Genomic DNA, 62280 nt, shown 5'->3' with positions numbered 1-62280 from the left:
AATTTTCAGATGATGTTCGTTAAAAATAGATAAAAGATATAGTAAATAAATTCTAAAGATAAAAATAAACTAAAAATCCAACCAAATGACGGATGGTCCTAATGAAACAACTACAAAAGCACTATAATGCCTTTGCTCCTGAGGAATACTCCTAGGAAGACCCATACTTAATCATGTAATCCTTGACACATGTTTTGTGTGAACCTCTAAAGAGATTTCTAAAACTGTAATATAGCTTTAGAAAACACAACCCCACCCAAAAAGGGTCCCTCAACAACTAAGATTGTTTTTGAAAGACACCTTCAGTCAGTTCCCTTTTGCCGCACTTATAGGCATCACCCTCAAAGAAGTTTCTAAAAGATATATCATTCGTTCACAAACCCCAAAACCCTAGTGCACTAATTCTTTGGAGAAACACCTATTAATGATGACAGGCCACAAAAAACTTCTCCATAGCACTACTTTTTCAAGTTTCATATGGTTAAAGAAGAATCCACTGGATTATCAAATGAATGAGAAATCAATCCTTTTCATAAGTACAACAGCCCTAGTAGCGTAGTTTTCTACTACTAATTCAAAGCAGTGATCCTTTTCTGCAGGTCTATCCATATCCCAGTTGATTGGAAAAATCATACCTTAATTCCTTAAAACTGCGTTCTTCTGGTTACAAAGTTCGAGTAAATTAGAAACATTATAAAGTGGCATAATTCAAGAAGTTTTGAGTAGTAATCACATTTTGGGTCTTGATAAATCTGCATAATTTTGAAAGGGAAGTACTCTACGCTCATATGCTTAAATAGATCCTTCTGCTTTCTTGCCTAGTAGTAGTTACTTTGTTTCCTTGTGGAAGTTCAAGCCTTCTGTAATTGGCATTTCCTTTTGTACTTTTTCAATGCATCTTAGTATTAATGGTTCATCCATCACAATAAAAAAAATAAAAAGCACATTGGAATAACAATATCATCAGACAAAATTTCCCACAACTCAAAACATAACATCATCGGGTAACAAATCATTTGAGATTTATCAATCTCTCATCAGAGAGTATCTGTAAAAATTACTTGATTTTGTATAATCTACATGCACATGACTGATTTTTGAAAAATGGGGAAAACTGTTTTTTTTTTTTTTTTTTTTTTTTATCAGAATGAGTTTATTTGTCGCTTAAATCAATTCAATTGTGTCTAACTCTCTTAATTTCTAGACTTGCTAAAAATAAAAAGCTCAAATTACAACCAAACACAAAACTTTGACTCAGTACATTGCAAAGCACAAAACAAATGAGAGCATTAAAACCCAAAACTAGTTCTTCAGATGCCACAATTCAAACATGGAACACCAACCCACATTGCCCGTACCTGTTCTCTAATCAAATAGTGCATATGAAACATATATGGAAAAAAGGAGAAATTTTTATATGCCAATAGGCACAACGTTGCACAACCTTCCACCAATTTATATACCCAACATAAATACATTGGATCCGACTGTCATATTCAATCATAATAACAGAAGGTACACGTGACATATATCCTATCCGTATACAAAAATTACTAGCAAACAAGGGTTTGACGGGGAAGAGAAAGCTTACTTGGATGACATCTTCAGCTCGATCACTGCATTAGTGGGCCTTTGGCTGCCGATGATCTCCTTCCGGAGTGTCCCATGGGCTCTCTCTTCTAGGTATGGGTCTGGTACTACTACTAGTACTACTACCACTGCTCATCTTCTCTCTCTCTTCTCAATCTTCGCTTCGGCTTTCTTTTCCTAAATTTGTGTTTGTGTATCTGGGTTGGGAACAGAAATGGGCGAGCTAGAAAGGGGTCCTAATCTCAACCCTTGGTTGGAACTGGGAACCGCCATCTATTGATCTATCCGCTCTACTTTTGATGGGTTAGTGTTCGATTATTTGGAGGGTCAAGTGGAATACAGAAGAGAGAGAGAGAGAGAGAGAGAGAGAGGGGGGAAAAAAATTATACTTATGAAAAAATTTATAATTTTAATTATTTTTTTATTAATATTTGTAAAATTTCTCTTTAATTTGTAATTCTTTTTTAATATTTTTCCTTATTTCAATCTACTTTATTTATTTATTTATTTATCTATTTATTCTTTTTAAAAATTGATTAATATAAGCTCTCTGGGTACATGTTTAAAAAAATTAAAAGAGCAATTGGGATTTGTGATGTCCCGGATCCTGAACTCGGCTATTGCGTAGTCAGACGGTTTGTTTTACTTTCGGCATTTTGATTATTGTGTTAAGTTGTTGAGATTTCAATTTCATTCTTACTTAATCTCTCTTAACGTTTCCAAGTAAAAAATTTGAGTTTCGAGTGTAAGAACATGCATGGGGGTGTGGCTTTGGCTAGCAAAACCGCTCGTGCAGATTTAAAAACCACATATGCGGATGCACTTAGGGAATTTGGAAATTTCTGGACAGAAAATCGCTCATGCGGATTTGGTAGAAATGCTAGGCTCATCTCTGACTCAAACAGCTCATGAGGCGCAAGAAATCCACTCGTGCAAATTTTGATTTCCGTTTGTGTGGTTTTTCGCATGTCTATCTCAAATTTTGAGCCTTTTCCTCAAATTTGATACCCAAAACGTGTTTTGCTCATTTTTTTTCATCTTCCTCTCTATATATGTTCATCTTTTCTCTTCCATCTCTTTACAAATCCATCCAAACTCAAACTTCTCTCTAAGATTTAGCAAAATCTATTAAGATTTTGATAGAGGTTTTTATACCAAATCGAAGAGGGCGAGGACTACGTTTTCACCAATCAAATCAAGATTTCATCGACGTTGAATATTAGAGTTTTTCTCTCTTTCCTCTCCCAAACTTGAGGTAGAGCTATTTTTAGAGTTATATATATTTTTGCAAAATCATTTTCTTATATTTTGAACTATGGTTTTGGTTCATGAGCTCTAGATGATTTAAAAGTGGATTTTTGTTTCTGTACTTCTTCAAACTTTAGAGAGTATGAGCTATGTTGTTAAGTTTGAGTGTTGTTTTGAGAAAATCCTTTCAAAAAAAGAGAGGGCGGGGGGGGGGGGAATCTAGTTTTGTGAAAACCCTAGAAATTGGGGATTTGGGAAAAATATTGAGATGTTGTGAAATTTATGCTTGATAAAGTATTACAATGAATCAATGTAGGATTACTATATTTGTATCTAATGTGTGATTCCATAGAAAAATGAGAAATCATTGATTTTAAAAGCTTGATGAATAACATATTATTTGGTTGTCTTGAAAAGACAAAGTTTGAAAATGGCGATTAACATGTGGAGAATGCATGTAATACAATATCGTCATTTATCTCTCGGAAGACATTGTGAAATTACATTCAGAAAAGATGTGGAAATTGATCACAATGGAGGTTTGTGTGGTGGAATTGAGAAATGGGACAATTATAATACATTGTTACATGTTGCTTTGCCATTCCATTTCATATTCATTATCATTGATTTCGAATTTGCATTTGAAAATGTTTCTTTGAGAAATGAATTGTTTTGGGATAAATACATTGGTGAGTTGAAATAGGAGGTATGATTTGGTATTGGTTAAGTTGGCCTAAGTGACCATGGTGAAAGAACGAAAACACGCGCGGAATAGCTATTATGTGCCTTTCGGTTAGAAGCCAATAAAGTGGCGATTCATAGTACTTGACATGCCTACTTGCAAATACCAACCTAAAGATTACCTGAGTCGTATTTACCACTCCTTCAATTACATTGAACTTATTAAATTGTTGTGTTTTCAAATGAGTATTGTGCACAAGATTTCCAAACGATACAGAAATATATTTTTAGCATGACATGGCATATGCATTCATCTTAGGAGACTGTATAAAATGTATATACTTTGTTAAGATCTTCCTACTAGGCTTTGTGCTCACCCCTAGTAGATTTGTGTAGGAAAGGACATACTAATTCCGCCGAGTTAAATGCGTGTGGTGTATTTTAAGGGCATGAGACTCTTCTCTTTTGTTGTTATTTTGATAAGCTAATGACTTTACATGTATGGGTTTCCATAACCGTTTTGTATAACTAGGCATAAGCCTTGGGACTTGTAGCCCATGAGGACATTAAATTGTGTTTGACTCACAATGTCACATATTATAAATTCATATTATAGGAAATATTGAAGGTATAATTGCATGTGGAATACTTTTGTTAATCTCTAGAGTATAATGAATACAAATATGGAGATTCGATGATGATATTAATGATGAGGCATTATATCTTGTATACATATATACATGGAAGTGATTAAATTAGAAACAAGATCACGTTGATAGAGTAAATTTGAGTTTTTCTTACATTAATTATTTGGAGGCGTTACAGAATTCAAATGAATTATCAAATATTTTATTAAATACTTACACGAGTCTCACATTCATGTAAGTATTTAGTAAAATATTTAATAATTTGTTTAGAATTTTTACCAATGTTTAAAGAACTAGACTAACCTGGCTGGTTCAACTAGTAATACTGATAATCGAACCTAGTTCTGATTTAGATGAGCCACAAAAACCGGCCTAAGCAAAAAATCGACCTTATTTGCAAGAACCAAAAAAATCGATGGTTCAATCGGTAAAACCAGTGAACCATTCCTGGTTCTTGATCAACCCGCCGGTCGAATTTTTTTTGTATTTTTCTTCTTTTCTTTTCTTTTCTTTCTTATATATATATATATATATATATATCAAAATTTTGACTAAAAACTCTTACTTCAAAAGTCTCCTCTCATTAGGAAGAGTCTCATTGGAAGCTTGAAGAAATTATAAAAGTCTATTCCTATTTATAGGAAAAGATTTTTCAAAGACAACCTAAAAATTCTATGTGGGATTCAATCTAATTGTTTAAATCATATTTGATTGGAGAGAGAGTTGTAAATTTTATTTCCCTCCAAAATTAAATCTAGCATTCAATTAATTTGTTTGGAGTGAATGTTAAAATTTTTTAATTTATTTAAAACTAGTGACTTTTTTAAAAAAAAATAAATTATGACTTTATTAAATAATATTAGTAAATACTATGCAACAATTTTTATTTTTATTTCAGTACTTGTATATATATATTTATTTATATTTTTTAATTATATATTATTAATTATGACGTCATAGTTCAACCGTTTTGACTCAACGGTTGAATCGGTGACTCGTCCACTTGGTCCCTTTACCGATTCGCTCACTGATCTGATTTTCAAAGCATTAGTTTCTACAATTTTTTAATTTAAAAAGATGGTATATTATGCATAAAAATAAGTGAAGCAAAAAAATGTATAATCTTTTTAAACCATTTTACAATGCATTTTAAAGACATACCACAACAAGATCTCTTTTTTTTTAAAAAAAGGGCAAATTTTACTCTGTCTCCTGTGATTTGAGTCATGTGTGGTTTATCTCTCTAATGTTTGAAAATGACTACATAACACCCTTGTAGTTTATGGATTAAAGTGCACTGTTAGGCATGTTAACGATTTAATAAAAAGGCTAAAATATCCTTATATTTTTGTCATTTGTTTGGAAGACAAAGTGCACTTTAACCCCATATGCTTTATTCCATATGCGCTTTACGCTCTTGAAATTTGAAAATGAGCATTTAACCCCCTTTACTTGCCATGTAACGCCCTCAAAATAAACCCATTTATCATACATTCTTGACATGCTTAGACAAAAGAGAATAAAGCATAATTACATTTCATCAGAGTATTCATTACAAAATGTATTACATGTTGACAACAAAAGTAAATTCCCTATAGGCTTACAACTTTCCAAGTTAATACTTGGTTACAAAAGGAGAGTACTAACTCTACGAAAAATAAGCGCTTGGCTTGATATACATGTAATACAACAAAATAAACAAGAGGAGTCTTCAACTCCCACTGCCATCCAAGCTAAGATCTCGGAGGCGGCATAATGCATGTACCTGAAAATGATGTCCCATATAGGGTGAGCCAACGCCCAGTAGAGATATGCTAAACATAACATGGGCAATAACTAAAACATTAACATTTGATAAATGTCTAACTCACATAAGTCAAATTATAATCCATTTCAGTTACATGACAAATGTGTCCATGTTTCATTCCATTTTCCATTTCCTAACCAATTTCCAAATTCATAACCTTGGCTCAAAACCTGGCCATATACTTTAAATGAGATTATAACTCATATCAATAATGCTCCCGTTTCGATTGAGATAACAACTCAAATTAAACACTTCCATAATTCACAAGAGATACACATATTTGCTGTATCCATATCACATTCAAACACTTCCATACTGTACAATAGATACACGTATTTGCTGTATCACCACTTCAATAGATACATATACTTGCTGTATCAACACTTCGATAGATACACATATTTGCTGTATCAATGGAGTCCATCCGCTATCTCCTCCCACATAACATCCAGTTTAGGAGTCCATCCCCTATTTCCTCCCAAACCGTGGAGTACATCCCCTTTCTCCTTCCATACAACACAATGTATATAAACACGTATCATATACATAATCGATCAATACACAAATTTGATGTATTATCCTAACCGTCATATCCGATGACATATTTACTTGATTAGTTTTAGTTTTCCTAATCATCATGCATTGTCTACAACAATCAAGACTATCCTCCACCGATAGCCCAAAGCAGTTATTTCTAAACAGAGAATAAATGCCTCAACAGATATATAATTTCAATATTTTCAAAGTGAGCGATTAATAAATCCAACTCCACCATTCTATCTCATAATGAGCCAATTTCATTATTTCCAACTCGATTTCATATTTCCGTAACATTTGTCATTAATTACACTAATGACCCAAATATGCCCAAAGATGGCATTTTCCCCCATTTTCTCAATATTGACCCAAGGTCCAAATATTATCAACAATAACAATAACCTCCCATTTGACCCACGCTCGAGCATCAAGTACAAAAAACTGAAACCACTCGAGCGTAGAAAGACCCGCTCGAGCGCCAAGAGACAAACAAAATACACCCGCTCGAGCGCAAAAGAAAAGACGCTCAAGCGTAGATTACACTTTTCTATTACTTTTACAGACAAGAACACCCGCTCGAGCGCCAAGAGGCCTGCTCGAGCGTAAGGGAATCCGCTCGAGCGTGAAAAATGCACCTGTAGAAGTTTTGCAGAGGCACAATATGCTGAAAGTGTGTAAACTCCGCTCGAGCGGACCACCAAAAATCTGGGCAACAAGGAATGGGACGAAAGCTCAACCAACCTGTTCGAAACACGCCCAACACATCCTAAAACTCAAACATAAGGAATTAAAGGATAACAACAGGACATATACAACAACTAACTCCACGGAACCGAAGTCCGAAATACTGTTAAACAATGAAGGGAAAACCGGGATCGCTATAACCTTCCCCTCTTAAAGAATTTCGTCCCCGAAATTAAGCACAAGTATTTCAAAAAAAAGATTTTCTCAATTCTCAACAGTATTACAACTCAATTTTCAACAACCTGACCCATTACCGGTCAATCTATCTCTATTCAAGAGGCATTTCACAATGTATAATCAATATGCATTACTAGCATGCTTTTCCTAGAAATTTACCAATTTCAACACATATTTCACAATTCTATATCATATTCAACGTTCACGATATATTTCTATTTCTACAATACATTCAACATATGCAATGTTACATTAAACTTCCATTTCGAGGCAAGTTTCAAAATACTCCCATTTATCAAAACATAAACGATGTTTTACAACTCAAGACATATTTAATGCTCTTAAAGTTTATCAATATTACAAAATCCCAATACATGGCTAAACATTTACAAACAAGTCCGGATATTTCTCACGGACATCCACCGCTCTTAAAGTTTATCAATATTACAAAATCCCAATACAGGCTAAACATTTACAAACAAGTCCGGATATTTCTCACGGACATCCACCGCACGTTCCCAAGTGGCTTCCTCCACTCCGTGATGTTTCCACGAAACCTTTACCAAGGGAATGGTCTTGCCTCGCAAGACTTGATCCCGCCTATCCAAGACCTGAACCGGTCTCTCCTCATACGTGATATCCTCGTCAACCTCCAAATCGGTCCAATCCAGAACATGGGACGGATCTGGCTCATACTTCCGAAGCATACTAACATGAAACACGTCATGCACTCCGGACAACCGCGGCGGCAAAACCAAGCGATAGGCCACCTCGCCAATCCTCTCAAGGATCTCAAAGGGACCAATAAACCGAGGGGACAACTTCCCACTCTTCCCAAATCTCATCAAACCCCGCCTAGGTGATATTTTCAGAAAAACATGATCACCCATCTCAAATGCCAAAGGCCTCCTCCAACGACTCTTTTGGCGACTCTAGACAGTAACAAGCCTCCTACGGATAAGCTCAACTTTCTCCGTTGTTTCCCTCACTAACTCCGAACCCAACAAAGGTGCATCACCCACCTCGGCCCAACAAACGGGAGACCTACAAGGTCGGCCATACAAGGCCTCAAACGGTGCCATACCGATACTCGACTGACAACTATTATTGTAGGCAAACTCCACCAAGGGTAAGTGCCTCTCCCACGTCCCACTAAAGTCAAGGACGCAACCTCGAAACATATCCTCAAGGATCTGAATAGTACGCTCGGACTACCGTCAGTCTGAGGATGATAAGCCGTGCTAAAGGTCAATTTAGTGTCCAAAGCACTCTGCAAACTCTGCCACAACCAAGCAGTAAAACGAGGATCTCTATCAGAGACGATCGACACTAGGACCCCGTGCAACCTCACTATGTCCCGAATATAAAAGTCGGCAAGATGATCTACAGAATCTCTCACGCGCATAGGGATAAAGTGCGCCGACTTAGTCAACCGGTCTACAACCACCCAAACAACATCACTACCCCGCTGAGTCCTCGGAAGACCTACAACGAAGTCCATAGTGACATGCTCCCACTTCCACTCGGCAATAGGCAAGGGTTGCAACAAACCCGCTGGCCTCTGATGCTCGGCCTTCACTTGTTGACAAGTAAGGCACTATGATATGAAAACTGCCACATCTCTCTTCTTACCCCGCCACCAAAACTGGCGACCGAAATCACGATACATCTTGGTGCCTCCCGGATGCACTGCAAGGTGTGAATGGTGAAACTCTCGGAGTACCTCCTCTCGGCAAGACTCCGGTACAAACAAGCGGTCTCGGTATCTCACACTCAGGTCGGGATACATAGACAAACCCTTCTCAACCTTTCCCCTGGAGATCTTCTCTCGGAGGGATTCTACCTCAAGGTCACCTCTCTGTGCCTCTAACACTCGATTCACAAGTGTAGGCTGCGCAACAACAGAAAACAAGGCCGCAGCCTCAACGGATTCGCCCAGAAGCAAATCAAACTCACCATGTGCACCCAACATCTCCCACTCCCGTATGGCTATACAAGCTACATCACTAATGGATTTCTTACTAAGGGCATCGGCCACAACATTGGCCTTACCCGGATGATAGTGCAACTCGAAGTCGTAATCCTTAATGAACTCCATCCACCTCCTCTGCCTCAAATTCAAGTCTCTCTGCGTAAACAGGCACTTCAAACTCTTATGGTCTGAGAACACCTCGAACCTCTCACCATAAAGGTAGTGTCTCCAAATCTTTAAAGCAAAAATAACGGCTGCTAACTCTAGGTCATGTGTAGGGTAATTCCTCTCATGTGTTTTTAACTGACGTGAGCCATAGGCTACCACTTTCCCCTCCTGCATCAACACACAACCCAAACCCTCTCGTGAGGCATCACAGTAAACCGCATAACCCAAACCTCTCTCTGGAATAATCAAAACCAGAGCGGTGGTCAATCTGACCTTCAATTCTTGGAACGACTTTTCACAAGTCTCACTCCATACAAACTTGACCCCTTTCTGCGTCAATCTAGTCAATGGCGAAGCTAGCCTGGAGAAATCTTTCATAAACCGGCGGTAATACCCAGCTAATCCCAGAAAACTACGGATCTCGAAAACACTCTTAGGCTGTGCCCAATCCTGCACTGCCTCTATCTTGGATGTATCAACAGACACCTCTTCCCCGGAAACCACATGGCCTAAGAACTTGACCTCTTCTTGCCAGAACTCACACTTCCCAAACTTGGCATACAACCTATGGGCTCTAAGCAACTCAAGCATCACTCTCAAGTGTTCCTCCTGCTCCTCCTCTGAAGGCGAATAAATTAGGATGTCATCTACAAAAACGACCACAAAGCGATCTAAGAATTCCCAGAAGATCCGGTTCATCAAGTCCATAAACACTGTCGGTGCATTGGTGAGCCCAAAAGCCATCACCAGGAACTCATAGTGGTCATACCGCGTACGGAATGCCGTCTTCGGAATATCCTCCTCCCTGACCCTCAACTGGTGGTAACCCGATCTCAAGTCTATCTTAGAGAAACAACGGGAACCCTTTAACTGGTCAAACAAATCATCTATGCGGGGCATAGGGTACTTACTCTTGACCGTAGCCCGATTCAATTTCCGATAATCGATATAAAGTCTCAAGGCACCATCTTTCTTTTTAGCAAAGAGGGTCGGTGCTCTCCACGGCAAAACACTAGGACGGACAAAACCCTTATCCAGCAACTGCTGGAGCTGAATCTTCAATTCACTCAACTCGGCTGGGGAAAAATGGTAAGGTGCCATAGAAATCGGCGCCGTGCCGGGCACTAAATCGATAAAGAACTCGATCTCTCGATGAGGTGGCAAGCTAACAAGATCCTCGGGAAAGACGTCTGAATACTCGCAAACCACTTTCTGCAATACAATCTGGGTCTCATCACACTCACTACTTATAAGGCTAGCAAGAAGACCACTAAGCTCACCCCGCCCTCGCGAATCATACACCGGTGGCAACACACTACCAACCCGATCCCCCAAGAAATGGAAACAATCCCCGCTCAAGGTACATACTGTGACCCTCTGGCGGTAACAATCGATAACAGCCCGGTATGACGATAACCAGTCCATACCTAAAATCACATCAAAACCCGACATGGCCATAACTACAAAAGAAAATGGAAGTCGGCAATTAGCTGCCTCTATATCACACCCTCTACACCCTTGTTTCAGAACTAACTCACCCCCAACAGGTGATACAACACCAATAGGAGATGCTAACTGTGCCAACTCTAATGCCAAAACAGATTCAAATGCAGCAGATATAAAAGAATGGGATGCACCCGTATCAATCAACACATTGGCAACCGAGTTGCAAAACAAAAAGGTACCTCTCACAACAGATGGAACCGGTACTAGATCCTGCGCGGTAACAGCATACACACGCCTTGTAGGCCCCCGATCTACCTGCTCACCTCTAGGAGCAAAGGACTGTTGCACAGACTGGGACGACGAAGCTCCCTCATTGGCCCCTTGAGGCCTGACCTAACTGAGCTGGCTGAAAACTCTGCCCCTGCCCAGATGCACCAGAAGTGCCACTCAACTGCAGGCAAAACCTCTTCAGGTGCCCTGCCTGGCCACACTAGTAGCAAGAGAGCAGCTGGCCTCTACCATGACCCTGGTTCTGAGGTCGAGCCGAAGATGAAGCTGCTCTCTGCCCTCCGCCCTTCTGCGGGCAAGCTAGAGACTTGTGGCCCAGCTGACCAAATTTGTAACAGGTGATGTCTTCCTGACTGCCTTTCCCAGAACTTGCACTCGGCACTGGAAAGGTAGATCTAGCAAAACCACTCTGAGACTGCTGAGGGTTAGAACCCCTCTGTCTCCTGCCATCACCCTGGCCATCCTGACTCCTCTTGGAGCCTCTCTGTCTATCCTTCTCCTCCTCCTGCGTCATAATCTCCATATGGGTCGCAGCATCCACAAGGCGCCCATAATCCCTGGTCATAGCACCCCCAACTCTCATCTTGAGGCCATGCCTCAACTTCCTCTCAAACTCGATACAACGACGTTCCTCAGACGCCACAAGCTTAGGTGCGAACCCGGATAAGCAAGTAAATGCAGCCTCAAACTCAGTCACTAATAAACTCAGCAACTTGAGCTGACAAAACCGGTCTCTCAAATTTTCCTTGACAGCTGGAGATAGAAACTTCTCTTGGAAAGTATCTACAAAAGCCTCCCACGTGCCACCAATACGACCTCTCGTGTACTTCCACCACTGACCTGCACTCCCCTTAAGCTGGAAAGATGCCAAGGTCACCTTCAACGCCCCGTCTTCGATGCCAAGCATCTCAAACGTCTTCGTCATCTGCTCCAGCCACTCATCAGCCTTAAGTGGCTCCTTAGGATCCCCAATAAACTCATCCGGATTAGACCGGAAGAACTCTCTCTTCAGAAAGGAAGGCCCTGCATCAACAACCTAGGCCTGAACTAGATTCTCAGCTCTGAGAATGCCTATGGAGTCCCTCATGGCTCCGGCTATCTCGTGGGCTAAGGCACCCATGGCCTGCTGACCCACTGCTTCGGCCACCTTGGCCTGACCAACACCCTCCTGTTGTGCCGGAATATCATTCGGTAAAGGCAACTCCTGCCTACCACGCCTACCACGCCTACCATGCCTGCCTCGTCCTCGTCCTGACATCCTAATAAAGGTAACAAAGAACATTAGCACAATCATAAATGTGCCGAAGCTATAACACTCGCGTCCTAAAGCAATGGACAACTGTAATTCACTCCACGTAAGCACATAATCACATAAGCACTTACGAATTTCATTTCCGGATAATGATAGTCCCGAGGCGTTATTAAAGTTCCGGCTAGAAACAGCATTGATCAAGTGCTTTTCCAACAAGACTCACAGAAACCCAAGGATCCAATCAACATCCTAGAAACTAAATCCCATACCCATATAGTCACATAAACATGTTATCATATAAGCACATGACATTACACATAAGTCTCTAACAAGTGAGACAAACCATACTAATCACTTCCCACGTACCCAAAGTATTCAAACCCGGTACGCTCTGATACCAAGTTGTAACGCCCTCAAAATAAACCCATTTATCATACATTCTTGACATGCTTAGACAAAAGAGGATAAAGCTTATTTCATCAGAGTATTCATTACAAAATGTATTACATGTTGACAACAAAAGTAAATGCCCTATAGGCTTACAACTTTTCAAGTCAACACTTGGTTACAAAAGGAGAGTGCTAACTCTACACAAAATAAACCCCTAGCTTGATATATATGTAATACAACAAAATAAACAATAGGAGTCTTCAACTCCCACTGCCATCCAAGCTAAGATCTCAGAGGCAGCATAATGCATGTACCTAAAAATGAGGTCCCATATAGAGTGAGCCAACGCCTAGTAGAGATATGCTAAACATAACATGGGTAATAACTAAAACATTAACATTTGATAAATGTCTAACTCACATAAGTCAATTTATAATCCATTTTAGTTACATGACAAATGTGTCCATGTTTCATTCCATTTTCCATTTCCTAACCAATTTCCAAATTCATAACCCTGGCTCAGAACCTGGCCATATACTTTAAATGAGATTATAACTCATATCAATAATGTTCCCGTTTCAATTGAGATAACAACTCAAATTAAACACTTCCATAATTCACAAGAGATACATATATTTGCTGTATCCATATCACATTCAAACACTTCCATATTGTACAATAGATACACGTATTTGCTGTATCAATACTTCAATAGATACATATACTTGCTGTATCAACACTTCGATAGATACACATATTTGCTGTATCAATGGAGTCCATCCCCTATCTCCTCCCACATAACATCCGGTTTAGGAGTCCATCCCCTATTTCCTCCCAAACCGTGGAGTACATCCCCTTTCTCCTTCCACACAACACAATGTATATAAACACGTATCATATACATAATCGATCAATACACAAATTTGATGTATTATCCTAACCGTCATATCCGATGACATATTTACTTGATTAGTTTTAGTTTTCCTAATCATCATGCATTGTCTACAACAATCAAGACTATCCTCTACCGATAGCCCAAAGCAGTTATTTCTGAACAGATAATAAATGCCTCAACAGATATATAATTTCAATATTTTCAAAGTGCGCGATTAATAAATCCAACTCCACCATTCTATCTCATAATGAGCCAATTTCATTATGACCAACTCGATTTCATATTTCCGTAACATTTGTCATTAATTACACTAATGACCCAAATATGCCCAAAGATGGCATTTTCCCCCATTTTCTCAATATTGACCCAAGGTCCAAATATTATCAACAATAACAATAACCTCCCATTTTACACCCAAAACACACATGTTTGAATCAAAGAACAAAACCCCTCTTTTCAACATAACACATTACAAACCCTAACCTCCCAAATCAAACCATTTATACAAAAAGCTAAATATTTAGGTTAAAGCACATAAAAATGAGTAGGAATCCCTACCTCAAAAGATGAAACCCATAGATGAAGGTGAGAAACTCGAATATGCTCCAAATCAAGAAATTCTCGGATTGATAGGAAGCCCACACCAAGCTTTACACTTTTTACAAAGATACTAAGGGAGTAGATCACTCAAGCTAGATCAATCCCCAGAGAGAATGTATTTTCTAGAGAGAGGAGCTCTCAAAAGACGGTTTAGGAAAGTAAGAGAGAGAAAGGAAATGTGAAAAGTGATTCAAAATCACCCAGCTGCCATCTGATATATGACTAGTCCGCTCGAGCGGAAAATATGACGCTCGAGCATCAAGCACAAAAAATTGAACCCACTCGAGCGCGAAAAGACCCGCTCGAGCACCAAGAGACAAACAAAATACACCCGCTCGAGCGCAGAAAAAAAGCCACTCGAGCGTAGATTACACTCTTCTATTACTTTTACAGACAAGAACACCCGCTCGAGTGCCAAGAGGCCTGCTCGAGCGTAAGGGAATCCGCTCGAGCGTGAAAAACGCACCTGCAGAAGTTTTGCAGAGGCATAATATGTTGAAAGTGTGTAAACTCCGCTCAAGGGGACCACCAAAAATCTGGGCAACAAGGAATGGGATGAAAGCTCAACCAACCTGTTCGAAACACGGCCAACACATCCTAAAACTCAAACGTAAGGAATTAAAGGATAACAACAGGACATATACAACAACTAACTCCACGGAACCGAAGTCCGGAATACTGTTAAACAATGAAGGGAAAATCGAGATCGCTATAACCTTCCCCACTTAAAGAATTTCGTCCCCGAAATTAAGCACAAGTTTTTCAAAAACAAGATTTTCTCAATTCTCAACAGTATTACAACTCAATTTTCAACAACCTGACCCATTACCGGTCATTCTATCTCTATTCAAGAGGCATTTCACAATGTATAATCAATATGCATTACTAGCATGCTTTTCCTAGAAATTTACCAATTTCAACAGATATTTCACAATTCTATATCATATTCAACGTTCACGATATATTTCTATTTCTACAATACATTCAACATATGCAATGTTACATTAGACTTCCATTTCAAGGCAAGTTTCAAAATACTCCATTTATCAAAACATAAACGATGTTTTACAACTCAAGACATTTTTAATGCTCTTCAAGTTTATCAATATTACAAAATCCCAATACATGGTTAAACATTTACAAACAAGTCTGGATATTTCTCACGGACATCCACCTCACGTTCCCAAGTGGCTTCCTCCACTCCGTGATGTTTCCACGAAACCTTTACCAAGGGAATGGTCTTGCCTCGCACGACTTGATCCCGCCTATCCAAGACCCGAACCGTTCTCTCCTCATACGAGATACCCTCGTCAACTGCCAAATCGGCCCAATCCAGCACATGGGACGGATCTGGCTCATACTTCCGAAGCATACTACACATGAAACACATCATGCACTCCGGACAACTGCGGCGGCAAAGCCAAGCGATAGGCCACCTCGCCAATCCTCTCAAGGATCAAAAAGGGACCAATAAACCGAGGGGACAACTTCCCACTCTTCCCAAACCTCATCAAACCCCGCCTAGGTGATATTTTCAGAAAAACATGATCACCCATCTAAAATGCCAAAGTCCTCCTCCTACGGTCGGCATGACTCTTTTGGCGACTCTAGGTTGTAACAAGCCTCCTACGGATAAGCTCAACTTTCTCCGTCATTCCCTCACCAACTCCGGACCCAACAAAGGTGCATCACACACCTCGGCCCAACAAACAGGAGACCTACAAGGTTGGCCATACAAGGCCTCAACCGGTGCCATACCGATACTTGACTAAAAACTGTTGTTGTAGGCAAACTCCACCAAGGGTAAGTGCCTATCCCACGTCCCACTAAAGTCAGGGACGCAACCTCGAAGCATATCCTCAAGGATCTGAATAGTACGCTCGGACTGTCCGTCAGTCTGAGGATGATAAGCCGTGCTAAAGGTCAATTTAATGTCCAAAGCACTCTGCAAACTCTGCCACAACCTAGCAGTAAAACGAGGATCTCTATCAGAGACGATCGACACTGGGACCCTGTGCAACCTCACTATGTCCCGAATATACAAGTCGACAAGATGATCTACCGAATCTCTCACGTGCAGAGGGATAAAGTGCGCCGACTTAGTCAACCGGTCTACAACCACCCAAACAGCATCACTACCCCGCTGAGTCCTCGGAAGACCTATAACGAAATCCATAGTGACATGCTCCCACTTCCACTCGGCAATAGGCAAGGGTTGCAACAAACCCGCTGGCCTCTGATGCTCGGCCTTCACTTGTTGACAAGGCACTTTCATACGAAAACTGCCACATCTCTCTTCATACCCCGCCACCAAAACTGGCGACCCAAATCACGATACATCTTGGTGCCTCCCGGATGCACTGCAAGGCGTGAATGGTGAAACTCTCAGAGAGCCTCCTCTCGGCAAGACTCCGGTACAAACAAGCGGTCTCGGTATCTCAAACTCAGGTCGAGGTACATAGACAAACCCTTCTCAGCCTTCCCCTTGTAGATCTTCACTCGGAGGGCTTCTACCTCAAGGTCACCTCTCTGTGCCTCCAACACTCAATTCAAAAGTGTAGGCTGCACAACAACAGAAAACAAGGCCGCAGCCTCAACGGATTCGCCCAGAAGCAAATCAAACTCGCCAAGTGCACCCAACATCTCCCACTCCTGGATGGCTATACAAGCTACATCACTAATGGATTTCCTACTAAGGGCATTAGCCACAACATTGGCCTTACCCGGATGATAGTGCAACTCGAAGTCGTAATCCTCAATGAACTCCATCCACCTCCTCTGCCTCAAATTTAAGTCTCTCTGCGTAAATAGGTACTTAGAACTCTTATGGTCCGAGAACACCTCGAACCTCTTACCATAAAGGTAGTGTCTCCAAATCTTTAAAGCAAAAATAACGGCTGCTAACTCTAGGTCATGCGTACGGTAATTCCTCTCGTGTGTTTTCAACTGACGTGCGCCATAGGCTACCACTTTCCCCTCTTGTATCAACACACAACCCAAACCCTCTCGTGAAGCATCACAGTAAACCGCATAACCCAAACCTCTCTCTGGAATAATCAAAACCGGAGCGGTGGTCAATATGACCTTCAATTCTTGGAACGACTTTTCACAAGTCTCACTCCATACAAACTTGACCCCTTTCCACGTCAATCTAGTCAACGGCGAAGCTAGCCTGGAGAAATCTTTCATAAACCGGCGGTAATACCCAGCTAATCCCAGACAACTGCGGATCTCGAAAACACTCTTAGGCTGTGCCCAATCCTGCACTGCCTCTATCTTGGATGTATCAACAGACATCTCTTCCCCGGAAACCACATGGCCTAAGAACTTGACCTCTCCTGGCCAGAACTCAAACTTCCCAAACTTGGCATACAGCCTATGGGCTCTAAGCAACTCAAGCATCACTCTCAAGTGCTCCTCGTGCTCCTCCTCTGAAGGAGAATAAATCAGGATGTCATCTACAAAAACGACAACAAAGCGATCTAAGAATTCCCAGAAGATCCGGTTCATCAAGTCCGTAAACACTGCCGGTGCATTGGTGAGCCCAAAAGGCAACACCAGGAACTCATAGTGGTCATACAGCGTATGGAATGCCGTCTTCGAAATATCCTCCTCCCTGACCCTCAACTGGTGGTAACCCGATCTCAAGTCTATCTTAGAGAAACAACGGGAACCCTTCAACTGGTCAAACAAATCATTTATACAGGGCATAGGGTACTTATTCTTGACCGTAGCCTGATTCAACTTCCGATAATCGATACAAAGTCTCAAGGCACCATCTTTCTTTTTAGCAAAGAGGGCCGGTGCTCCCCACGGCGAAACACTAGGATGGACAAAACCCTTATCCAGCAAATGCTGGAGCTGAATCTTCAATTCACTCAACTCGGCTGGGGCAAAACGGTAAGGTGCCATAGAAATCGGCACCGTGCCAGGCACTAAATCGATAGAGAACTCGATCTCTCGATGAGGTAGCAAACTAACAAGATCCTCGGGAAAGACGTCCGAATACTCGCAAACCACTCTCTGCAATACAATCTAGGTCTCATCACACTCACTACTTATAAGGCTAGCAAGAAGACCACTAAGCTCACCCCGCCCTCGCGAATCATACACCGGTGGCAACACACTACCAACCCGATCCCCCAAGAAATGGAAACAATCCCCGCTCAAGGTACATACTGTGACCCTTTGGCGGTAACAATCGATAACAGCCTGGTATGACGATAACCAGTCCATACCTAAAATCACATCAAAACCCGACATGGCCATAACTACAAAAGAAAATGGAAGTCGGCGATCGGCTACCTCTATATCACACCCTCTACACCCTTGTTTCAGAACCAACTCACCCCCAACAGGTGATACAACACAAATAGGAGATGCTAACTGTGCCAACTCCAAACCCAAAATAGATGCAAATGCAGCAGATATAAAAGAATGGGATACACCCGTATCAATCAACGCATTGGCAACCGAGTTGCAAAACAAAAAGGTACCTCTCACAACAGATGGAACCGGTACTAGATCCTGCGCGGTAACAGCATACACACGTCCTGTAGGACCCTGATCTACCTGCTCATGTCTAGGAGCAAAGGACTGTTGCACATACTGGGACGACGAAGCTCCCTCATTGGCCCTCGAGGCCTGACCTGACTGAGCTGGCTGAAAACCCTGCCTCTGCCCAGATGCACCAGAAGTGCCACTCAACTGTGGGCAAAACCTCTTCAGGTGCCCTGCTTGGCCACACTGGTAGCAAGAGAGCAGCTGGCCTCTACCCTGACCCTGGTTCTGAGGTCAAGCCGAAGATGAAGCTGCTCTCTACCCTCCGCCCTTCTAAGGGCAAGCTGGAGACTTGTGGCCCAGCTGACCACATTTGTAACAGGTGATGTCTCCCTGATTGCCTCTCTCAGAACTTGCACTCGGCACTGGAAAGGTAGATCTAGCAAAACCACCCTAAGACTACTGCGGGTTAGAACCCCTCTGTCTCCTGCCATCACCCTGGCCATCCTGACTCCTCTTGGAGCCCTTCTGTCTATCCTCCTCCTCCTGCGTCATAATCTCCATATGGGCCGCAACATCCACAAGGCGCCCATAATCCCTGGGCATAGAACCCCCAACTCTCATCTTGAGGCCATGCCTCAACTTCTTCTCAAACTTGATACAACGGCGTTCCTCGAACGCCACAAGCTCAGGTGCGAACCTGGATAAGCTAGTAAATGCAGCCTCAAGCTCGATCACAAATAAACTCAGCTGTTTGAGCTGACAAAACTGGTCTCTCAACTTCTCCTTGACGGCTGGAGATAGAAACTTCTCCTGGAAAGCATCTACAAAAGCCTCCCACGTGCCACCAATACGACCTCTCGTGTACTTCCACCACAGACCCGCACTCCCCTTAAGCTGGAAAGATGCCAAGGTCACCTTCAACGCCCCGTCTTCGATGCCAAGCATTTCAAACGTCTTCGTCATCTGCTCCAGCCACTCATCAGCCTTAAGTGGCTCCTTAGGATCCCCAATAAACTCATCCGGATTAGACCGGAAGAACTCCCTCTTCAGAAAGGAAGGCCCTGCATCAACAACCTAGGCCTGAACTGGATTCTCGGCTCTGAGAATGCCTATGGAGTCCCTCATGGCTTCGGCTATCTCGTGGGCTAAGGCACCCATGGCCTGCTGACCCACTGCTTCGGCCACATTGGCCTGACCAACACCCTCTTGTTGTGCCGGAATATCATCCAGTAAAGGCAACTCCTGCCTACCACGCCTACCATGCCTGCCTCGTCCTCGTCCTGACATCCTAATAAAGGTAACAAAGAACATTAGCACAATCATAAATGTGCCGAAGCTATAACACTCGCGTCCTAAAGCAATGGACAACTGTAATTCACTCCACGTAAGCACATAATCACATAAGCACTTACGAATTTCATTTCCGGATAATGATAGTCCCGAGGCATTATTAGAGTTCCGGTTAGAAACAGCATTGATCAAGTGCTTTTCCAACAAGACTCACAGAAACCCAAGGATCCAATCAACATCCTAGAAACTAAATCCCATACCCATATAGTCACATAAACATGTTATCACATAAGCACATGACATTACACATAAGTCTCTAACAAGTGAGACAAACCCGTCGTGATACTAATCACTTCCCACGTACCCAAAGTATTCAAACCCGGTACGCTCTGATACCAAGTTGTAACGCCCTCAAAATAAACCCATTTATCATACATTCTTGACATGCTTAGACAAAAGAGGATAAATCTTATTTCATCAGAGTATTCATTACAAAATGTATTACATGTTGACAACAAAAGTAAATGCCCTATAGGCTTACAACTTTTCAAGTCAACACTTGGTCACAAAAGGAGAGTACTAACTCTACACAAAATAAACCCCTAGCTTGATATACATGTAATACAACAAAATAAACAAGAGGAGTCTTCAACTCCCACTGCCATCCAAGCTAAGATCTCGGAGGCGGCATAATGCATGTACCTGAAAATGATGTCCCATATAGGGTGAGCCAACGCCTAGTAGAGATATGCTAAACATAACATGGGCAATAACTAAAACATTAACATTTGATAAATGTCTAACTCACATAAGTCAAATTATAATCCATTTCAGTTACATGACAAATGTGTCCATGTTTCATTCCATTTTCCATTTCCTAACCAATTTCCAAATTCATAACCCTGGCTCAGAACCTGTCCATATACTTTCAATGAGATTATAACTCATATCAACAATGTTCCCGTTTCGATTGAGATAACAACTCAAATTAAACACTTCCATAATTCACAAGAGATACACATATTTGCTGTATCCATATCACATTCAAACACTTCCATACTGTACAATAGATACACGTATTTGCTGTATCAACACTTCAATAGGTACATATACTTGCTGTATCAACACTTCAATAGATACACACATTTGCTGTATCAATGGAGTCCATCCCCTATCTCCTCCCACATAACATCCGGTTTAGGAGTCCATCCCCTATTTCCTTCCAAACCGTGGAGTACATCCCCTTTCTCCTTCCACACAACACAATGTATATAAACACGTATCATATACATAATCGATCAATACACAAATTTGATGTATTATCCTAACCGTCATATCCGATGACATATTTACTTGATTAGTTTTAGTTTTCCTAATCATCATGCATTGTCTACAACAATCAAGACCATCCTCCACCGATAGCCCAAAGCAGTTATTTCTAAACAGATAATAAATGCCTCAACAGATATATAATTTCAATATTTTCAAAGTGAGCGATTAATAAATCCAACTCCACCATTTCATCTCATAATGAGCCAATTTCATTATTTCCAACTCGATTTCATATTTTCGTAACATTTGTCATTAATTACACTAATGACCCAAATATGCCCAAAGATGGCATTTTCCCCCATTTTCTCAATATTGACCCAAGGTCCAAATATTATCAACAATAACAATAACCTCCCATTTTACACCCAAAACACACATGTTTGAATCAAAGAACAAAACCCCTCTTTTCAACATAACACATTACAAACCCTAACCTCCCAAATCAAACCATTTATACAAAAAGCTCAATATTTAGGTTAAAGCACATAAAAATAAGTAGGAATCCATTCCTCAAAAGATGAATCCCAAAGATGAACGTGAGAAACTCGAATATGCTCCAAATCAAGAAATTCTCGGATTGATAGGAAGCCCACACCAAGCTCTACACTTTTTGCGAAGACACTAAGGGAGTAGATCACTCAAGCTAGATCAATCCCTAGAGAGAAGGTATTTTCTAGAGAGAGGAGCTCTCAAAAGATGGTTTAGGAAAGTAAGAGAGAGAAAGGAAATGTGAAAAGTGATTCAAAATCACCCAGCTGCCATCTGATATATGACTAGTCTGCTCGAGCAGAAAATAGGACGCTCGAGCGTCAAGCACAAAAAATTGAACCCGCTCGAGCGCAGAAAGACCCGCTCGAGCGCCAAGAGACAAAAACAAAATACATCCGCTTGAGCGCAAAAAAAAAGCTGCTCGAGCGTAGATTACACTCTTCCTGTACTTTTACAGACAAGAGCACCCGCTCGAGCGCCAAAAGGCCCGCTCAAGCATAAGGGAATCCGCTCGAGCGTGAAAAACGCACCTGCCGAAGTTTTGCAGAGGCACAATATGCTGCAAGTGTGTAAACTCCGCTCGAGCGCAAAGGGACCCGCTCGAGCGGACCACCAAAAATCTGGGCAACAACGAATGGGACGAAAGCTCAACCAACCTGTTCGAAACACGCCAAGACATCCTAAAACTCAAACATAAGGAATTAAAGGATGACAACAGGACATATACAACAACCAACTCCGCAGAACCGAAGTCCGGAATACTGTTAAACAATTAAGGGAAAACCGGGATCGCTATATGCCACGTGTTTCACACTTATGTACTGTTAACTTAGATGGAATGCTAACGATGCATTTCAATTCACAAATCACGTGAGGGTTATGTGGTCATTTCTAAACGTTAAGGGATAAACGACATATGGCTCAAACCATAGGGGTAAAATGAAATTTGCCCAAAAAATTAATATTAAAAAATCAAAGTGGACTAGAAGAACAATACGTTTGGACCCCTTTTTTTTTTTTTTTTTACTCAACTCCCTCTAATAATAATTTGCCCATATAACTATATATATATATATATATATTTTTAACATCCCATATAGCTACACTAGATAAATGGGAAATTCTATTATACACAACCTTTGAAAGGGGTGTGTTATATGCACCTCTAGTTATGTTATTTTTTTTTTCGTTATGACCAACTTTCTTCTTTAATTATGACTCATAAGATTTTTGGTTATATCTCATGTGATGTTTAGTTATATGTTTTTCTTTTTCTTTTTTCTTTTTTTTAAATTATGACTCAAAAAATATATAATTGTGTCATTTTCTTCTTTAATTATAAATTACATATGATAAATAGTGTTTTTGATAAAATATATATATGATTGCTTTGGCCTTCAAGTTTGGAGTTACCTGAAGAGAAATGATTTGTGTTCCAACAAAATTATCGAATAAACGACGCACCATATAGGTCATACTTCCTGTATGTAGTATGTAATTTTTTAGGTAATTTTGTTAGTATCTCCAACAATGTTCTTATCTAAACATAGAACAGTATTTAGGGATGAAATTGACAAAAGTTAACACCTGTGACATCACCCTCTTTGAGGATGCGAAAGACCTCAGATCAAATGGAGGACTAGTGGACGGATTCATTTTTGCCACCATTGTCTAGAGTCATGAACCAAAACCATGACTTTCACTTTTCTCTTCTTTGCTTTTAGTGGTGGTCTGGTTGTAAGGGTTTGTTGTTTGATTTGAATTTGTAGGTTTGAGATTGAAGGTGTGGCTGAGAAAGAGAAATTGAAGTCACAGGGCTACCAAATTGGAGAGAGAGAGAGAGGGGGGGAAAAAAAAAAGCTCTTTATCAGTAGGTGTAGACACCCCATTTTTGACCGACCTTAAGACTCAGACGTCGCCGATTGAGCACTTGGTGATGTTGCATAATGTGCTCGTTCAGAAGTTTCAGAGTCGCGGCCGTGAGCCCTGCCTCCGGACTTCCGAACCCTTTTCTGTGCCCTGTCTCGGTTTGCGAACCAGACTCGGTTTTCTCTGTTTCTTTTCCTGAGGGGGGGGAGAGGTCCCGTAGACCATCTCTCAATGTCCGTAGGCTACATTCGGTGGCCGTAGGCCATTTTTCCCATTTCGGAGTCCGGTTCCCGGTTTTCGGAGCCGTCAGGCCGTGTGCCTCGGTTCGGGACCGCTTAACCATCTCCTATTGCTCTGATTTTTGGCATACATCTTATTTCATCCCTTTTGAGGGACACTGGGGGCTGAGAAACCCACTTCGTGGCCGAATGCCACTTTCGGTGCTTAACAGCCCATTTTCGGGACCCCGAACTGCGTGTTTTGGCCCCGGAACATTCGTTTTGCAACGGTTTTCGTTTATTTTTGGCAGGTACCTCTGTTTTATCACGAGGAAGGTCACTGAAGGGTGGGAGGCCAGCAATTGTTGCAGCAGCCAGTTATCTCTCCTTCGGAGCCTCCCGGCGCCCGTTTTTCCAACTTCCGGGCTAATGTTGAATACCTTGGAGCTAGTGTTGCCAACTTTCAACCACATATCTGTGATCTACACACCTGAGAGGCCACTAAAAGTTGGTGGCCGGCCATTAAGGTCACCTGACCCTTTTGACCCCTTTCTTCCGGGTTAATGTTGAACCCCTTGGGCCCACATTCTTGAACTTTCAACCACATATCTGTGATCTACACATCTGGGAGGCCCCTAAAAGTTCATGGCCGGCCAGTAATTCAACTTGACCCTTTTGACCCCCTCTTTCTGAGCCGATGTTGAACCCCTTGGACCCACTTTCTTGGACTTTTAACCACATGGTTGTGTTGTACACACATAGGGGTACCTCTCCAGTAGCTGGCCGGCCAGAAAATCACATTGACCCTTTTGACCCCTAGTCGGCCGGCTAGGGGGTGTGGCCGGCCGGCCACCTCCAGCAAAAGTGTTAGGCCGGCCGTGTTCCTTGCACTGTGCACTTTACAGCTGTGGGGCAATATCCCCCAGATATTTTCTGTATCCGGGGGATATTTTGTGGGGGAGTTTTGCTCTCCTTCTCCCCCACCTTTACACCCCATTTTGAACCCTTATAACCAGCTGATAGCCTCCTTTGTAAGGGTTAGAAAAACTCTCCTTCAAGTCTCCATATTCAACTCCATCTCCATAGCTCTCAATTCTTCAAAAAACCCTAAGTCCCTAACCATCATTTCTTCTACACCACCAAGCTCTACCACCACCATCTCATTTCCAGCAATAAGGAAGGATTCTTGAAGGCTAAAGAAGCTGCAAATCCATCCAAGAAGCAACAAAAGTTTGAATCTTCAAGGGTAAGTAACACTTTTACCCTTTTGACCCTTTTTCTTGATCTATTTCTAAGCCCCACTTGCTTTTTGTTTCAAGCTCCAGCCCTAACTGAAAGGGCCATATTTTGAGCTCATCTTCACTTTTCATTAAGGGCTCAACCCTGTTTGAGCCCTCCATGACACACTTGCTTCATTGATCCTCTTGTATGTCATAGTTTTGCATGCTATTTTTGACCCATGAGCAATTTATTTTCGAGTATGTTGTAAACTGATATAAGGCTTATTTTGAGCCCCTCTTCAACATTGGAGAAGGGCTCAACATTGTTTGGTGTCTCCATGTGTCACTTGTAGTTATATCCCTTATTTGGCCCCATTTTTGCATAAATTGGCACCCCCCTTTTCTTCTGTTTTTGGACCTTGGTCCGAACTGAAAGTGACCTCATTTTGGCCTATAATTCATGTTTCATTCACATTTTTTTTCTGTTTGGTGATTATTTTGTATACTTCATGTTTTAGCACCTTTTGAGCCTTATTTTGCATCACATTTTTAGCATGTTTGTATACTGATTTTGAGGCTTCCATATACTGTAAATGTTCATATTTTTGGTCCATCTTCAGTGTTGTAGAAGGAAATTTTTCAGTTTGGGTTTTGCTTATACCACTTGCTTCATTACCCCTCTTTTGGCCCCTATTCTTGCATGCTATTTTTCCCTTACCTATGCTTGCGGTTTGGCCATGTTTATAACTGTGAAAGTGCATCTTTTGGGACTGTCTAGCTTCTGTCTTTGCATTGCATGTCCATATTGTGCATGTTTGGCATGGCTATAGGCCATTTCGGGTGCCTAAATTCGCATTTCGGGTTAATTCCGTGCATTTCATGTCATTTCGCCTCATTTCGGGACTGTTTTCCCCATATTTTGTTGCTGAAATTCTGTTAGAATGCTTGCATATCATTTCCATGTCATTTCATCATTGCCTCGGTTTGCGTGCCCGTGTGCACGCATTTCGAGGCACTCCATTTTTATCCGCCGGCATCCCATGTGAGTGTGGCTGAGGCTCACTCATGTTGGTATAAGCCCATTTGTCATTTCCATGTCATTTCATCATTGTCTCGGTTTGCGTGCCCGTGTGCACGCATTTCGAGGCACTCCTTTTTTATCCGCCGGCATCCCATGTGAGTGTGGCTGAGGCTCACTCATGTTGGTATAAGCCCATTTATCATTTCCATGTCATTTCATCATTGCCTCGGTTTGCGTGCCCGTGTGCACGCATTTCGAGGCACTCCTTTTTTATCCGCCGGCGTCCCATGTGAGTGTGGCTGAGGCTCACTCATGTTGGTATAAGCCCATTTGTCATTTCCATGTCATTTCATCGCATTTTGCCATTGCCTCAGTTTGCGTGCCCGTGTGCACGCATTTCGAGGCACTCCATTTTTATCCGCCGGCATCCCATGTGAGTGTGGATGAGGCTCACTCATGTTGGTATAAGCCCATTTATCATTTCCATGTCATTTCATCATTGCCTCAGTTTGCGTGCCCGTGTGCACGCATTTCGAGGCACTCCTTTTTTATCCGCCGGCATCCCGTGTGAGTGTGGCTGAGGCTCACTCATGTTGGTATAAGCCCATTTGTCATTTCCATGTCATTTCAACGCATTTTGCCATTGCCTCGGTTTGCGTACCCGTGTGCACGCATTTCGAGGCACTCCATTTTTATCCGCCGGCATCCCATGTGAGTATGGCTGAGGCTCACTCATGTTGGTATAAGCCCATTTGTCATTTCCATGTCATTTCATCGCATTTTGCCATTGCCTCGGTTTGCGTGCCCGTGTGCACACATTTCGAGGCACTCCATTTTTACCCGCCGGCATCCCATGTGAGTGTGGCTGAGGCTCACTCATGTTGGTATAAGCCCATTTGTCATTTCCATGTCATCTCCATTGCATCTATCATCGCCTCGGTTTGCGTGCCCGTGTGCACGCACTTTGAGGCACCTCATTTTCATTACATCTATTATCGCCTCAGTTTGCGTGCCCGTGTGCACGCATTTTGAGGCACCTCATTTTCATTGCATTTATTATCACCTCGGTTTGCGTGCCCGTGTGCACGCACTTCGAGGCACTTCATCCCCATTGCATTTATTATCGCCTCGGTTTGCGTGCCCGTGTGCACGCACTTCGAGGCACTTCATCTCCATTGCATTCTATCATCGCCTCGGTTTGCGTGCCCGTGTGCACGCACTTCGAAGCACCTCATCTTCATTGCATTTATCATCGCCTCGGTTTGCGTGCCCGTGTGCACGCACTTCAAGGCACCTCATTTTCATAGCATTGTGCATACTAGGCTGTATCTTAGATTGCATTCCGTCATTTTCTCGGTTTGCGTGCCTGTGTGCACGCATTTCGAGGCATCTCATTTCTGTAGCATTCTGTGTATGTTAGGATTGTATCTTAGTTGCATTTCATGCATATCATGCATATTGCATCGTGTCCGGAATAGGAGTTAGCCCGGACACGGGAAACGAGGTACATTTCGTACTCCGAGTGACGGAATGTGTCTCAATTCCCCAGTCACTGACACTCCGGATTATCCATGATGGAGTTAGGTTTTAGCTGTAGTTTCATGTGCATTCATCCTATATTGAGTTGTGCATTTCGACCCCTCGGCCATCATGCCTCGGTATGCGTGATTGGTGGCACGAGGATCGAGGCATGCATATATCTGTGCAGATACATTGCTATGCCCCTTTCCTGCTCTCTGTTGCAGCAAAATCAAGAATCAACAACTTTCTGGAACCTGGCACGCATTTCAAGAACAGGTGTAAACAGAGGCTAATTGGGGCATTCCGGTGGATTTCCGCGCAAGACAACCCGGACATGCATCATCCATCAGAAGCAAGGCGGTCCCTGGCTTGCACGCCAGTTTTATTTGCTTTCTTAGTTAATTCTTTAATTAATTAGGACTTTGTAATATTTTCGGACTGTAATATTCTTTTATTCGGGACTGTAATATTTGGACTATATATTTATTCGGACCCTCTGACTGAGGGCACAACTGTAATAAGTGTGGGTGAGTGTGATGTATGTCTTCCAACCCCACGTCCTTCTCCCTTTTATTTATCCGCTTTTGATGGTTAGATTAGGGCATGTTTAAATTAGCATACAGTATGACAGCAAGTTTGCACTCATTCATCTGTATTGCATGCACCGGGCTCGGCGCACCATACTAACTGCATTGTACTTTCAATTCCAAGTTGAATACATGGTAGTTGTAGCATCTCATATACCATCTTAGAATAGCCGAGCCTGCTATAGTTGCATTTTGCATGTGTTGCATTAAGCATTTCTGTATACTTAGGATCATGCATGATTTCTAACGTAGTTTCTATTTTGGCTTGGAGTACTCGGTGAGTTTTATGCTTTAGCATCCTTGCATGCGTGTGAGTGTTGCCATAAATAGCATGCTTACCATGAGGCTATATGCTTACATGATATAACTGCCTGAATGCCTGTGGGTGAAGGTTGGGTTATCTGAATTGGAATAAATCATCAAATGTTTCAAGCCTACCTGCGGGTAGCAAACCATTTTCAAAAACAAACATGAAATGTTTCGTCCCAATTCAGGCGACCCGGTCTATATTTATATGCTGTGCGCATCACATAGTAACCTAGGCCAATAAACCGGAATAAGAACTCACAATGTTTTCAAAAATTGATATCATGGTTAGTAGAGGCCGGTCTATGACCGGGCGAGCGGGGGTGCTCACGAAGTGACCTTCCCCAATCGTACCCAAGTTCCCGAGCCGAGGCAACTTTGGTGATGACGGACACGTGGCCTTTTGGCACCGAGTCAGGGTTTCCTAAATTTCCCAAATAAAATATTTAGGTGGCGACTCTGTATCTGGCAAAGCAGTCCATGTTTGGCACTTCTTTCAAAAATCAGTTTTTCCTAAAAACGATTTGCCGGATTTGGACTCTTTGGTTCAGATTTAGAACCGTGACTACGGAAAGTCGAGTCCGAGCTGTAGCGAGGTCCCCCGCGGGCTTGTTACAGTAGGTTTCATATATAAAGTTCAAAATTTATATAATCTTAAAATAAAATAATAGCAGCAATTAGTCTTACATAATTTTAATTATTATCAAAAAAAAATTAAAAAAATATAAAGACGCTGCTACATCTCATCACCATTGGACTTTCGTCATACAGTCAACGAAGACTCGTCGAAATGTTCAACATTACTAGGAAGTCGTCGGAGTATCGTCAAAAATTTCTGAATGTCATTGAAAGTTGCCGAAATGTCTAGAATGTTTGCTGGACATCAAGAATATCGTTGAAGACTCACCAGATTGTTCAGAATATTGTCTAGAAAAAAGAAAGAAGAATAAATAGAGAAATTAGAACGAAAAAAGATAACAAAATGTAATAAATATTAATAAACTGAAAGGGAGAAAAACGTAACAACAACAAACAACAACAATGAGAAAAAAAACATACATTATTTTTCAATTTTTGTAGGGTTTAAACAAATAATCTTTAATATTGATCAAACTGAAAGTAAATTTTGAAACTGTAAAATTGTTACAATTTCAAAGCATGATTCTATTAAGTATTTATCCTTGTTAATCAAACTGAAAAGTATGTTATAAAACTGTAAAATCTTATAGTAAAAGCAATTTATGAAATTGCAAAATCTTATTGTAAAGTATGTTATAAAATTGTAAAATTTTACAGTTTTAAAAAATATTACATTTTAGCACCAAAAAAAATTAAAACCGAAAAATTTTACAATTTTCACCGCCTGTAATTAAAACTTGAAAACAATTTGTTTAGAACTTGTAAATTTTCTCCATTAAAATAAAAAAAAGAAAAGTGTGTAGCAGAGAAAAAATAAAAAAAAAATAAGAGATCGAAGGAGAGAGAGACATATGTAGAAAGAGGATTGTACTCCGACAACTATTTTTAGTTTAGATTTAGCCAGATCTGATGTAGATCTACATTAGATTTGAGTAGATCTACTCATTTTCTTTGCTAGAAACTCATCTCCTTTACCATCGGTGAGAGCGAAGTAAGGAGTCGGTGGTTAATGGTTGCTAACGAACCCCAATCGATGATGGTTGTCGGTCGTCGGTGATTGTATATCAGAAAGAGAAAGAGAAGAAGGAAGGCGTGGTCATCGATCATCAAATGTCATAAAGAGAGATAAAGAGAAGAAGGAAGGTGCAGGACCTTTGGGTCTATCCAAAAGGTTTTGTGATTAAATAGAGTACAACTCTTTCAAAGAGGACTTGCGAGTAATTTGCCAAAAAAAGAATTTAGAACAAAATGAAGAGGTGTTGTTTGTCAACGTTCTTGGTGAGCAAGATGAGATGTGGAGTTAATATTTTTAGAAGAAAAATGTTATGAACCCCACATTAACTATTCCGAATTTATTCCGAAAGAGATTGTGTGATTAAGATGAAATTTGTGAGATGTAGAGTCCACGTTAGAATAAATTTATACCACAAGATGATGATTCTGAGTAATTTCTAAATAGTAAATTTTAAATTTGTAATATGACTGTTTCTAGAATAAGAAAAGGAAAAATCAAGGTTAAAATTATAATATATATATATATATATATATATATATATGTTATGTTAACCGTTTTAGTTTGATAACACTGAAGGTTTTTGTTATTTCTAAAATTTCAAGATAGGTTTTTACAATTTTATTAAATTTTTAGGTGGGTCACCATAAATTATCCTAAATAAAATCATTTTTTTTTTATTTTTTTTATTTTTTGTTTATTTTATGTAGTTGCACTCATTTCTCTTTAACTTTCTTAGTCCCTTTTCTATTGGTATAAAGCCAGACCCTTGACCACGCAAAACATGTGTTAAGTAATATTTGTTATTGTTACAATTGATAGGAGTACAAAAGAGTTTTAAAACGGTTTATTAAGTCCATTATATTATTAAAATTTAAGAGGACTCTTTGATATTTATTTTACTTTTATCAGGATTTACAAATAGTATTTTTATTTAGCTTTTTTTAATTAAGTGGTGTAAACTAATATTAAGGGGTTGTTTGGGAAGTTAGATTAATATCTTTTTTTGACCTTTCACAAAAAAAATATAAAATATGAATTAAGATTGAAGTAATGTGGTATAGAAACGATGTGATTCAAATAAAATGATTATGACCTAAATAGAATAATATTTTAAAATAGTATGTACTATTTTACTATTTTAGCATGTGCCAAACAGATTCTAAGTAATACTATAGTAAAATATAATTTATCCAATATTTAAACTGCATATTCGTTCACCTTCCCAACTGATTTGGGTCATGTAGGTTAATGGATTAAGTATTCTTGGGATATTATAAAAGAAAAGAAAATTTATTAGGAAATATACTTTTGCATTTTAATTAGTCCATGATATATTATTATATTTCAATAAATTCTATTATTTAGACATTTGATCTATTAAATCTTAATTCTTATATTTAAGGTATTTTATGAATAATTTTATCTTTGCAAATATTTTTTTGAACCCTTAGTAATTTGGTGATATAAACATTCATATTTAATAATGTGAATGATTACATCACAGAATATTCACACTATCAATATGAATATTAATGTGCGGTTCGCCCTGTTATTATTAAAGGTATTTTGATAACTATATCACCCATATAATTTATTGGAATATAAGAAAATAATTTGTATTAAGTGAAACATAAATAAGTGAAGAGGGATTTATAAATAATTGTCTCTTATATATGTGAAAGATTATGGTACACACCTTTCAAATGGTGCATACCGTATGTACTATAGCAATCCCGGTTTTCTCTCTTCATATATTGTATTTCGAACTCGGGTTCCTTGATTGATTGTTGTTGTCTTTACCTCTTTTCTATCCTTTAATTCCTTGTATTTGAGTTTTAGATGTATTGGTTAAGTTTGAAACAGGTTGGTTGGGAGTTAGAACAAATGGTTACTGTCCAAAATCTGGCATCTTCGCTCGAGTGAGGCTTTTTGCGCTCGAGTGAGCCTTGGGTTTCTGCTTCTTCGCTCGAGCGAGGGTTTGTGTACTTGAGCGAGCTTTGTGTCTTGTGTCTCTTCGCTCGAGCGAGCAGTCTTGCGCTCGAGCGTGCGTCTGCGTCTGTGAAAAACCTGAAGGTTGGTATTCTTCGCTCGAGCGAGGATTGTGTCGCTCGAGCGAGCGAGGATTTTGTCGCTCGAGCGAGCGAGCTCTATGTTTTGTGTTTCTTCGCTCGAGCGAGAACTCTTGCGCTCAAGCGTGCGTCTGTGTTGCAAACCTGAAGCTTCGCATTGTTCGCTCGAGCGACGCTTCTTGCGCTTGAGCGAGGTTCCTTTGTGTCTGGTCGCTCGAGCGACTACTTCTTTGCTCGAGCGAGCTTCGAATATATCAGTTGGCATCAGCGGGTTATACATCACTTTTTCACCATCTCTTTCATTCAAACCCTAGAGCCGGCTGTCTCTCTCTCTATACACTCTTTCTCTCAACAAATACACCTAGTTCTAGTGGTCTTCTTCCCTAGTCTCTTTGTAAGAAAGGTAGAGCTTGGTGTGGGCTTCACTTTGATCCGAAAAAGCTTGTGTTTGGAGCATCTTCGAATTTCCTCTCTTTCTCCTTTGAGTCTCTCCATTTGAGATAGGGATATACTACTCATTTTCATGAGTTTTAACATAAATTTTGGTCATTTTGTATAAATGGTGAGTTAAGGAAATTTTGGAAAGTTTGGGTTTGTGATTTGTAATATTTAAAAGAGGGGTTTTGTGATTGTAAGCTCCATGTGCATATGAGGTCTTGATAATGGGGATTTATGGGTTTGATTGGTGAAATTGAGCCTTAGAGTTAAAGTTTGAGAAAATGGGGAAAATGCCTTAATTAAGTTTAAATAATTAATTTGTATAATTAATTTGTTAAATTGTGGGAATATGAAATTGATTTGGAAATCATGAAATTAGATGGAATTGTGGTTGAATGGTGTAGTTGGATCAATAAATCACTCACCGGTGGAAAATGAAATAAATTATCTGTTTGATAGATTTATTTATCTGTTTAGAAATAACTGTTTTGAGCTATCGGTGGAGGATAGTCTTGATTGTTGTAGACACTTCATGATGATTAGGTAAACTAAAACTAATCAATTGGATTATGTCATTGAATGCGACGGTGGAATTAACACATTGAATATGTGAACTGTTGGGTCATTGTATATGGCTTTGTGTTTAAATACATTGTATATGTATATTGTGTGGGGGGAGATAGGGGATGTACTCCATTGTTTGGGAGGTGATAGCGGATGGACTCCATGGATAATTAAGTTGGCCGGAGTGTCCAGGATGCAAGTCCCGAAATCTTTCATATATTTGGGTGTCGGTTTCCTCGAACATAGATCCGTAAAATGGCATGTGAATAGAAGTGCTGAATGATCTTTGCTATTGAAGTATTGATATATGAGTTGTAGTCTCATTTTGTTTAAACTGTTTGGATAACATTGGAATATGTCAATGAAATGACTCGGATAGATAATGGAAATTGATCTTATCATGATATAAAGGTTGGCTGGTTATGGAAATGTAATACCTATATCGTATGTGTTAAACATTTATCGAATGCTAATGTTTTAGTTAATTCTCATGTTATGTTTAGCATATCTCTACTAGGCTTTGGCTCACCCTATATGGGACATCATTTTTAGGTACAAGTGATATGCTGCCTCCAAGGATGTAGCTTGGGAGCTTTAGAAGTTGAAGGCGTATTTTTGTTGTTACCTTTTTGTATTACATGTAATTCAAGCCAAGGGCTTAATATGTTAAGAGTTAGAACTCTCTTTTATTGTAACTAAGTGTTGACTTGGAAAGTTTGTAAGCCCGTAAGGCATTTACTTTTGTTGTCAACATGTAATACTTTTTGTAAAGAATACTCTGATGAATGAATACATATTCTATGTTCCTATGACTGATTTATGCTTTTATTTTGAGGGCGTTACATGTACCTTATAACTAAAAAAGAAAATGATATAATTTCATACTTTCTGAGTCATAACATAAGAAAAGAAAGTCATAACTAAACAATGCATGAGGCATAATAAAAAATCTCATAAGTAATAATTAAAAAAAAAAAATTAATAATAACTCAAAAAAAAATGACATAACTTAAGAGTGTATATGGTATAAATATGTATACTAGAATTTCTCCTTATTTATATAATATGCATTTTTCATTATAGAAATAAATACTCCCTCCGTCCCAAAATATTAATCCCTTACTACATTTTTCATTGTCCCAAAATATTAGTCCCTCTTCAAAAATCAATGTAACAACCCTCACTCTACCCTAGTCATGCTTGTATATATATTACATGATCTTGTCTTGATATGTTGCATCTTTGCAAACCTTAATTCGTCTTGCTTAAGTGTTTCTCGCATGTTTTGTACCTTGCTTGGTGTGAGTTTAGCCGAGGTCATCTTTAGTCTAGAACTTCCTTGGAACCACTTTGTTTGACCTCCACCTTCGCCCTGACATATTGGCCGAGATGTCATTATCTAGGCCGAGGTGTTCATCACCAAGGCCGAGATGTGTATTATCTAGGCCGAGATGCTACCTTTGCACCTAAGTGATCTTGTCCTGGAGTGATGTGACCTAGACCAAGGTGTGGCACAGCTTAGTCAAGTGTTGTCCTTCCTAACTGAGATCATTGTTCCCCTACTTGCCGATGTCTTGTTATTAGCCGAGATCATTACCCGCCAGAGTGCCCATGCCATCTTGCTTGTTGAACACACTTTGTCATAGTCTTGTCTTTTCACTCAGCCACCTTTTGAGGAGAACCAACCCGGTAGTGCCACGTGCCCAGCTGAGTGTTAAGTCAGCCAGCAGACCTAGAAATGTATCATTTTGCTATATGTCTTTGTTTGTGAGGATAGAGAAGCTCTAGAAGAAGAAGAAGAAGTTTTAGAGTGAGAGAGTGGGCTTTTGAGCTTGATTCCTAGAGATCAAACCGTTAGATTCGCGTATTGAGGTTAGATTCTTAATTTACTTTTGTTGTTCCTTATGTTTATCTAGCTGCATTGCACAATCGAACCTACTTTGCATGTTATGCATTGGTTTAAAGTTGGTTTTAGAAAGAGAAGATAGTGTTCATGTGTTTTTGAAGAAAAAGTCTTGTTTGATCCGAAAGTTTGCCTTAAGATTCATGTTTTGTGTTCGTTCTCGCAAGATCCTCGAATATGGGTACCTAGGTCCATGTTTTTGAATTCATCGCATGAAATCTCGGATTTTGTAATAGCAAATTATGATCTTGCATTCATCTTCCTCATGTTCATGTTCGACATGTTCTTCAAGAGAGGGAAACCTAGATTTTCCCGACCTCATTTCCTTGAATGTGGCCATCGAGGCAACACCTCGGCAATGAGGTGTGGGACCTCGGCCTAGACCTGGTACTCGCCCAACATGTTTTCCTGAGATGAGAAAACAGTGTTTTGTTTTGACTTAGCTTGGTTTTGAAGGATGCCGAGATCATCTGTATGCATGTGAACTTGTTTGAAAGTGCATTCAACAGGCTTTACCCTGTGTTTGTAGGACTTGGACTTGCCTTGACCCCGACGTCTGAAGAGCTATGTGAGTGGTATTTTTAATAAAGTTATGTTATTAAGTTTTGATAAAGTTTTGCCTTGCTTGTTTTGGAAAAGTATTTTGTGAAGCATGAATGATGATCCCTATTTTGTATATCAAGTATTAGCCTTGTTTTGAATGACAATCTTGAAAAGTCCGTACGTGCTAGGGGACTATAAGCATTTGTAGCACAACCTCTGTTAATGTCACCCCTTGAAACTTGAGAGCCTTGAAAGACTTAAATTAATGAGACTTGAAAGATTGTTAGTGTAACGCCCTCAAAATTAACCCATTATATATCAACAACATGCATTATTTAAAGAAAACATTCAATAATTCATTATAATATTCATCTGAGTCTTACTAAACAAAAACATTACATGTAACATCAAATTAAATGCCCTAACGGCTTACATCTTTCCAAGCCAACACTTGGACACAAAAACATGAGTTCTAACTCAAATATAAATAAAGCCCTAGGCTTGAGTGTTTACATGTACTAACAATAAAATAAAACAAATAACTAGAAACAGTCTTCAAAGTCCAAGTCCTTCCAAGCTAAGTCCTTGGAGGTAGCTTATCACCTGAACCTGAAAATGATGTTCCCATAAAGGGTGAGCCACAGCCCAGTAGAGATATACTAAACCACATATAAGCAATGAATAAAGCAATAGCATTCAACAGATGGTTAACCAGGATAATCAATTACTTCATTTTACAGCCTCATGACACTATTGTCTAAGATACGTTTTACTTTCCAATTTTATCAACATGGCTCAGAACCTGGCCAAACTTACAACAGTGAATTATATATATATATCATATTCACATTCTTCCAATATCAACAAACAAATGAGACTCAAGCTCAAATCAAAACACTTCATACTTCCAGATTGATACACATTTTAGTGCTGTATCAACAAAACACTTCAATATAAATAAGCACACATAAAAGTGATGCTAATGGAGTCCATCCCCTATCTCCTCCCAAACAAAATCCGGTTTAGAGGTCCATCCCCTATCTTCCCCTAAACCGTGGAGTACATCCCCTATCTCCTCCCACACAAAACAAAGTATGTAAACACATAACATATACATCACACAATCAATACACATAATATCTGTATTAATTCAACAGTCAAAATTAATGACTCAACTAATGTGATTAGTTTCAGTTATACCTAATCCACATGCATTGTCTATAACAATCACGACTATCCTCCACCGATAGCCCAAACAGTTATTTCTAAACTTGGAAATAACTATAACAACAATTCAATAGGCGAGTGATTTAAATTATCCAACTACACCATTTAATCAATAATTTCCCAAATTCATGAATTTAACAAAATTCCTCAATTCCCTTAAATTAATTATACAAATTAATTAATTATTACAACTAGGGTTTTTCCCAAAATTATCAAAGTAACCCCAACATATCAAAATACCAAAACTTAGAACAAAACTTATAAAATGGAGTAGGAAATCCCTACCTCGAAGAAGACAACACAAATGGAGAAGACAGAGATGAATACCCAAATACCAATGTGCTCCAAATCGCCAATAGTTCAGATTAAATGAAAGCCCTCGACTCCCTCTATCTTTTTAATAAAGCAACTAGGGTAGAAACACACTCTAAACAGATCAATCCTAAGAGAGAAGGTGAGTAGGGAGAGAGAGAAGTCGGACCTTAGGGTTTGGAATCTAAAAAGATGATAAAAACTGATTAAAAACCCGCTGCTGCGTATATAAACTGGACAGGCTCGCTCGAGCGAAGACTTGGTCGCTCGAGCGACCAGACACAGAGAAGCTACGCTCGAGCCAAGGAAGCCTTGCTCGAGCCAACAACCCAAAAGCTCGCTCGAGCGAAAGAAAACTCGATCGAGCGAAGAACTCAAACCCTCAGGTTTGTAACCAGACTCACGCTCGAGCGAAGGAACTATCGCTCGAGCGAAGAACGAACTAACTCGCTCGAGCGAAGAAAAGCTCGCTCGAGCCAAGAATGCAAAGCTACAGGTCCAAACCAGACGCAAACTCTCGCTCGAGCTACCAAACCCCGGCTCGAGCGAAGAACCAAAAACAACATCTCGCTCGAGCGACAAACTCCTCGCTCGAGCGAATATCCAAAATACTGGATAGCAACACTTGGTTTCTAAACCCAACCAACCTGAAACAAACCTTCCCAACACATCCTATAACTCCAAATAAGAAAATAAGGGACAACAACAACAATTATACAATGACAGAATCTACGGAACCTAAGTCCGGATGCAATAATCAAATGGGAAAAGACCGGGGTCGCTATAGTTAGATAAACTTGTTTTGCCCTTGGATTTTGTACAAGATGTGATGTGCCTGGATTTGATCAAGATTTCGGATATCATTCATGCAAACCCCTTTATTATTTATACCATTCACTGAGTATCCAAGCTCACCCCTCTCTATATATATGTAGGTGACGAGCAGGACGGCGGCGACGCCTAGATGTACTTGCCACTTGTATTGGATTTTGCACTTTTGCAGCATCTTGAAGATTATGCTTCTTAGTTGTATTTCATTGTATTCTTGTATTTGATGGCTGAGAAGCCTTTTGATCAAGATGTATTTTTGTACTTCATTTTGTTGTATTAAAGCTATGTAATGATGTATGCCATTCCATTTAACTTATGCATTGCTCTTATGGACTACCTAGCTTTGAATTTATTGCTTCCGCATTTGTAAGCCCCATATGTATACTCTGTTTGTGTGTGAATTTTGAAAGTTGGCCTTCGGTAATCTCGGATTACTGGCCATCACGGCACCATTCTACTAGGGGCGGAATGGGGTCGTGACAATCAAGTACAAAAATAATATAAATTTATTATTTTGCCCTTCTTTTAAATTCATAAACAATATAAAAAGTACAATTATGACATTGATATTCTCCAAAAAATGTACTATCAAAGGATAATTTTGGAAAATTAACTTTTTTAAAGTGCAATAATTGTACTACCAAAAAAAGTTGGATTCCCCAAAAGGGACTATTATTTTGGGATGGAGGGAGTAGTAAACAAGTACATTTTATGCCTATCTTAAAAAAAAATAAAAAAATGCATTGTACTTTATTCAATGAATTTTATATTGTGGACTTGTAATTCATATACTTTCATATTTTTTTCTTGTGATTCATTTAATCCTTTTGGATGTGTATAACTCATTTACCCATCATATTAGAGTATCATATTTAAAAAAAGTACACTAAAGACTTTTTTAGTGTTACATCATACCCGTCACGTTAGAGTATCACATTTAGAAAAAATATACAAAGAGTTTTCAATTTTTTTAGAGTGTTACATTATACCTGCCACGTTGGAGTGTCACATGTCACGTTTAGGAAAAGTACACTAAGGAGTTTTTAATTTTTTTTAGAGTGTCACATCATACCTGTCACGTTGTCACGTCTGAGAAAAATACACTAAGGAGTTTTTATTTTTTTTTTGAAGCGTCACATCATACCTATCCTATTGTCACGTTTGAAAAAAATTACACTAAGTAGTTATTATTTTTTTTGATGTATCATATCATACATGTCACGTTGTCACGTTTGAAAAAAGTAGAGTGTCATATCATATCTATCACGTTGTCACGTTTGAGAAAAGTACGCAAAGGAGTTTTTAAATTTTTTTGAAGTGTTACATCATACCTGTCACGTTGTCACGTTTGAAAAAAGTATACTAAGGAGTTATTTTTTTTTTTGAATTGTCACATCATATATGCCACATTGTCACATTTGAAAAAAGTACAATAAGGTGTTATTATTATTTTTTTGAGTAAAAATTTTGAAGTGTCACATCATACCCACCGCGTTGTCACATTTAAAAAAAGTACATTGTGAGTTTTTAATTTTTTTGGAGTGTCACATCGTTAGAGTGTCATATTAATATCTGTCACGTTGAAATATCACATAATACCTGTCACATTAATAAAAGAGCATAACTGTCTATCAAAACACTATCAAAATAAAAAATCAGACCACACAAAAAGAAACATTTTACTAATAAGATTTAATAGATTAATAAAAAAAAATTAAAACTAATTCAAGTACTTATTTATGGAGTGTGATATATTGGTAAATATCTCTATTTTATTTTACTAACATAAGGAACTCTATTCAACTTTCAAAGACCAAGATCCCCTCTTCCTCCTATATAACATGACAATAAACTTGATCTTCACATCAAAAACCAGAAAACAAAAACCAGAGAGAGACAGAGATGGGGGTTTTGATTAAGCTAATAGATGCAGTTCTATTTTTCTTCTTCTTGGTGTTGATTTTAGCAGCTCCAACTTTCGACGCACAAGTGTGCTTTTATAGCGATTTCGGGTTTTACCCCTTGTTATACAGTGATCCGGACTTAGTTCCGTGGATGTTAGCAGTTGTTTATATCTTGTTTACGTCCTTTCGTACTTTGTATTTGAGTTATAGGATGTGTTGGGCAGGTTTGTTACAGGTTGGGAGTGATTGGAAGCAAATTGTTGCTGCCCAGAATTTTGGTTCTTCGCTCAAGCGAGACTTTTGTCGCTCGAGCGAGCTTTGTGTTTTAGATCCTTCGCTCAAGCCAGGGTTCCTTCGCTCGAGTGAGAGTTGAGTTTTGTGTCGGTGGCTAGAGCGAGAAGTATTGCGCTCGAGCGTGCGTCTGCGTCTCTTTTTGACCTGAGAGCTGTATTTCTTGGCTCGAGCGAGATTTCCTTCGCTCGAGCGAGTGAGGTGTATGTTTTGGGTTCCTTCGCTCGAGCGAGCATTCTTGCACTCGAGCATGCTTCTGAGTTGCTGACTTGAAGCTTTAAATCGTTGGCTCGAGCGAGGCTTTCTACGCTCGAGTGAGATTTCTTTGTGTCTGGTCGCTCGAGCGACCAAGTCTTCGCTCGAGCGAGCCTGTGTTATATCAGCAGACAGCAACGGGGAAAACATCACTTTTTCATCTCCTTTCTTTTGGCAAACCCTAGATCCGACTCTCTCACTCTCTATACTTGTCTTCTCTCTAAGGTTTGATCTATCTAGAGTGAGTTTCTACCCGTAGTCCTTTGTTAAAAAGATAGAGGGTGTCTTGGGCTTTGATTTAATCTGAAAAACTTGGGATTTGGAGCACGTTGGTTTTTGGTCTTCATCTCCGTTTGAGCTCAAACTTCGAGGTAGGGATACCCTACTCCTTCTTATGAGCTTTGTCTTTTAATTTTAGTATTTTGATATGTTGGGAGTTGTTGTGTAATTTTGGGAAACGTTTGGGCCATTGTGTAATTTTACAAAAGATGGGGTTTTATATATATAAACCTATATGCATGTTTGACAGAGAGAAATGAGAATTTATGTTGAACTATTGAGAAAAATGGAACCTTAGGGTTGTTATGTTAATAATGGAAAATGCCCTAATTAGTTGGATAAATTAATTTGTATAATTAATTTTGAGAAATGAGGAGTTTAATTGAGAATATTCAAATTGGAAAGATATGAAATTAAAGGGTGTAGTCGGATTCATTAAATCGCTCACCTAGGCAAAATGTTGATAATATATCCATGTGGTGCATTTATTTTCTGTTTAGAAATAACTGCTTTGGGCTATCGGTGGAGGATAGTCTTGATTGTTGTAGACAATGCATGATGATTAGGCAAACTAAAACTAATCAACTGGATGTGTCATCGAATATGACATTTGGATTAATACATTAACCTTATGTATTGATTAATTATGTATATGATCTGTGTATATATACATTGTGTGTGTGGGAGGAGATATGGGATGTACTCCACGGTTTAGGGGAAGATGGGGGATGGACCTCTAAACCAGATGTTTGTGTGACGTTGATATAGCACTACAATGTGTATCAATTGTGGATTATGGAAGTGTTTTTACATGTTTTGATACAGCACTAAAATGTGTATCATGTGTAAAGTGTGGAAGTGATTTTTGTTTGAGGTTGTTATAGTACCAAAATGTGTATCTATTATGAAGTATGAAAAGATTATTATTGTGGGTTGATCTCTCACCTGAATTGAAAATATCGTTAATTAGAGATATGATCTCTGTCGAGTTATCTGGCCAGGTTCTGAGCCACGTATATGAATGGATTGATAAGTAAAGGAAATGAATTGTAACATGGAATTGTAATGTGATACGAATGGATGTATAAGTGTTGACCATCTATCAACTGCTAATCTTTTAGTCATTGTTTATAGCTGGTTTAGTATGTTTCTACTGGGCTGTGGCTCACCCTTTATGGGACATCATTTTCAGGTACAGGTAGCATGCCACCTCCAAGGACATAGCTTGGGAGGCTAGAGGCAGACCGACTTTTGCTGTTTTACTTTCTTTTGATGTATTACATGTAAATTCAAGCCAAGGGCTTAATATGTATATTAGTTAGTACTCATTTCTTGTGACCAAGTGTTGGCTTGGAAAGTTATAAGCCCATAGGGCGTTTACTTTTGATGTCAACATGTAATACTTTTGTAAGAACTACTCTAATATATAGAAAGATGTTTATTTCTTTTATACTGTAGCATGTCAAGAATGATGGGTTATATGTATTATTTTGAGGGCATTATAACTTGGTATCAGAGCGTACCGGGTTTGAATACTTTGGGTACATGGGAAGTGATTAGTATCACAATGGGTTTGTCTCGCTTGTTAGAGACTTATGTGTGACATTATGTGTTTATTTGATAACATGTTTATGTGACTACTTGGGTATGGGATTTAGTTTCTAGGATGTTGATTGGATCCTTGGATTTGTAGGAGTCTTGTTGGAAAAGCACTTGATCAATGCTATTTCTAACCGGAACTCTAGCAACGCCTCGGGACTATCATTATCCGAAAATGAAATTCATAAGTGCTTATGTGTTTATGTGCTTACGTGGAGTGAATTACAGTTGTCCATGCATTAGGACACGAGTGTTTAGCTTTGGCACATTTATGAATGTGCTAATGTTCTTCGTTACCTTTATGAGGATGTCAGGACGAGGACGAGGACGAGGACGAGGACGTGGAGGTAGATGGGGTAGGCGTGGTAGGCAGGAGATGCCTTTACCGGATGATATCCCGGTGCAGCAGGAGGGAGTTGGCCACGCCAATGTGGCCGAGCCATTGGGTCAGCAGGCCTTGGGTGCCTTGGCCCGTGGTATAGCAAATGCTTTGAAGGAGTCTATGGGTATTCTCTGAGCTGAGAATCTAGTTCAGGCTCCAGTGAAATCCTAGGTTCAGGCCCAAGTTGTTGAGGCAGGGCCTTCCTTCTTGAAGAGGGAGTTCTTCTGGTCTAATCCGGATGAGTTTATTGGGGATCCAAAAGAGCCACTGAAGGCTGATGAGTGGTTGGAGCAGATGAGTAAGACGTTCGAGATGCTTGGCATCGAGGATGGAGCTTTGAAAGTGACCTTGGCATCTTTCCAACTTAAGGGGGATGCGGGTCAGTGGTGGAAGTTCATCAGGGGTCGTATTGGTGGCACGTGGGAGGCGTTTGTGGATGCTTTCCAGGAGAGGTACTTATCTCCAGCTGTTAGAGAGAAGCTGAGAGACCAGTTTTGCCAGCTCAATCAGTTGAGTTTGTCTGTGGCCGAGTTTGAGGCTACTTTTACTAGCTTGTCCAGGTTTGCACCTGAGCTTGTGGCGTCCGAGGAACGCCATTGCGTTCAGTTTGAGCGGAAGCTGAGGCGTGGCCTCAAGATGAGAGTTGGGGGTTCTATGATCCGAGACTATGGGCGCTTGGTTGATGCTACAGCCCATATGGAGATCATGATGCAGAAGGAGGAGGGATAGAGAGGCTCCAAGAGGAGCCAGGATGGTCAGGGTGATGACAAGAGACAGAGGGGTGCTAACCCTCAGCAGTCTCAGGGTGGTGTTGCTAGATCGACCTTTCCAGTGCCGAGTGCAGGCTCGGGGAGAGGCAGTCAGGGAGATTTCACCTGTTACAAGTGTGGTCAGCTGGGCCACAAGTCTTCGGTTTGCCCACAGAAGGAAGGAGGTCAGAGAGGTGCTTCATCTTCAACTAGACCGTAGAGCCAGAGTCAGGGCAGGGGCCAGCCTTTGTCTTGTTATCAGTGTGGTCAGCTGGGGCACCTGAAGAGGTTTTTTCCACAGTTGAGTGCCATTTCAGGAGCGTCTGGTTCTAGGCCGACGCAGGGTTTTAAGCCAGCTCAGTCTGTGCAGGCCTTGAAGGCCAATCCAGGAGCTTCGTCATCCCAGTCTGTGCAGCAGTCGTATGCTCCGAGGGGTGAGCAGGTGGATCAGGGGCCTACAGGGCGCGTGTATGCTGTTACCGCGCAGGATCTTGTACCTGCTCCATCAGTTGTGAGAGGTACCTTCTTATTTTGCAACTCAGTTGCTAGTGTATTGATCAATACGGGTGCATCTCATTCTTTTGTATCTGCTGCATTTGCATCTGTTTTGGGATTGGAGTTAGCATAGTTAGCATCTCTTATTTGTGTAGTGTCACCTATTGGAGGTGAGTTGATTTTGAAACACGGATGTAGAGGTTGTGATATAGAGGTCGCCGATCGCCGGTTTCCGTTTCCTTTTGTAGTGATGCCTATGTCGGGATTTGATGTTATTTTGGGTATGAACTGGCTATCGTCATACTAGGCTGTTATTGATTGCTACCGCCAGAGGGTCACAGTTTGTACCTTGAGTGGAGATTGTTTCCATTTTCTGGGGGATCGGGTTGGTAGTGTGTTGCCACCGGTGTATGATCCGCGAGGGCAGAGTGAGCTTAGTGGTCTACTTGCTAGCTTTTTGAGTGGTAAGTGTGGTGAGACCCAGACTGTGTTGTCGAGAGTAGTTTGTGAGTACTCAGATGTCTTTCCCGAGGATCTTGTTAGTTTTTCACCTCATCGAGGGATTGAGTTCTCTATTGATCTAGTGCCCGGCACGGCGCCGATTTCTATGGCACCTTATCATTTTGCCCCAGCCGAGTTAGTTGAGTTGAAGGTTCAGCTCCAGGAATTGTTGGATAAGTGCTTTATTCGCCCAAGTGTTTCGTCGTGGGGAGCACCGGCCCTCTTTGCTAAAAAGAAAGATGGTGCCTTGAGACTTTGTATCGACTACCGGAAGTTGAATCGGGCTACGATAAAAAATAAGTACCCTATGCCCCGTATAGATGATCTGTTTGACCAATTGAAGGGGTCCCGTTGTTTCTCCAAGATAGACTTGAGATCGGGTTACCACCAGTTGAGGGTCAAGGAGGAGGATATTCCGAAGATAGCATTCCGTACGCGGTATGGCCATTATGAGTTTCTGGTGATGCCATTTGGGCTCACCAATGCACCGGCAGTCTTTATGGATTTGATGAACCGGATATTTCGAGAATTTTTAGATCGCTTTGTGGTCATTTTTGTGGACGACATTCTCATTTACTCACCTTCAGAGGAGGAGCACGAGGAGCACTTGAGAGTGGTGCTCGAGTTACTTAGAACCCATAGGCTGTATGCCAAGTTTGGGAAGTGTGAGTTCTGACTAGGAGAGGTCAAGTTCTTAGGCCATGTGGTCTCTGGGGAAGGGGTTTCTGTTGATACATCCAAGACGGAAGCAGTGCAAGATTGGGCACAGCCTAAGAGTGTGTTTGAGATCCGCAATTTTCTGGGATTAGCTGGGTATTACCGCCGGTTTGTGAAGGATTTCTCTAGATTAGCTTCGCCGTTGACTAGATTGACTCGGAAGGTAGTCAAGTTTGTATGGAATGAGAGTTGTGAAAAGTCGTTCCAGGAGTTGAAAGTTAGATTGACCACCGCTCCGGTCTTGATTATTCCGGAGAGAGGGTTGGGTTATGCAGTCTATTGTGATGCCTCACGAGAGGGTTTGGGTTATGTGTTGATGCAAGAGGGGAAAATGGTGGCCTATGGCTCACATCAGCTGAAAATACACGAGAAGAATTACCCTACCCATGACCTAGAGTTAGCAGTAGTGATCTTTGCCTTGAAAATCTGGAGGCACTACCTTTATGGTGAGAGATTCGAGGTGTTCTCGGATCATAAAAGTCTGAAATATTTGTTTACACAGAAAGACTTGAACTTGAGGCAGAGGAGGTGGATGGAGTTTATTGAGGATTACGACTTTGAGTTGCATTATCATCCCGGGAAGGCCAATGTTGTGGCCGACGCCCTTAGCAGGAAACCCATTAGTGATGTAGCTTGTATAGCCATCCGGGAGTGGGAGATGTTAGGTGCGCTTGGCAAGTTTGATTTGCTTCTGGGCGAATCCGTTGAGGCCGCGGCATTGTTTTCTGCTATTGCGCAGCCTACACTTGTGACTCGAGTGTCAGAGGCACAGAGAGGTGACCTTGAGGTAGATTCCCTCCATGAGAAGATCTCCAGTGGGAAGGTTGAGAAGGGTTTGACGGTGTATCCCGACCTGAGTGTGAGATACCGAGACCGTCTGTTTGTGCCGGAGTCTTGCCGAAAGGAGGTACTCCAAGAGTTTCACCATTCACGTCTTGCGGTGCATCCGGGAGGCACTAAGATGTATCGGGATTTGGGTCACCAGTTTTGGTGGAGGGGCATGAAGAGAGATATGGCAGTTTTCGTGTCCAAGTGCCTTACTTGTCAGCAAGTGAAGGCCGAGCATTAGACGCCAGCGGGTTTGTTACAACCCTTGCCTATTGCCGAGTGGAAGTAAGAGCATGTCACTATGGACTTCGTTGTAGGTCTTCTGAGGACTCAGTGGGGTAGTGATGCTATTTGGGTGGTTGTAGACCGGTTGACAAAGTCGGCGCACTTTATCCCTATGCACGTGAGAGATTCGGTAGATCATCTTGCCGATTTATATATTGGGGACATAGTGAGGTTGCACAGGGTCCCAGTGACGATCGTCTCAGATAAAGATCCTCGTTTTACTACCAGGTTGTGGCAGAGTTTGCAGAGTGCCTTGGGCACTAAGTTGACCTTTAGCATAGCTTATCATCCTCAAACTGACAAGTAGTCCGAGCGTACTATTCAGATCCATGAGGATATGCTTCGGGGTTGTGTTCTTGACTTTAGTGGGTCGTGGGAGAGGCACTTGCCCTTGGTAGAGTTTGCCTACAACAACAGCTTTCAGTCTAGTATTGGTATGGCACCGTTTGAGGCCTCGTATGGCCGACCGTGTAGGTCTCCAGTTTGTTGGGCCGAGGTGGGTGATGCACCTTTGTTGGGTCCGAAGTTGGTAAGGGAAACGATGGAGAAAGTTGAGCTTATCCGTAGGAGGCTTGTTACAGCCCAGAGTCGTCAAAAATCTTATGTCGACCATAGGAGGAGACCTTTGGTATTTGAGGTGGGTGATCATGCCTTTCTAAAGATATCACCTAGGCGGGGATTGATGAGGTTTGGGAAAAGTGGGAAGTTGTCCCCTCGATTTATTGGCCATTTTGAGATCCTTGAGAGGATTGGCGAGGCTGCCTATTGTTTAGCTTTGCCGCCGCAGTTATCCGGAGTCCATGACGTGTTTCATGTGACTATGCTTCGGAAGTATGAGCTAGACCCATCGCATGTATTAGATTGGACCGACTTAGAGGTTGACGAGGATGCTTCGTATGAGGAGAAACTGGTTCGGGTCTTGGATAGGCGGGATCAAGTTTTACGAGGCAAGACCATCCCTTTGATAAAAGTTTTGTAGAAACATCACGGAGTAAAGGAAGCCACTTGGGAACGTGAGGTGGAGGTCCGAGAGAAATATCCAGACCTATTTGTGGATATTTGAGCATATGTTGTATAATTTGTTATATTATTGAACCTTAAGAGTATTGAATATATCTTAGGTTGTAAAACATCGTGTATGTTTTGGTTTAATGGAAGTATTTTGGAACTTGCCTTGAATTGGAAGTTTCATATAACATTGCATATGTTAAATGTGTTATAGAAATGGAATTATATCATGAAAATTGAATGTGCTATGGAAATGGGAATGCATGTTGATAATGCAAGTGGAAATATATGTTATGTAATGCCTCTTGACAAGAGATGGAATGACCGGGATGGGTCGAGTTATTGAATGTTGAAAGTAACATTGTTTAAAGTGGAGAAAAACTTATTCTTTTAAAAACTTGCACTTAATTTCGGGGACGAAATTTTTTAAGGGGGGGAGGTTATAGTGATTCCGGGTTTTACCCCTTGTTGTACAGTGATCCGGACTTAGTTGCGTGGATGTTAGCAGTTGTTTATATCTTGTTTACGTCCTTTCATACTTTGTATATGAGTTATAGGATGTGTTGGGCAGGTTTGTTACAGGTTGGGAGTGATTGGGAGCAAATGGTTGCTGCCTAGAATTTTGGTTCTTCGCTCGAGCGAGACTTTTGTCGCTCGAGCGAGCTCTGTGTTTTGGATCCTTCGCTCGAGGCAGGGTTCCTTCACTCAAGCGAGAGTTGAGTTTTGTGTCTGGTGGCTCGAGTGAGAAGTATTGCGCTCGAGCGTGCGTCTGCGTCTCTTTTTGACCTGAGAGCTGTGTTTCTTGGCTCGAACGAGATTTCCTTCGCTCGAGCGAGCGATGTGTATGTTTTGGGTTCCTTCGCTCGAGCGAGCATTCTTGCGCTCGAGCGTGCTTCTGAGTTGCTGACCTGAAGCTTTAAATTGTTGGCTCGAGCGAGGCTTTCTATGCTCAAGTGAGATTTCTTTGTGTCTGGTCGCTCGAGCAACCAAGTCTTCGCTTGTGCGAGCCTGTGTTATATCAGCAGACAGCAGGGGGGAAAACATTACTTTTTCATCTCCTTTCTTTTGGCAAACCCTAGATCCGACCCTCTATCTCTCTATACTTGTCTTCTCTCTCAGGTTTGATCTATCTAGAGTGAGTTTCTATCCTTAGTCCTTTGTTAAAAAGATAGAGGGTGACCTGGGCTTTGATTTAATCTGAAAAACTTGGGATTTGGAGCACGTTGGTTTTTGGTCTTCATCTCCGTTTGAGCTCAGACTTCGAGGTAGGGATACCCTACTCCTTCTTATGAGCTTTGTCTTTTAATTTTAGCATTTTGATATGTTGGGAGTTGTTGTGTAATTTTGGGAAAAGTTTGGGCCATTGTGTAATTTTACAAAAGATGGGGGTTTTATATATAAACCTATATGCATGTTTGACATAGAGAAATGAGAATTTATGTTGAACTATTGAGAAAAATGGAACCTTAGGGTTGTTAAGTTAATTATGGAAAATGCCCTAATTAGTTGGATAAATTAATTTGTATAATTAATTTTGAGAAATGAGGAGTTGAATTGAGAATATTCAAATTGGAAAGACATGAAATTAAAGGGTGTAGTCGGATTCATTAAATCGCTCACCTAGGCAAAATGTTGATAATATATCCATGTGGTGCATTTATTTTCTGTTTAGAAATAACTTTTTTGTGCTATCGGTGGAGGATAGTCTTGATTGTTGTAGACAATGCATGATGATTAGGCAAACTAAAACTAATCAATTGGATGTGTCATCGAATATGACATTTGGATTAATACATTAACCTTATGTATTGATTTATTATGTATATGATCTGTGTATATATACATTGTGTGTGGGGGAGGAGATAGGGGATGTACTCCACGGTTTAGGGGAAGATGGGGGATGGACCTCTAAACCTGATGTTTGTGTGTTGAGTTATCTGGCCAGGTTCTGAGCCACGTATATGAATGGATTGATAAGTAAAGGAAATGAATTGTAACATGGAACTGTAATGTGATACGAATGGATGTATAAGTGTTGACCATCTATCAACTGCTAATCTTTTAGTCATTGTTTATAGCTGGTTTATTATGTTTCTACTGGGCTGTGGGTCACCCTTTATGGGACATCATTTTCAGGTACAGGTAGCATGCCACCTCCAAGGACATAGCTTGGGAGGTTAGAGGCAGACAGACTTTTGCTGCTTTACTTTCTTTTGATGTATTACATGTAAATTCAAGCCAAGGGTTTAATATGTATATGAGTTAGTACTCATTTCTTGTGACCAAGTGTTGGCTTGAAAAGTTGTAAGCTCATAGGGCGTTTACTTTTGATGTCAACATGTAATACTTTTGTAAGAACTACTCTCATATATAGAAAGATGTTTATTTCTTTTATACTGTAGCATGTCAAGAATGATGGGTTTTATGTATTATTTTGAGGGCGTTACAGCTTTCCTCCTAAGTTCTTCCTAAACTTCCTCGTTGACCTCAATCTTTGGTTCACAAGCAAGTACGGTGATTACTTGCTCATTAAAAAGCCTTCTTTCTTTGTTGGCCTTATGTGGCTCGAGCTTCTCTTCCAGTGGCCACTTGCCATTCCAAATCTCTATGCTATTCTTGGGAGAGGGAAGCCTTGGTTCAATTCTACTTGCCTAGTCTATGGAGTTTTTCCTAGAATGGTATTTTCCTTTTTTTTCTTTTTCTTTTCATTTCTTTGTTTGGTTCTCGGGAAAATTTTGTATAATTTATTGGATTGCATTTCAAGAGGTGGATTTCACTCTCTCATTTTAGTCGTATTGTTTTGGCATAGTATGAAGCATAGCATTTGTCTCAAAAATAATAATAATAATAATAATAATAATAACAATAATAATAATAATAATAATAATAATAATTCACAAATTTCACAAAATAGAATTGGTAAAGAAGATGTTATGTTTGGATTTTATAAAAAATGAAAGAGAGAATTAGCTTTTACTTGATATGATAACTTGAGATTTTATTTAATGTTTTTTTAACTTTTGTAATGATTTCTTTGTGCCTGTTTGGTGCAGCTTAAAAGCTGCTTATTTCAGCTTTCAGCTTAATTTAAGCTATTTTGATGTGTTTGGTTTAGCTTATAACTTATAGCTTATAGCTTTTTTGAAGTCAGAAATCAGCTTATTCTTTGAGTGGGGCAGGAGATGCTTAATTTATAAATCAGAAATCAGCTTATGTTCATAGTTATAAGCTATAAGCTGTTTAGGCATAAGCTATAAGCACTTTCCCACAGCTCTACCAAACAGGGCCTTTATGTCTTGATCATGAAAGTAAATTTAGTATATAATTCTAGTGATACTAATTGGGCATTGTTTTTTTTTTTTTTTTTAAAGTTTAAAGTTTTAGTGATTATATATGCAAGTGAAATATAGTCAAGACTTTTAAGCAGAAGCCACTCTTTCCCTAGCTGTTTCAATTATGAAGATGCGAAAATGCATTTATCTCTGTTAAATTCCAATGACTTGCATGTAATAATTGGCAAAGTTAGATTCATGGCTAGCCATTTCTTTGAATTTTAAGCTCAAATGTATATACTATATGATTTATATTATTTTATGGTGGCTTTGAACAAGGAACAAAGATATCATAATCCTACATTTCAGCAGGTCCAAACTCCTACCAATGAGTGCATCATGGTTATGGTTTTGCATAAATTTAAAATTTGGATAAGTCACTAATGTAGCTCAGTTTCTGGTGATTAAGGATTACTGATTATGCTCATTTTCTGAATCCTGATGTATTCGGTTACAATCCAATCTTGCTTAAGGTTCAATTTTGTTTTACAAATTATAGGACATGGATGAATGTAATAATGATTAATAAAGTAGATTTTGCAAACATTAGAGTTTGAAATTGGTGTTTGAATCTCTTCTTTATTTTATTCATGCTTCAGGTTACTGTATTAGCGGAGCTGGTCTTGTCTTCCAGAATCACAAATGTGTTGATGATGATGTATTTACCTTTCCTAGGTTTTGCAATTTTAGCTATTCTGAGTGGCTTGTTACCATGCTCTCGCCAGACTAAAATGAATGCCGGAGTCCCTACATTGGGTAGGAAAAAGAGGGCTTGAGATGCAACTCGTAACCCAGATTTGGTACAACTGCCTTTCATTTCCAGAACTGCTCATGCCAATTTCTATGTTGTTATGCAAATACCAAAATTTTGGAAGTTGATTTCTTGAGGTGTGTTTGAAGTTTGTAGTATCATTTCTTCAGTAGGCAATGGCATATCACAAAGTGGTCTCACTTGATACAAAATATTTCATAAATGATTTGTACAGCTGTTTTGGATATATAGGTTGAAGTAGATTGACTTATATATTGTTTAATATATTATACAAATATATAATTATATATTTATCATATAAATAAATAAATATATAATAATATAATAAAATATTAAATATATTATTTTCGGGCTGAGCAAGGCTACACATTTGAATACATTCGGTCCATTTATTAAATGTGCCTAAAATATTGGTTCACCCTAGCCTTACGGGCTAAACTATCTTTTCAAGTCCTAAAAAAATAGAGTTGGGTTGGGCGGATTGGGCAGCTAATAGGTCAATGCCCACTCCTATCTATGATAGTATCCTTTCTTTTTTTTTTCAAACTGTTTTAGAGTCAACCAAGTTAAAAAAAATATATATAAGAAAAATTGTTTATAAATCCATTGATGGGTGTGCACAGTATTAAGTCTAAGAATTTGTATGTTGTTGGTGATAAGGATACATTTATTAAATTATATATTGGTGAGGACAAGACGCGTGGCCAATTAAGTCATAGATTTGCCAGAAGGTTGTGCATAGTTTTAAAATCAGTTGTTTAGAATGTGAGATTCACTGTTTGTGAATTTCATGTGATCCAATTCTGAGTTCAGAACTCTTATTTAATTCCTATTTTGTGTTCTTGAGGGAAGTCTGCAAACAAAATAGTGGAGGGAAATTTTTAAGTTAGATGCCTAAACACTAGAGGGAAATTTTTTATTTTTTATTTGTAAGAAATTTAATTAAAATTATTTGTTAAAAGACAAGAAGAATACACTATTTTAGCTATAGTGTTGCATAAACACCCTGCCATTTAGGCATTGTTTGTTTGGGGGATGACTTTGGGATTTGATATTTTTAATAAATTACATAATTCAATCAAACATAATTAGAGTCTGGACTTCTAATCCACGTGGACATGTGTTATCTTCCATATAGGAAGGGTGAGATAGGAGATTAAGGAGAAGGTTGGATTAATTTACTAAAGAGGAAATATCATTTTGCCTTCCAAACTATCACGCATTTTTCATGTTGACCCTCATACTTCAATTTATTTTAATTTAGTACCTGAACTTTCCACAAATTGATCAATTAGACCCCTGCCGTCACCTTCCGTCTACAATTGAATGGAATGTGCTGATGTGACATTTAAAATTTCATTTTACCCCTCAAACTATACCTTAAAAATCAATTTACCCCCCAAATTAAAAATCAATTTTCCCTCAAACTATACTTTAAAAATCAATTTGCCCCCCACATCAGCACATTCCGTCCAATTGTGGACGGAATGTGACATCAGGGGTCTAATTGATCAATTTGTGGAAAGTTCAGGTACTAAATTCAAATAAATCAAAGTATAGGGGCCAACGTGAAAAACATGTGATAGTTTGGGAGGAAAATGATATTTACTCTTTACTAAAATACAAAATTGGTAGAATTTTGTTAATCCTTGTAATCTTGTGTAAATCCAACCATAGGATGAAATACACAATCGAAAGGAATTGATAATCTCCAAATTGACCGCCCTCAAAATGTTGGGCAAGTTCGGCAATATACTAAAATAGTCAAAAAGTTACTACTAAAAAATTAATTTTACATTTTATTTTTTTACACGTTTTTCTTAAAAAGTCAAAAAGTCAACTAAAATAGTTAATTTCTAAAACATCTACTTATAAACAAACATGGAGAAATTATTCAATACTTTTAGAGCAAATATTGGTGGTGCTCCGAAGTAGTAGTTATTGTTTAAACAATAAGATCTACTACTTTTATGTTAGAGTTTTAAAAGATAATTGATTAAGTGTCAACTTGTAAATGAAATAGAGTATTACTCCAGAAGTATTGAATATAATTTTTTTAACAAACATGGTTTACAAGTTAGACTGCCCTTATCCATACAATTACCATTTTCTACCAAACCTAAAGACTTCTGAACAAAGAGGCTACATATAATATACTCGTAAAGGCATGCTTATGGATTGATAATTTAGGAGAGAAAGTGAAGGATTTGGAAGAGTAGAGTTACTCAACATTATGTGTCAACCTAGTTGGATATGTTCTTCAAGAATGATGCTAGTTTTACTTTGCTTTCTTGTTTGATGTAATCTATTTGAACTTGTTGAACTTTGATTTATATCAATAAATTTATTTTTGTCGATAAAAAAAAATTATGTTTAATTTACTTTTATACTGTGTTTGGTTGGGAGATTTGAGAAGTGATTTGGAAAGAGAAAGGAAAAAGGTGTGTGAAACTAGGTGAAATGTAAGTATATTTTATTTTTGTCGATAAAAAAAAATTATGTTTAATTTACTTTTATCCATTTCTTTTAGCAAATCTATCCTCAAATCTCTCAACCAAACACAGTATTAAGAGATAGAACAGAAATATATGGAAAGTTATGAAGTGGAGAGAATATAAATATTTGAACTCTTCTCTTCCCCTTCAAAATTGGAATTAATGAAACAAAAAAGAAAGTGAAATATTTCTTAATAATATTTTGTAAGACCTAATTAAATATTAACTAACCAAACAAGTGGGAGGACACCTCTCCTCCCTTTCCTTCTCCTTCTTTCCTTTCACATTCTCTTAACTATGTTTTTTCCTTCATTCTCCCTCTGTCCACTCAATCTACATGCAGTACAAAGGAAATAGTGGAACTTGAACTAAAACAAGAACAAAGATTAGTGACCCAAAGAATAAGTATTTGGGCAAGGCCAGTCTTCGGTCTATATATGGGCTGGACCAGAGCTCATTGGACAAGTGGGCTCACCATGGGCTTACTCTAAATATTTGATGTGTTTCATAAAACAAAACAAAACAAAAAAAATTGAATTAATTAGACAATCATAATCACATGATTTTGTGGGTTTACTCCAAAAATTTGATGTGTTTCATAAAAAAAATTGAATTAATTAGATAATCATAATTGCATGATTTTATTACATTTATATTTTTTTTAAAAAAAATTATGCAACAATGATTTAATTGTACTCATATAGTTTCATTATATTTATTTTCAAAAAAAATGTAATTATGATTTTGAAAAAATATCATTAAATTTTATTTTATTTTTTTGATGAAATTATGTGTCTATGATTATCTAAATGATCTAATTTTTTATTTTATTTTATTTTTTAAACCAACCTATAGCAGCCTATAGGGTCTGTTTGTTTTTAGAGTTAGATTTGGTGGGATTGTTGTATGGAAATTGTTAGGGAAGAGATTAATTAGCGTAGTGGGATTGAGTGAAGGGATTAAAAAAAAAAATTGTGTTTACTTGATGATGACCGGACTAATAAGAATTCATGTTTGTTTTGTCATTCGACAAGTAAAGTAGTCAAGGGATTGGATTCTCTCAAGTTGGTCATCCAACTTGAAAAGTAATTTTGGTTTGGTAAGCCCGTTTTGGGGTTGATCTCGATGATTCAAATCATGCACTTTTTAGAACTCGTCGAGTAGAATATTCATGCATAAAATTAAGACAATCAGATATTGATATATATATATATATATATGTGTGTGTGTGTGTGTGTGTGTGTGTGTGTGAGTGAATTTCTGACCACACTGCCAACTCAGTATTCAGCAAGAAAGCATTGGCAAAATAGATGGCACCTGAATGACCTGCAACAGAAAGAAGAGATTCCGGCGGTGGTTCGTCCACCCGGGGGCACTCCGATGATTAAATCAATAATCAAATATCTCTCAAAGATAATCAATAGTACTTAACTCACTGTTCTGAGTATAAATTGCGTACCTTAGACCCATTGGGGGTGCCTCTCTTTTATAGCCAACTCAATCCTAGTCCCAATAGAAGCCTAGCTTTAATGGTCTTCTGCTTAGTGCTTATCTTGGACTCTCCAATAGATAAAGATAAACTCCCTAAGAGCTTTATCCTTATTCAGGCAGAAGTCCTTCCACATTCTAGGACTCTTGTCCCTTATCCGCTTATCCCGGATTCCGATATCTTCGGTGATAACCTCGGCCTAGCCGAGATTACCTCGGCGTCACGACCAGGACACGTGGCACCTCGGCTGACACGTCGGCGTCACCTTGGCCACGTGTTGGTGCTTAGAAAATATATCCCCACAATTACCCCCTAGATTCTATTACCTCGGCATCCTGAGGTGATGGAACCTATATCATGAATGTTGGTGATCTTTCTGAATCATCCAATACATCGACTTCACACAACCAGGTCCTGTAATTTGTCTCATCAAGGTTTTTAGAACTAATAACCTAATTCATTCGAGTTATTTAGCCGAGATCTTCTTATAAGCCGAGATCATTGCTTTATTTAAACCAAGAACTTCAAGAGTTTTATCACGCGTATGAGCTGTCACGCAAAATAAATCAACCATTTCTGCCACGCGTCTTCCCCTCACTAGGTCGTACCTAATACGCGCCTGTAAGTCGTCTTGTGTCTGGGTGCGCCGTCTAACAAGCACGTCGCCCTAGACGCATTGATGGTATTTTGCCGCCATTCTCCGCATTTTTATCAAAATCAATTCTCTCTCTCTGTCTCTTCACTTTTTGCATTATCGTTTCTGGAGAACCCATCTTTTTCTCTCTCTAATCTGTCTTTGCTCAAGCTTTTCTAGCTCTGTAACTTCCTTCGTTCACCTCTTTCGGCGTTATTTTCACCGCTCTGTCGGTTTTGCAATCGTCGTCTGACTTTGGCAATCCCTACACTGGCCTCACTTTTTCTGGTAAGCCACTGTTCCTCCTAGTTTCAGTTTTTGACTGTACCTCGAACTCTGTCATTTTTGCAAACTTGCTTATGTCTTTGATTAGTTTAATCTGTTCATGTATTTGAGTATGGTTGCTTCGCGATTCTATTTTTGTCCAATCCTTTCTTGAGTATTCACAAACTACACACACATTTGTTCACTTTTGCCATTGTTTTTGGCCTTGTACCCTTGCACACACTCTGTCATAGTGTTCTTGGTAGTTCATCACTGTTTTTGATTCTGAAACACGTTCTTGTTTTCTGTTTTCTGTGTCTTTTCCAGATTCGTGCCTTCAATCTTTGTTTCCATAGATCTAGGTTTGGGTTTTTCTTATAGAATCCACAAATTTTTAGGGAAAACTGAAACGAATTCCGCTTAGGTTTTAGCCAAGGTCACTTAAAACCGTCACAAAACACTCCCATTCGAAGTCTCATACCTTCCTCAAGCCGACATCATGGGTATGTGGAGGCATAGGGTAGACACCCCGACCAAGTTAGAATACTTTATGCGGGAGTTTCCCATCCCCGCCGACGCTCATTTGAGGTTGGCTAGGGAGGATGACTCCATCATGCCCACGACTGATTCTATGCCCTTCCCTGTTGTAGCTTTTATCGAGTGCGGACTTAGGCTCCCACTTGACATCCTCTTCCGTGAGATAATCCACTACTATAAGTTAAACCCAATGCAGCTTGCTATCAACTCCTGTCGAGTCATAAACGGTATAATAGCCTTAGCCAAACAAGGGAATGCTAAGGTTACCTTAGCCGACATCCAATACTGCTACACCATGTGTGGCCTCAAAAAAGAGACAGGCTATGTTTACTACCTCAAACCGAGGTCCACAGAGTACAAAATTATTGCCGACCTCCCAGACTCCAACAAGGGAGCTGGGGATGATTACTTCATTACCTCGGGGAACTGGGAGTTCGCTCCAAATGAGGACCTCCACCTCTTCCCTCTTCCCCGAACAATTTTTGTAGAGGGTAATGGTAAGAGCCCTGTGTTCATACTTACTTGTTTTTAAAGTCTTCAATACTCCAATTATTCTAATGTCTGTTTTTTCTTGCAGCTTTTCCCTAACCAGAAAAAGGCTTCCGCAAGTCCTTTTTCCCCAGCAAAAGTCTGAAAAAGCTACTAGATTTGCCAGTCCACAAGCGCAGAGCCCCTTTGGTACTCAACTTCATCCCGACCTACAAGTTGGTACTTCCTGACGTCCCAAGGAAGCAAAAAAGCAAGTCTCCTCCTTCCGCCACAACTCCACCAACAGCTTCATCATCTCGGCCGAATCAGGGTTCAACCTTAGATCCAGCAGAACAACCATCTACCTCGGCACCACAGCTGATCCCGCCATCTCAACGCCGTAGACGACGCCGAACAGTTTTTGCCACTGAGATGGGCCGCCAGAAAGCAGTTGCTAAGGACCTCTTGGCCAACATCCCGGCCACTGTTGACGCTGAACAAGCACCATCTCAACCAAAGCCGAAACAAAAAAGAATAAAGAAGGCTCAGCCAAAGGCAACGGTGACTCAGATTGATACTAAGGACACCTTGCTAATTTCAAAATTGGCTTCGAGCGAGAAGACCACCTCCGCCCCCGAGAAGAGGCCCTCCGAGGGCCAACGATCCCAATCAACTCGGTCAAAAAGGCTGAGGTCCGAGTCTGCCATGACCTCGGGGCCAACGAAATCAGATGCCCCCTGGGCTCCACCAATCACTTTGGAGGATAGGCTAGTCAAAGTGAATGATAGTGCCGACAACGTTAATGTCGGCGTCGCTCTTAGTACTGCTTTGCTTCTTCCTGACGATCTTGATCGAAACGTCGAGATGAGCGAATATGAAAATTTTGCTCTGATGCTCCAGCGCTCTGTTCAAGTAAGCCTTCACACTTGGTATCTTTCTTTCTTTTTTATACTTAAAAAATTTTCTAATAACTTCTGCTCTATCTATTTTTCTTTAGGCAATCCAGCAGGCCCACTCCTTCTCAATGCAATCTTTTGAGACAAGGAAGGCGTTGGCTGACAAGGCTAGGGATTTTACTAGTCTGCAAAAGACCAATAAAAGCTTACAATAAAAAATGAAGACTTTGGCAGACCAGGCCGAGGCTGCTGTCAAAGCCAAAGATATGGCCGAGGAAAAAGCAGATGCTGCTGATGCCATAGACAAGGTTCTTGAGGCCGAGAAAAAAAAGAGGCCAAATAAAAGACAGCCGAGGCCCAAAAGGAACTCTAAGATGCTTTGGCCACCAAATCGGCTGAGGTCAAGGCCGCAAATGAAAAGGCATATGCTGAGGGGGTGGTCGATGTCACGGCGGACTACGAGCGTCAGGTGAAATAGGCATGCAACAAGGGTTTCACCCTTGGTTGGATGGCTTTACTGAAAAAGCTTGAAGTCTCCGAGGACTCCCCCGTCAGGAACACCAACGTCCTTGCCCTGCCATTCCCCCCCAACTCCAAGCCAATCCTACGACGATTCTGAGTTTGAGGAGGAAGCTTTGGTGAGGAAGTTAAAGGAGGCTGATGGGGCCAAGTCCCCTACTCAAAATGAGCAAGTCCTGGACTTGACACAAGATGAGGAGGGTGAGGAGGTTCCCAAAGATGCTACCCTTGAAAAGGCAAGGTCGGACGTGCCTATTGCTGACAAGAGCCTTGACCAAACCCTGGAAGAAATTGACGCCGAGCTCGCGGCTGAGAAGGCCGCCGAGATATCTTCTCAGCAGTCCTCCGAGATCCAGACCCAACCTACTAGTGGTGCCAAAGAATCTTAGTTTTATGTTTTTCTCTTCCTTCTATGCCTTGCACTTTGTTTTCCTTTTGAAACAATGTAAGCTCTTCACATGGCCGATGTGCCTTCTTATAAATATAACTTCTTTGTTTTGAACGCTTGCATGTTTGTCTTCCCTTTACTGCTCTTGTATGGCTTTCATACTTAGAATAATTTTGTGTCTTCAATATACACCTTAGTCTTGTGCAACCTTCTCGGGGTGATATGCCTCGGTTATACAAACCAATGGTTTACCTCGGCAAGTACATAAGTACTTTTCTTGGTACAGCCTTGGTCTCAACTTGTAAATTTTTCGCAAAATTTCAACAAGTGTTCAATATAAACTTAGTTTAACTTCAACTTGTAAACTCAAGTTTCAACAAGCGTTTAAACATGATCTCGGTTTAACGTCAACTTGTAAATTTTTCACAAATTTCAACAAGTGTTAGATGTGATCTCGGTTTAACTTCAACTTGTAAATTTTTGACAAATTTCAACAAGTGTTTAAACGTGATCTCGATTTAACTTCAACTTGTAAATTTTTCACAAAATTTCAACAAGTGTTAAACATGATCTCGGTTTAAATTCAACTTGTAAATTTTTCACAAATTTCGACAAGTGTTAAACATGATCTCGGTTTAACTTTAACTTGTAAATTTTTCATAAATTTTAACAAGTGTTAAACATGATCTCGGTTTAACTTCAACTTGTAAATTTTTCACAAATTTCGACAAGTGTTAAACATAATCTCGGTTTAACTTCAACTTGTAAATTTTTCATAAATTTCAACAAGTGTTAAACATGATCTCGGTTTAACTTCAACTTGTAAATTTTTCTCAAATTTCAACAAGTGTTAAAACCATTTTCCAACTCTCTGCTCCCTAATGTGAACTTAAGTTCCACTTGGGTTCTCATTATACATGTATTCTGGAAACGTCCTCAACTATCTTATTAATCACAAAAAATCAAGCTTTATTTATTACTTCGGCTAATAACAAAGAACAAGAAAATTTAATGATAAAAAAACTTAAGATTGCAAGTATTCCAGGGCCTTGGCAACTCTTTGCCCTCATTATCTTCAAGCCAATATGCCCCATTGTCCAGTACCGAGATGATTCTGTAGGGTCCTTCCCAATTTGGGCCAAGCTTTGCCCTCTCTAGGATCTTTCTTGTTGCTGAAGACTTTTCTCAAGACGAGGTCACCGATTTGAAACTCCCTGGGGTTGACCTTCTTATTATAAGCTCTAGCAAGCTGCTGCTGGTATGCTGCGAGCTGAATTGCAGCTCTCTTCCTTCTTTCTTCTAGAAGATCCAGATCTCGGGCTTAGAGTACATCATTAGTCTCGTCCTCTACTCCCTGGGTCCTGATCCCTGGGATGCCGACTTCTAGAGGAATGACTGCTTCTATGCCATAAGCCATGGCAAATGGGGATTCCCTAGTTGATCTTTTCGGTGTAGTTCGATATGCCCAGAGTACACTTGGCAGTTCATCCACCTACTTTCCCTTTGCTGTTTGCAGCCTCTTCTTAATCTCATCCAAGATGACTTTGTTGGATGCTTCTGCTTGTCCATTACTTTTGAGGAAAACTTGGGGTGGAAAAATAATTCTTGATTTTGAACTTTGCACAGAAGCTCTTGATTAGCTTACTGTCAAACTGTGTTCCATTGTCTGCAACTAGTGCTCTTGGGATCCCAAACCTGGTGATGATGTTCTTCTATATGAAGCTCTTCACATCCACGTCTCGAATCTTGGCAACAGGTTCAGCTTATATCCACTTGGTGAAGTAATCCGTTACTACCAGCAGGTACTTCCTTTGCCCAGTTGCTTGGGGTAATTGTCCAACGAGATCCATGCCCCATTGGGCAAACGGCCAAGGACTGGATAATGGGTTTAGGTCTATCCACTTGGTGAAGTAATTCGTTACTACCAGCAGGTACTTCCTTTGCCCAGTTGCTTGGGGTAGTTGTCCAACGAGATCCATGCCCCATTGGGCAAACGACCAAGGACTGGATAATGGGTTTAGGTCTGCTACTGGTTGGTGTATCAGAGGTGCAAACCTTTGACACTTTTCACACTTCTTGACATAGGCCTCTGTATCTTTCTGCATCTAGGGCCACCAATACCCCTGGGTAATGGCCCTATGAGCAAGTACTCTGCCCTCAGCATGGCTTCCACATATTCCTTCATGTATTTCGTACAACAAATCCTCAGTTTGTGAAGGATATACACACCTCAAAAGGGGTCTAGTGAAGGATCTTCTGTAGAGATGTCCCTCTGCTGTCAAACTGAATCTTGCCGATTTCAATCTGATCTTGTGTGCTTCTTTGTGGTCATCTGGCAGTTTTCCTTCTTTTAGGAATGCTATTATTGCGTCCATCCAACTTGGTCCCATGTCCACACAGATTGCTTCACGCTCTGTGGTCAGTGGTTCAATGCTTGGGCCCGACAAGTAGTCAACCATTATCGTCCTTGCCTTTCTAGGTTGTATTGCACTAGCCAGGTTGGTCAGGGCATCGACATGACTATTATCATCTTGGCTAATTTGCTGTAGCTTGAAATTTTGAAACAGGGCCATTAATCTGCCGACCTCTTTCACATAAGCCAACATCCTTTCGTCTCGGGCTGCAAACTCGCTTATTGTCTGGTTGACTATAAGCTGAGAGTCACAGAAGACTATCACCTCATCTGCCTCTACTGCTACTGCCAGTTTCAGTCCTGCAATTAGTGCTTCATACTCTACTTCATTGTTTGAGGCCTTGAACCCCAAACGAATGGATTGCTCTAGTATCTGTCCATCTGGGGATACCAGTACTACTCCTGCCCCCGCTCCTTGTCGGTTTGAACTCCGATCAAAAA

At 40.0% G+C, this 62280-nt stretch overlaps 1 protein-coding gene across 1 annotated transcript; it reads left to right on the top strand.

The window, feature by feature from the left end:
• Positions 1-40241: 40241 nt before the first annotated feature.
• LOC145796094 (uncharacterized) lies at positions 40242-51740 on the top strand. Its single transcript, XM_082881097.1, has 3 exons — positions 40242-40351; positions 50082-50310; positions 51564-51740. The coding sequence occupies exons 1-3, from the start codon at positions 40242-40244 to the stop codon at positions 51738-51740; spliced, it is 516 nt and encodes a 171-aa protein (XP_082737223.1).
• Positions 51741-62280: the final 10540 nt, after the last annotated feature.

Source organism: Camellia sinensis, chromosome 7 (genome assembly GCF_055761805.1).
Source record: "Camellia sinensis isolate YWXY chromosome 7, ASM5576180v1, whole genome shotgun sequence".
Classification (NCBI taxonomy): Eukaryota; Viridiplantae; Streptophyta; class Magnoliopsida; order Ericales; family Theaceae; genus Camellia; species Camellia sinensis.
The sequence above is the reverse complement of the archived record's forward strand: the minus strand, read 5'-3'. Positions and strand labels throughout refer to the sequence as shown.

What these genes read in the sequence shown, in the direction of transcription:
- LOC145796094 (XM_082881097.1), top strand. Translation starts at nt 40,242, where the DNA reads ATGGGGGTTTTGATTAAGCTAATAGATGCAGTTCTATTTTTCTTCTTC. An exon ending in TGCTTTTATAGCGATTTCGG is followed by an intron (nt 40,352 to 50,081) that starts GTTTTACCCCTT and finishes AGGGCGTTACAG; the next exon opens with CTTTCCTCCTAAGTTCTTCC. An exon ending in ATGGAGTTTTTCCTAGAATG is followed by an intron (nt 50,311 to 51,563) that starts GTATTTTCCTTT and finishes TTCATGCTTCAG; the next exon opens with GTTACTGTATTAGCGGAGCT.